At 44.7% G+C, this 64,732-nt stretch overlaps 2 protein-coding genes, 1 long non-coding RNA gene and 2 pseudogenes across 5 annotated transcripts; all 5 read left to right on the top strand.

Annotated features, from left to right (window-relative positions):
* The first annotated feature begins 18,479 nt into the window (after nucleotides 1-18,479).
* LOC147961346 (uncharacterized) lies at nucleotides 18,480-20,469 on the top strand. Its single transcript, XM_087533773.1, has 2 exons — nucleotides 18,480-18,651; nucleotides 18,713-20,469. Exons 1-2 carry the CDS (start codon nucleotides 18,480-18,482, stop codon nucleotides 20,467-20,469), a joined length of 1,929 nt encoding a protein of 642 aa, XP_087389899.1.
* A 252-nt stretch (nucleotides 20,470-20,721) lies between these two features.
* Nucleotides 20,722-23,826, top strand: LOC147961345 (uncharacterized; annotated as a pseudogene).
* Nucleotides 23,827-24,051: 225 nt separating this feature from the next.
* LOC147961344 (citrate-binding protein pseudogene) lies at nucleotides 24,052-24,459 on the top strand (annotated as a pseudogene).
* Nucleotides 24,460-29,026: 4,567 nt separating this feature from the next.
* On the top strand, nucleotides 29,027-30,708 carry LOC125530115 (magnesium-chelatase subunit ChlI, chloroplastic). Its single transcript, XM_048694514.2, has 3 exons — nucleotides 29,027-29,223; nucleotides 29,328-29,413; nucleotides 29,486-30,708. The coding sequence occupies exons 1-3, from the start codon at nucleotides 29,103-29,105 to the stop codon at nucleotides 30,542-30,544; spliced, it is 1,266 nt and encodes a 421-aa protein (XP_048550471.1). The 5' UTR covers nucleotides 29,027-29,102; the 3' UTR covers nucleotides 30,545-30,708.
* A 22,351-nt stretch (nucleotides 30,709-53,059) lies between these two features.
* On the top strand, nucleotides 53,060-56,148 carry LOC125523392 (uncharacterized). Of its 3 annotated transcripts, none has more exons than XR_015610849.1 (4): nucleotides 53,060-53,527; nucleotides 53,642-53,795; nucleotides 55,541-55,635; nucleotides 55,707-55,725. It is a non-coding gene; the product is annotated as an uncharacterized LOC125523392 (long non-coding RNA). The 3 variants fall into 3 exon arrangements; XR_007290209.2 differs by lacking the exon at nucleotides 55,707-55,725 and adding an exon at nucleotides 55,786-56,148 and having other exon boundaries at nucleotides 53,061-53,527; XR_015610848.1 differs by having other exon boundaries at nucleotides 53,065-53,527; nucleotides 55,541-56,148.
* The last annotated feature ends 8,584 nt before the right edge of the window (nucleotides 56,149-64,732 follow it).

Genomic DNA, 64,732 nt, shown 5'->3' with positions numbered 1-64,732 from the left:
CGAGGATTTTATTTGTTTGTGTAGGTGCGAGGGACTCGTGCGTAACCTCCTACTGGATTGATACCTTGGTTCTCAAAAACTGGGGGAAATACTTATGCTACTTTGCTGCACCAACATTTCCTCTTCAAGGGAAAACCAACGAAGTGCTCAAGAGGTAGCACATAGCCACAGTCACCCCTCTCCGCACCACTCCCCGCCAAGATCCCTCCACCGCCAAAGCTCTCTAGGACGGGCTAATGTCGGAGCAGAAGAAGGAGATGGCCACCATTGTTGTCGACTGGCAGGCCGACAGGCAGTAGGAGGACGCCTCTGACGACAGCGTGCAAATTTTGGACGCCTCCACCGACGAGCCAGCTCCACCCTCCTCTTCCTCCGCTGCACCCTCCTCCTTTGCTCCACCCTCACCGGTGCATTGCACCATGACCATCGGCGAGGCCCGTGCCCATTATATGTACATGGTGTTGAAGGAAATATGCCCTATAGGCAATAATAAAGTTATTATTTATTTCTTTATTTCATGATAAATGTTTATTATTCATGCTAGAATTGTATTAACTGGAAACATAATACATGTGTGAATACATAGACAAATAGAGTGTCACTAGTATGCCTCTACTTGACTAGCTCGTTGATCAAAGATGGTTATGTTTCCTAACCATAGACATGAGTTGTCATTTGATAAATGGGATCACATCATTAGGAGAATGATGTGATTTACTTGACCCATTCCGTTAGCTTAGCACTTGATCATTTTAGTTTACTGCTATTGACTTGACCCTTTCCGTTAGCTTAGCACTTGATCATTTTAGTTTACTGCTATTGCTTTCTTCATGACTTATACATGTTCCTATGACTATGAGATTATGCAACTCCCGATTACCAGAGGAACACTTTGTGTGCTACCAAACATCACAACGTAATTGGGTGATTATGAAGGTGCTCTACAGGTGTCTCCGATGGTACTTGTTGAGCTGGCATATATCGAGATTAGGATTTGTCACTTCGATTGTCGGAGAGGTATCTCTGGGCCCTCTCGGTAATGCACATCACTATAAGCCTTGCAAGTAATGTGACTAATGAGTTAGTTGTAGGATGATGCATTACAGAATGAGTAAAGAGACTTGCCGGTAACGAGATTGAACTAGGTATTGAGATACCGACGATCGAATCTCGGGCAAGTAACATACCGATGACAAAGGGAACAACGTATATTGTTATGTGGTTCGACCTATAAAGATCTTCGTCGAATATGTAGGAGCCAATATGGGCATCCAGGTTCCGCTATTGGTTATTGACCAGAGAAGTGTCTCGGTCATGTCTACATAGTTCTCGAACCCGTAGGGTCCACACACTTAACGTTCGTTGACGATATAGTATTTATGAGTTATGTATGTTGGTAACCGAATGTTGTTCGGAGTTCCGGATAAGATCACGGACATGACGAGGAACTCCGGAATGGTCCGGAGATAAAGTTTGATATATGGGATAATAGTGTTTGGTCACCGGAAGGGTTCCGGATGTTTCCCGAAATGTTTGGGTACGAGAACACTTTATTTGGGCCAAAGGGGAAAGCCCACAAGGTTTTTGGAAAGCACAAAAGGAAGTTTTGTGGAGTCTAGGGGCCAGACGCCAGGGTCCCTGGCGTCTGGGTCCAGACGCCGGGAACCCTGGCGTCTGGCCCTGGAGTCCGAGAAGGACTCTTGCCTTTCGGGTGAAACCGACTTTGTGGAGGCTTTTACTCCAAGTTTCGACCCCAAGGCTCAACATATAAATAGAGGGTAGGGCTAGCACCCAAGATACATCAAGAAACACCAAGCCGTGTGCCGGCAACCCCGTCCCCTCTAGTTTATCCTCCGTAATAGTTTTCGTAGTGCTTAGGTGAAGCCCTGTGGAGATTGTTCTTCACCAACACCGTCACCACGCCGTCGTGCTGCCGGAACTCATCTACTACTTTTCCCCCCTTGCTGGATCAAGAAGGCGAGGACGTCGTCAAGCTGAACGTGTGCTGAACGCGGAGGTGCCGTACGTTCGGTACTTGATCGGGACGGATTGTGAAGGTGTGCGACTACACCAACCGCGTTGATAAACGCTTCCGCTTTCGGTCTACGAGGGTACGTAGACATACTCTCCCCTCTCATTGCTATGCATCACCATGATCTTGCATGTGCATAGGAATTTTTTGAAATTACTATGTTCCCCAATAGTGGTATCAGAGCCAGGTTTATGCGTAGATGTTATATGCATGAGTAGAACACAAAGGAGTTGTGGGCGTGGGTATATACATATTGCTTGCCGTCGCTAGTTGATTCTTGATTCAGCGGCATTGTTGGATGAAGCGGCCCAAACCGACATTATGCGTACGCTTACGCGAGACTGGTTCTACTGCCGTGCCTCGCACACAGGTGGCTAGTGGGTGTCTGTTTCTCCAACTTTAGTTGAATCGGATTCAATGAACAGGGTTCTTTCTGAAGATCAAAAAGTAATCACTATACCGCGTTGTGGTTTTTGATGCGTAGGTAAGAACGGTTCTTGCTCAGCCCATAGCAACCACGTAAAACTTGTAACAACAAAGTAGAGGACGTCTAACTTGTTTTTGCAGGGCTTGTTGTGATGTGATATGGTCAAGACGTGATGATATATAAGTTGTTGTATGAGATTATCATGTTTTTGTTAAAGTTATCGACAACTGGCAAAAGCCTTATGGTTGTCTCTTTATTGTATAAGATGCAAGTGCCATGTAATTGCTTTACTTTATCGCTATGCGATAGCAATAGTTGCAAAAGCAATAGTTGGCGAGACGACCATGTGACGACACATTGATAGAGATCAAGATGATGGAGATCATGGTGTCATGCCGGTGACGATAGAGATCATGACGGTACTTTGGAGATGGAGATCAAAGGCACAAGATGATCATGGCCATATCATGTCACATATTTTGATTGCATGTGATGTTTATCCTTTATGCATCTTATTTTTCTTAGTTCGGCGGTAGCATTATAAGATGATCTCTCACCAAATTTCAAGGTACAAGTGTTCTCCCTGAGTATGCACCATGCCAAAGTTCGTCGTGTCGAGACACCACGTGATGATTGGGTGTGATAAGCTCTACGTTCACATACAAAGGGTGCAAGCCAGTTTTGCACACGCGGAAATACTCGGGTTAAACTTGATGAGCCTAGCATATGCAGATATGGCCTTGGAACACTGGAGACCGAAAGGTCGAGCGTGAATCATATAGTAGATATGATCAACATAGTGATGTTCACCATTGAAAACTACTCCATCTCACGTGATGATCGGACATGGTTTAGTTGATTTGGATCACGTGATCATTTAGATGACTAGAGGGATGTCTATCTAAGTGGGAGTTCTTAAGTAATATGATTAATTGAACTTTAATTTATCATGAACTTAGTCCTGATAGTATTTGCATAACTATGTTGCAGATCAATAGCTCGCGATGTAGCTCCCCGTTTATTTTTTGATATGTTCCTAGAGAAAAACTATGTTGAAAGATGATAGTAGCAATGATGCGGACTAGGTCCATGATCTGAGGAGTATCCTCATTGCTGCACAGAAAAATTATGTCATTGATGCACTGCTAGGTGACAGACCTATTGCAGGAGCAGATGCAGACGTTATGAACGTTTGGCAAAGCTCGATATGATGACTACTTGATAGTATAGTGCACCATGCTTTACGGCTTAGAACCGGGACTTCAAAAATGTTTTGAAATGTCACGAAACATATAAGATGTTCTAAGAGTTGAAATTGGTATTTCATACTCATGCCCGTGTCGAGAGGTAGGAGACCTCTGACAGTATTGCCTACAAAGATGGAGGGGAATAGCTCAACCAATGAGCATGTGCTCAGATTGTCTGGGTATTGCAATTGCTTGAATCAAGTGGGAGTTAATCTTCCAGATAAGATAGTAATTGACAAAGTTCTCTAGTCACTATCACCAAGTTACTAGAACTTAGTGATGAACTATAATATGCAAGGGATAACGGAAACGATTCCCAAGCTCTTCGTGATGCTGAAATTGACGAAGGTAGAAATCAAGAAAAGCATCAAGTGTTGATGGTTGACAAGACCACTAGTTTCAAGAAAAGGGCAAAGGGAAGAAGAGGAACTTCAAGAAGAACGACAAGCAAGTTGTTGCTCAAGTGAAGAAGCCCAAGTCTAGACCTAAGCCTGAGACTAAGTGATTCTACTGCAAAGGAACTGGTCACTGGAAGCAGAACTGCCCCAAGTTTTTGGCGGATAAGAAGGATGGCAAAGTGAACAAAGGTATATTTGATATACATGTTATTGATGTGTACTTTTCTAGTATTTATAGCAACCCCTCAGTATTTGATACTAGTTCAGTTGCTAAGATTAGTAACTCGAAACGAGAGTTGCAGAATGAACAGAGACTAGTTAAGGGTGAAGTGACGATGTGTGTTGGAAGTGGTTCCAAGAATGATATGATCATCATCGCACACTCCCTATACTTTTGGGATTAGTGTTGAACCTAAATAAATGTTATTTGGTGTTTGCGTTAAGCATGAATATGATTTGCTCATGTTTATTACAATACAATTATTCAATTAAAGTTAGAGAATAATTGTTGTTCTGTTTACATGAATAAAACCTAAAATGGTCATACACCCAAGTTGAATGATTTATTGAATCTCGATCGTAGTGATACACATATTCATAATATTGAAGCCAAAAGTTGCAAAGTTAATAATGATAGTGCAACTTATTTGTGGCACTGCCGTTTATGTCATATTAGTGTAAAGCGCATGAAGAAAATCCATGCTGATGGACTTTTGGAATCACTTGATTATGAATCAGTTGATGCTTGCGAACCATGCCTCATGGGCAAGATGACTAAGACTCTGTTCTCCGGAACAATGGAGCGAGCAACAGACTTGTTCGAAATAATACATACTGATGTATGCAGTCCGATGAGTGTTGAGGCTCGCGGCAGGTATCGTTATTTTCTGGCCTTCACAGATGATTTGAGTAAGATATGGGTATATCTTCTTGATGAAACATAAATCTGAAATATTTGAAAAGTTCTAATAATTTCAGAGTGAAGTGGAAAATCATCGTAACAAGAAAATAAAGTTTCTACGATCTGATCGTGAAGGAGAATATTTGAGTTACGAGTTTGGTCTTCATTTGAAACAATGCGGAATAGTTTCGCAACTCACGCCACCTGGAACACCACAGCGTAATGGTGTGTCCGAACATCGTAACCGTACTTTATTAGATATGGTGCAGTCTATGATGTCTCTTACCGATTTACCACTATCATTTTGGGGTTATGCATTAGAGACAGCTGCATTCACGTTAAATAGGGCACCATCTAAATCCGTTGAGACGACGCCATATGAATTGTGGTTTGGCAAGAAACCAAAGTTGTCATTTCTTAAAGTTTGGTGTTGCAATGCTTATGTGAAAAAGTTTCATCCTGATAAGCTCAAAACCAAATAGGAGAAATGTATCTTCATAGGATACCCAAAGGAGACAGTTGGGTACACCTTCTATCACAGATCCGAAGGCAAGACATCCGTTGCTAAGAATGGATCCTTTCTAGAGAAGGAGTTTCTCTCGAAAGAAGTGAGTGGGAGGAAAGTAGAACTTGATGAGGTAACTGTACCTGCTCCCTTATTGAAAGTAGTTCATCATAGAAATTTGTTCTTGTGACTCCTACACCAATTAGTGAGGAAGCTAATGATGATGATCATGTAACTTCAGATCAAGTTACTACCGAACCTGTAGGTCAACCAAAGTGAGATCCGCACCAGAGTGGTACGGTAATCCTGTTCTGGATGTCATGTTACTTGACCATGACGAACCTACGAACTATGAGGAAGCGATGATGAGCCCAGATTCCGTAGAATGGCTTGAGGCCATGAAATCTGAGATGGGATCCATGTATGAGAACAAAGTGTGGACTTTGGTTGACTTGCCCGATGATCGGCACGCCATCGAGAATAAATGGATCTTCAAGAAGAAGACTGATGCCGACAATAACGTTACTGTCTACAAAGCTCGACTTGTTGCGAAAGGTTTTCGACAAGTTCAAGGAGATGACTATGATGAGACCTTCTCACCCGTAGCGATGCTTAAGTCCGTCTGAATCGTGTTAGCAGTTGCCACATTTTATGAAATCTGGCAAATGGATGTCAAAACTGTATTCCTTCATGGATTTCTTAAAAGAAGAGTTGTATATGATGCAACCAGAAGGTTTTGTCGATCCTAAAGGTGCTAACAAAGTGAGCAAGCTCCAGCGATCCATCTATGGACTGGTGCAAGCATCTCAGAGTTGGAATATATGCTTTGATAAAGTGATCAAAGCATATGGTTTTATACAGACTTGCGGTGAAGCATGTATTTACAAGAAAGTGAGTGGGAGCACTACAACATTTCTGATAAGTATATGTGAATGACATATTGTTGATCAGAAATAATGTAGAATTTTCTGGAAAGCATAAAGGAGTGTTTGAAAAGAGTTTTTCAAAGAAAGGCCTCGATGAAGCTGCTTACACATTGAGCATCAAGATCTATAGAGATAGATCAAGACGCTTGATAAGTTATTTTCAATGAGTACATACCTTGATAAGATTTTGAAGTAGTTCAAAATGGAACAGTCAAAGAAGGAGTTATTGCCTGTGTTGCAAGGTGTGAAGTTGAGTAAAGACTCAAAAGCAGACCACAACAGAAAATAGAAAGAGAATGAAAAGTCATTCCCTATGCCTCAGTCATAGGTTCTATAAATTATGCTATGCTGTTTACCAGTCCTATTGTATACCTTAGCATCTTTCTGTGAAGGGAGTACAATAGTGATCTAGGAGTAGATCACTGGACAGCAGTTAAAATTATCCTTAGAGGACTAAGGAAATATTTCTCGGTTATGGAGGTGATAAAAGAGCTCGTCGTAAAGAGTTACGTCGATGCAAACTTTATACATCGATCTAGATGACTCTAAGTCTCGATCTGGATACATATTGAAAGTGATAACAATTAGCTAGAGTAGCTCTGTGCAGAGCATTGTAGACATAGAAATTTGCAAAATACATACGGATCTAAATGTTGCAGACCCGTAGGCTAAACTTCTCTCACAAGCAAAACATGATCACTCTTTGGGTATTAATCACATAGCGATGTGAACTAGATTATTGACTCTAGTAAACCTTTTGGGTATTAGTCACATGGAGATGTGAACTAATCACATAAAGATGTGAACTAGATTGTTGACTCTAGTGCAAGTGGGAGACTGAAGAAAATATGCCCTAGAGGCAATAATAAAGTTATTATTTATTTCCTTATTTCATGATAAATGTTTATTATTCATGCTAGAATTGTATTAACTGGAAACATAATACATGTGTGAATACATAGACAAACAGAGTGTCACTAGTATGCCTCTACTTGAGTAGCTCGTTGATCAAAGATGGTTATGTTTCCTAACCATAGACATGAGTTGTCATTTGATAAATGGGATCACATCATTAGGAGAATGATGTGATTGACTTGACCCATTCCGTTAGCTTAGCACTTGACTGTTTTAGTTTACTGCTATTGCTTTCTTCATGACTTATACATGTTCTATGACTATGAGATTATGCAACTCCCAATTACCGGAGGAACACTTTGTGTGCTACCAAACGTCAAAACTTAACTGGGTGATTATAAAGGTGCTCTACAGGTGTCTCCGATGGTACTTGTTGAGTTGGCATAGATCGAGATTAGGATTTGGCACTCCGATTGTCGGCGAGGTATCTCTGGGCCCTCTCGGTAATGCACATCACTATAAGCCTTGCAAGCAATGTGACTAATGAGTTAGTTGCGGGATGACGCATTATGGAACGAGTAAAGAGACTTACCGGTAACGAGATTGAACTAGGTATTGAGATACCGACGATGGAATCTTGGGCAAGTAACATACCGATGACAAAGGGAACAACGTATATTGTTATGCAGTTCGACCGATAAAGATCTTCGTAGAATATGTAGGAGCCAATATGGGCATCCAGGTTCCGCTATTGGTTATTGACCAGAGAAGTGTCTCGGTCATGTCTACATAGTTCTCGAATCCGTAGGGTCCGCACGCTTAACGTTCGTTGACAATATAGTATTTATGAGTTATGTATGTTGGTAACCGAATGTTGTTCGGAGTTCCGGATAAGATCACGGACATGACGAGGAACTCCGGAATGGTCCGGAGATAAAGTTTGATATATGGGATAATAGTGTCTGGTCACCGGAAGGGTTCCGGAATTCACCGAAAGGGGTTCCGGATGTTTTCCGAAATGTTTGGGTATGAGAACACTTTATTTGGGCCAAAGGGGAAAGCCCACAAGGTTTTTGGAATGCGCAAAAGGAAGTTGTGCGGAGTCCAGGGGCCAGACGCCGGGAACCCTAGCGTCTGGCCCTGGAGTCCGAGAAGGACTCTTTCCTTTCAGGTGAAACCGACTTTGTGTAGGCTTTTACTCCAAGTTTCGACCCCAAGGCTCAACATATAAATAGAGGGGTAGGGCTAGCACCCAAGATACATCAAGAAACACCAAGTCGTGTGCCGGCAACCCCGTCCCCTCTAGTTTATCCTCCGTAATAGTTTTCGTAGTGCTTAGGCGAAGCCCTGCGGAGATTGTTCTTCACCAACACCGTCACCACGCCGTCGTGCTGCCAGAACTCATCTACTACTTCGCCCCCCTTGCTGGATCAAGAAGGCGAGGACGTCATCGAGCTGAACGTGTGCTGAACACGGAGGTGCCGTACGTTCGGTACTTGATCGGGGCGGATCGTGAAGGTGTACAACTACATCAACCGCGTTGATAAACGCTTCCGCTTTCGGTCTACGAGGGTACGTAGACATACTCTCCCCTCTTGTTGCTATGCATCACCATGATCTTGCGTGTGCGTAGGAATTTTTTTGAAATTATTACATTCCCCAACAGGTGTGGGAGGAGCAGTTCCGGGAGGCGCATGCCGACGCTAACTAGAACCACAACCTCCTATAGGAGCATCTGCAGGTGGAGGAACAGGTCGCCGGCGGCAGGGCGGTCTCGCCAGACGCAGACCTGGCGGAGCAGGAGGCACTGCTCGAGTCCTACCACTCTGCCCCGAGATCCGCCTCGCCCATTGGCAGTACCGCCAGCGGGTAGCGGAGGTGGTGGCCGCCGGTAAGGAGTGTGACGAAGAGGTGGGTGAGGCGTTGTTCGGCGAGACCGACGAGGAGGACAACTCCGAGGCCGCACCCCGACGCCACGACCACGAAGAAGCCGGCATGTACGCGGGAGCCGCCGGCAGCGAGGAAGAGTAGTGCATAGTAGATCGCCGCTCGTATCCCAGGAAGGCCACCGTTCCTCCCCTTTCATCGACGCCAAGCGGGGACGTGGAGGTGGACAGCTTCAGTTCACGGGGCTCTGAAGGAGGAGGTTACGGAGGTGGGGCTGGAGAGCGCCGAGGCGGGGCTGGAGAGCACCGAGGCGGAACTGAAGACGGTGAAGCTTCAGTTCTCGGGGCTGATGGCCAGACATGGGACCGGACGCCGGCGATCATTTAGATTAGGTATTAATTATACTCCAGAGCCTGACTAGCACCTTTTTGATGTAATTGTAATGAAACCTATCATGTTCATATGAAATCTAGTATGTTTATATAAAATCCGGTCGTGTTTATATGAAATTCAGACTTGTTTGAACAAATTTCGTTCGATTAATTTGAGTTGTTGTATGCGGTTACGGTTTGGATGACTGTCTCCCGCATTTGTGCCGTGGACTGGCCCCTGTCTATGCACGAATACGGGAGGATTTTTACTGGTTGCGCTAAGATTGGTGGTCATTTTTGCATGGTCAAGCTGAGCTGGTGCGTGCGTATTTGGTTCCAGCGTAGAATGCTACTTCGTCCTTTAGTGGTTAAAGAATTTTCACACGGATGGACCATAGTGCTCATGGCTTGTGATTAGTCCAGGCTGTAGACTAGGCGCAAGAACTCGGACGTCTATCACAAGCTAACCACATTGCATGCACTAAATATTTTTATCTTTTACATTATTAACCGAATCAGGCTAATCACTCTTCTAGAGACAATCAGGCTAGGCACACATTTAGAGTCAGTTTGGTTTGCGTCCACGACACGTAACGCCTGGCTTGGGTGTCCCCCCGAGTGTTGTCTGGTCTTTGTGTTTGGTGCATGTTCTCGGTCTGATGGTATTGGCCTACTTAGAACATGTATAACCAGACCTATCATACCTGCTTCATACGTCGGAGGGCTGCCCGGTCAGAAAAATCTGACTCAGATGGATATCTTAAACGGACCTCAAATGTCGGGGCTGACCGGCATTCCTTATATCCAGTCCAAATATGATGCAGATATGGGGCGTCCGGGCAAGCCCGCCGATCCCCACTGCAGGTCGTCGCGGTCCCACCTGCAGCGACCGAAACTCTTCCATCTCTTATCGGTGCAACCAAATTTTAGTCCGAGATTGTCGGGCGAGGCAGACCCCGCCTAGTTTAAATAGCCGGGCTAGCGGATGGCGGCAAGCTTGGTTGTTCTTGTGTGATCGAGATATATTTGACACTAGATTGCATTTCATTGATTGATAATTGTTCATCGAGTGTCAAGTTTGTCTCGATCATATACGTTGATACCTCTACTACAATGACAGTAGATTTTATTTTGTTTTGATGCATGGATACATAGTGATTCAAAAGAAAGCCGACACCAATGTTCCATATCCTTAACAAAGGATGCAATGATGTCAGAAGCGTAACTTTTCTGGACGGTCCGGATATTTAAGCTGGTCGACTAGCTCATCAGTCGGCGAGATGGGACTAATACGGGTGTAAAAATGTTAAGTATGAGTAATTTTCGGTACCCAGCCGGCCTAAGACGGACATGATGATCAACGTGCATGGCCCTGTAACAAATGTTTTGAAAATAGGACACGTGGTTGTAAATTGTAAAATTTGAGGCCCGCCCGGTCACTGTTCACGGGCACGTCCGCGGACGTTTGAGGATCAAAATTTGCCACCATTGTACATGCCCTTATTTTCCCACGACACCAATCCGACACATGTGAGGTGTAGTCCAGGCCAGCCAGCGTGAACCTGTCATGAGAACATGGTTAATAGTATAGCTGGACGTTGGCTATATGATCTTGTCACATCATTTATAGCTTACTTTATAGCCCACAAGTACAATAGTCACATATAAATAAGTACTACTTTGTTAAAATATGACCTACCTTTCTCTCTCACATAGTTTGTACGAGCGCGTGTATTAGCCGGCTGTTAATCGGTAGCCCGCTTCTCTTCTCTCTTCTTCTTTCATGCAAGTCATTAAAAATATAATATTTAAAGCCTTACAGCCCGGCTACATCATCCTATTGTATTTTCCCTGATAGCAAGCAAACATGTCCTTATAATACATTTAATTTAAGAAAGTTCCCACAACAATGCACGATATATTGTCTAGTCTATTTTAATTTTATCCAATTATTCTCGGCCGTCCTGATCCTCCTTTTTATTAGCACAGATAGGCCGGTTTGGCTTGTCAAGAACGATCGTCTCATACAGAGTCCCGCTTGGTGTTGGTCCACTTTTACCACTCTGAAAGACAATAATGCAAGCCGACTTGATTTAGGTGGACTAATCTGTGGTTGGATGGTTAGAAGGATCGTGGTATCTCCAGTTCATCAGGGTTCAAGTCCTGGTGCTCGCATTTATTTCTGGATTTATTTCAGGATTTTCGGTGATGTGCATTCAGTAAAAGGAGACGTTTTCGTCGATGACGAGGTACTTACGGTGACTTTGTAAATTTTAAGATGATATGCCGGCTCAGTCTTTCGGAGATGTTCATAAAAATAGGATGTGCGTGTGTACATTCATAAGGATAAATGTATACGCGTGTATGTAAGCGCTTACGTTTGTACTGTGTTAAAGAAAAAGCTAACTTGACTTAGAAATATCTCAAGCGGTGTCGCGTCCAAGTAAAATAATGAACCCGCGCTGGGTGCTCTGCTGGCCGCATGCAATTTTTCTTCCGCCCACTAACGAATACAAACAACTCTTTTGCCGCAAAAAAAAAGAAAGAATACAAACAACTCTTTAAACAACTTTTGTAGTGTGTTTGCTTCCACTACCATTCCGTGTCGTGCTATAGAAAGCATACAATGCTCCCAAATGCTACAAACAAACTTTGATGACACGTGTGTTGTCAAAATATTATTTTGACCTAGTGGGGGCTTCCAAAAGAAGTGTTAGTTCCAAGCTATATATTTGTCGCATACTCACTTCAGTACTCCAATGCGAACTGAGCATAGCTTAAATTGTTAGGTTTTCTTGTGGTGAAACCAACTCAATAGAATTCAAGTTCTAGACTTTGTATTGGTGGTTGTATTTTTCTCAATTTATTTCATGTCTTCTAACGGTGTATATTCAGTGGGAGGAGACTTTTGCGTCGACTACGAAGACATTTGTGGCGACTTCGTCAATCTCAAGGTGTAGTGTCGGCTCGGTTTCACAAAGATGCTCATATGGGTAGGGTGTGTGCGTGCATTCATATCAATGAGTGTATATGCGTATGTTTAAGCATTGGTGTTTGTACTGTGTTAAAAAAACTTCAATACTCAAATATTACTTATTGCGTACTAAAAAAGGAATTTCAAAACAAAACAAAACATCAATAAAAGGTTGATAATTAAACATGACATCGTGAACTTGACAGTAGTTGAGAGTTGAAGATAAAAGAACTTATAATTGTAGTTTCAATTTGTTGAAGCAGAAACTGATTTTGGTTTGAATGTTCAATTTCTTTTTATAATTCTTGTAAGATTGATAATTAAAAAGCCAATTATTTGTTTCTTGTTGTTTTATGTAGTGTTGACCTGGTAGATATGGATGTTAAAAAAACCTCGTGGACATGGTCGAAACACATTTGGAATATCCTCCGAATTATGCTCTATCTAGCAAAATGTAGTGTATGTTAGATAATAACGAGAATAAACGAAACAGAGAGACACGGATTTTTACGTGGAAACCCTTGCGGGAGAAAACCACGGACGCACGAAGGCGTGATCACTATGAGGAGGAGTATTACAAGCACGAGATGACAGGCCGTCTGAGGTGCGACTACATGGGGTATATAAGAGGGCAATACATGAGAGTCCTTGAAGGACAAGTAAACGAGTTGTACTCGTACGCGTCGGTACCAACGCAAAAGCCCACACCGTATGTACTACGTCTAGTCCAATACAGTACTAGAATTTGGATCACAATTTAACAATCTCCACCTTGAGCCAAATTCCCTCCAGTAGTCGAAGAAAGTGAATAACTCCATCCAAATCAGCTTAAACACCTTGTGCGTCAAAGTTCATAGGACTAGTGAGAAATACCAACTAAGCCTGAGCAAAGCTCAAACTTATTGATCGGAACTGGCTTTGTCATCATATCAGCTGGATTATCATGAGTACTTATCTTGCATAACTTCAAATCGCCTTCAGCAACAACATCTCGAATATAATGAAATCTGACATCAATGTGCTTTGTCCTCTCATGATACATTGGATTCTTTGTAAGATATATAGAACTTTGACTGTCACTAAATACTGTAGGGCAAGATGAGTCTCCACAAAGCTCAGTGTACAAACCTCTCAGCCAGATAGCTTTTTTGCATGCCTCAGAAATAGCCATATACTCAGCATCAATAGTGGAACAAGCCATAATAGGCTGCAAAGTTGCTCTCCAACTCACAGCACAACCACCAATGGTAAAAACATAACCTGTGAGTGATCTTCTCTTATCCAAATCACCAGCAAAATCAGAATCAACAAAACCAACAAGTCCATCTCTAGTTTTCCCAAACTGTAAATAAGCATTAGAAGTACCTCGCGGGTATCTGAAAATCCACTAAACTGCTCTCCAATGCTCTGTTCCAGGATTAGCCATGTATCTACTGACAACACTCAATGCATATGATAAGTCAGGACGAGAACAAACCATGGCATACATAAGTGAACCAACTGCACTCGAATAGGGAACTCTAGACATGTACTCAATATCTGCATCTGACTTAGGACATAAAGCTGATGATAATTTGAAGTGTGCAGCTAACGGAGTACTCACCGGCTTGGCATTATGCATATTAAAACGACGAAGAACTTTATCAATATATCCCTTCTGACTGAGATACACTTTTCCAGACGGTCTATCTCTGGATATTTCCATACCAAGTATTTTCTTTGCTGCACCCAAATCCTTCATCTCAAATTCATTACTCAATTGCTTCTTTAGTTCATCGATCTCTGACATACTCTTTGCAGCAATAAGCATATCATCAACATAAAGGAGCAAATAAATAGTTGAACCTTTGACAGTTTTCAAATAAACACAACTATCATAATTAGACCTTTTGAAACCTTGAGAGAGCATAAAGGTGTCAAATCTCTTGTACCACTGTCTTGGAGATTGCTTCAATCCATAAAAAGATTTCTTTAACTTACAAACAAGCTTTTCTTTTCCAGGAATAATAAAACCTTCAGGTTGTTCCATATAAATATCCTCTTCTAATTCTCCACGTAAAAATGCAGTTTTAACATCCAATTGTTCAAGCTCAAGATCATGCATGGAAACAATACTGAGTAAAGTGCGAATAGAGCTATGCTTCACAACAGGAGAAAAGACTTCGTTATAGTCAATACCTGGAATCTGACTGTAACCTTTAGCAACTAACCTTGCTTTATATCTTGTCTCATCATTAGGAGAAACACATTCTTTCCTCTTGAAAACCCACTTACAATGAATAGGTTTCTTCTCTCTAGGTAATTTTACTAAATCCCAAGTGACATTCTTTTCAAGTGATTCCATCTCATCATGCGTAGCAGTCATCCAATTATTACTATCACCAGAAATAATAGCCTCGGAATATGAAGAAGGCTCAGAATTACCTTCAATTTCTTCTGCAACAGATAAAGCAAAAGAAACAATATTGCACTCTTCAATTAACCTGTCTGGTTTATTAATACCCCGTCTAACTCTGTCACGTGCAAGATTCCAATTGGGCGGAACAATAGGCTGATTTGGAGTGGGAGTGACATGATCATCATTAACGACGGGTTCATCATGTGCATCAACAATTTCATTACTAGATGTATCACCTGAGTCAATAACATGCTCCACCTGAACAGTAGGCTGCTGGATAGGAGGCTGTTGTTCACTCTCAACAGGAACATTAGTAGATGAAACATCATGTAACATAGCAGATTCATTAAAGATAACATTTCTGCTAATAATAATCTTCTGGGTTTCAGGATTCCACAATTTAAAACCTTTAACACCAGACTTATAACCAAGAAAGATGCACTTAACAGCCCTAGGCTCCAACTTTTCATTATCAACATGAGCATAAGCAGTGCAACCAAAAACTCTCAACTGTGAATAATCAGCAAGTAAACCAGACCATACCTCAATTGGAGTTTTTTTATTAAGAGCAATAGGTGGTGAACGATTAATGAGATAACAAGCAGTGGAAGCGGCCTCAGCCCAAAAACGCCTATGCAACTGCATTGGACAACATGCAACGGGCTCTGAAAATAATGGTCCTGTTCATGCGCTCAACAACACCGTTTTGTTGAGGAGTATAAGGAACGGTGTAGTGTCTGACAATGCCTTCAGACTTGCAATAATTCTTAAATTGCTTAGAACAGAATTCCATACCATTATCAGTGCGAAGTATTTTTACCTTCTTTTCAGTTTGTCTTTCAATCATAATCTTCCACTCCTTAAATGCTGAGAATGCTTCATATTTATGCTTCAAGAAATAAGGCCAAACTTTTCTCGAATAATCATCAATTATAGTCAGCATGTAACTAGCACCACCTAGTGACTTCTTGCGAGATGGTCCCCATAAATCAGAATGCACATAATCAAGAATACCTTCGGTTGTATGAGTCAAAGTGTTGAACTTCACCCTCTTGTGCTTGCCGAAGATACAATGCTCACAAAATTTTAATTTACCAAGTTCATATCCATCAAGAAGACCTCTCTTATTTAACTTTGCTAAACCAAGTTCACTCATATGTCCAAGACGCATATGCCAAAGGTTAGCAGCATCACAATCAGAATTATTTAAAACAACCGGAGTAGCGTTACCTGAAATGGTAGAACCTCGAAGGTAATAAAGACCATTGGTCGAACTTAAGTCACCTTTCATCACAACAAGGGAGCCTTTGGTGACTTTCAAAACACTATCTCCACCTGAATACTTGTATCCCTTTGCATCAAGGGCACTCATAGAAATAAGATTTCTCTTCATCTTTGGAATATACCGAACATCTATCAAAGTTCTGATTATGCCATCAAACATCTTCATTCGAATAGAACCTATGCCTTCAATCTTGCATGATGAATTATCAAAATCCAAAACGGGACCAGCAGAAGTAGTGGAATCAAAAGTACTAAACCAATCTCTGTGCGGGCACATATGAAAAGTGCATGCAGTGTCAAGTACCCACTCATCATTGGTCTCAGCACATCCAGCAATAACGACAAGAGCATCATCGGAACTATCATCACGAGCAACATTAGCAGAATTGTCACCTTGTTTGTTACCTTTTCTCTTTTCCTTGTTCTGCAACTTGAAACACTCTGAGATGTCATGCCCGTCTCTCTTGCAATACCTGCAATATTTTTTGTCTCTGGATTGCGACCGGCCCCTGTGGCCGTTCTTACTTTTGCCTCTGTTTCCATTGTGTGAATTCTTCTCCTTTGTCCTGCCACGAACAGATAATCCCTCGGCTTGGGATGAACTTGAACCATCATGAGGCACCATTAGTTTCATCTTCTCCTTAGAGTTCAAAGCTTCATAAACTTCATTAAGTGTGAGAGTATCACGACTATATAATATGGTGTCTCTAAAATTGATATAAGAACTTGGCAGTGAACAAAGTAACATTAAAGCAGTATCTTCCTCTTCATACTTAACCTCCATTGCAGCTAGATCGGATATAATCTCCTTAAATTCTGAAATATGATTCAAAACATTACCTCCCTCAGGTAACCTGTGCAGGAATAATTTTTGTTTCAGATGCATCTTGCTGGTGAGATCTTTAGTCATGCAAATCCCTTCCAGCTTTAACCATAGAGCGGCGGCAGTTTTCTCGCTCAAAACTTCCTGCAAAATATTATTATGCAAATGGAGTTGGATTTTTGACAAAGCCTTACAATCAATTATTTTCTCCTCAGCAGTCCAATCCTGAATTCTATTCTTTCCAAAACTATTCAGTGCTTCATCATAGTCGGACTGTGCCAACAATGCTCTCATCTTGACTTGCCATAGGGTAAACCTTGTGTCACGGTCCAGCAGCGGAAAATCGTACTTCATGGAAGCCATGAGTAAATAAATCTGTGTACACAAAGTAGTACAAGCCGGTGGAAAAATTCTTGACAGAATTAATATGCGGACAAAGAACCAGAGAAAATAGCACCTGGTAGTTGCTGATGGCCGTAGCAATTAAAGATGGAAAAGGTAGATGAACTAGTAAGCAACTAGCAGTACTAGTTTGAGTACTAGTACTTGCTTACGTCTTCACGTGTAGCACGGCAACTCGGTGGATGAGGTGATGCCTCGAAACTTGAGTCTTGCACGTGCAGCAACGACGGCAACTCGGCGGATCAGACAACAGGTGCAGCCTTGGGGAATCTGCACGCGTACGAACGAAACACTTCGGAACCGACTTGGGATTGGACCGATCGTCGCGGCGGACGGCACGCAGGAAAAGAAACTCTTGACTCCTGTTGGTCTCGCCTTCCCGGGCGACTGCTCCAGAATCGATCTGGCTTCGGATCGCCAGGTCGCATCGGCGGCGGCGCAAAGGACGCCGCAACCCTAACCTCTGGTTTCAAATCTCGTATCTGAAACCTTAGCTCTGTATATCATTTATTAGATAATAACGAGAATAAACGAGACAGAGACATGGATTTTTACGTGGAAACCCTTGTGGGAAAAAACTACGGACGCACGAAGACGCGATCACTATGAGGAGAAGTATTACAAGTACGAGACGACAGGCCGTCGGTGCGACTACATGGGGTATATAAGAGGGCAATACATGAGAGTCCTTGAAGGACAAGTAAACGAGTTGTACTCGTACGCGTCGGTACCAACGCAAAAGGCCCACACTGTATGTATTACGTCTAGTCTAATATGGTATTAGAATTTGAATCACAATTTAACAGTGTATCTAGTTTTGTAAGCTTATCGTTTGCTTGAGTTTAGACTTCAGGCTTGTAACGTGCACAGGTGCACTTCAACATTAAGATTCTGAAAAATCATAATTTAGCCATCGCAACACAAGGCTGAGTTCTACGAACCTATACGCACGTTGTGTGCATATATATACACACACATCGATCGGCGTGCTTCATTAGGGGCTTGCTTAGCTAACTAGCAAAATGGCTCCCAACTTACACAGACGGTCTATGCCGCTCCTCCTCATCCTCCTCCTGGCACTGTCATGTGCCACGCACGGCGCCAACGCCGCGGGGTGCGACCCCACCACCGGCTTCATCACCGTGCCACTCACTGATGCGCAGCTCCCGGTGCAGAGTCCATACGACGTGCCGCTGGATCAGCGGTACGAGCTCGTGAATGGCATGCGGCGGATGTGGGTGTACTACACTGACAAGCCTCATAGCCCAGCCAGCCACACCAGGCCACAAACAGAAATCCGCCACGTCCCCCATGGCGATGGGAAGGGCAATCGAGGCGCAGCTCACCGTCCCCGAACACATGCTGCGAGTCACAGCCCACCACCCAGAGCACTACCTCGTCATCTTTAGCCAGCCGGCGCATCAAGTCAACGCCGTCCCGAGAGGCTCCGTTCGTGTCTACGGCGCCACCTTCAACATTGCGCCGTGGCACGAGCACGACCACGCCATCTTCGACACGATGAACCTGCACGTCCACGTCGTCATCGAGAAGGTCCCCATGCAGTACTGGTCGGTTGAGGGGGCGAAGGAGATCCTGGGCAAGCGTGTGCACGTCGACCGCCTCGACAGCCGGACCCACGAGCGCGGCCACACCAAAACCTTTGCGTGTTGGGTCTGGACCGGCGATGTCGCCAACATCCCCACCAAGCACACGCTGGGGGTGCTGTCGCGCGGTGCCGGTCGGGTGGAGGAGATGGAGGGATTCTCTCCCCCCAACAGGCGTGTGGCTCCCCCGCCGGCCACAGCCGACTACACCATGCTCATCCACGTCGATCGTGTAGAAGATTGGACGCCGCCCTCGCCGCGCTCTTCCCACTCTGGGCAGAGCGGGCTGCCATCCTCTGACTCCGACAACGACGACCGCCCCTTCCCCGAGGTCCTTTCCGGCACGTGGACGATGGAGGTCGAGGATGGCCAGCGCGGCGATCGCCAGCAATGCCTGGGTCGAGCACCGGTTGCTGACCTAGGCTGCCGCGGCATGCCCAGTGGTGGCCACGGGCGCGACCGTGACGAAGACGACGGCGCCGGGCGCGGCGGCCGTCGCTCCTGGAAGGATGCCCTCCTGCGGCGTGGACGTACGCCTGCCCCCCAGCCACCGGCTCCCGCTCCGCGTCAGCGTAGCCGCTCTCCCCCTGCACGGCACCACTCCAAGGGCGCGCGCACCCGTCGCCACGAAGAAATCTGCGGCTGGTGCGGCACGCCCCCCCTCCCCCAGCGCCACCGCTCGATCCCCCTACCACCGCCCCAGGCTGGTGGGGATGACGCCGCCGTCAGCAACAGGGGCAAGGACCCGGTCGACGAGTTCTTCAAGGCGGCCAAGCGGCCAACAGTTGCCTCTGTGATCGTCCACAACATGGCAGCTGATGTGCAAGCCGCCGCCGACGCCATGGTGGTCGCCGCCCTCGACTTCGACAACACCCAGCAGCGTGACACCGCGCCGCTGGACCCGCAGCTTGACGCGTTCAGCCCCACGCTGGCTGCGACCCCCTCTGCCAGCGGCCAGTTCAACCGTTCAACCCCCGCGGCCGCCTGTACACTGGAAGTGCAGTTGGGAGCGGTGACCAGCCGCGTCTGCCAGCTTGAGATCGCCGAAGAAGGAGACCAAGCTCAGCCGCGACGCCTCTTTCGCAGCAACACCCCTCCTCTGGTGGCTGCCTCACCTGCCCGCCGGACGTCCCCCCCCCCAAAGAGCCCCCCCCCAGCACCAACTCGCCACAACGCCCGTCAGGCTGCCAACTCCTCCACCGTGTCGGTGGCCCAACGCGCGTCCCTCCGCATCATCAAAGAACTGGGGCTGCTGGGGCCAAAGGAGAAGATGACGACCGAGGTAGCCGAGGCCCTCCTGCGGCGGTTTGACGAGCCACTCTCCGAGGTTGACATTGCGGTCATTGCCAAGCTGACACGTCTGGACGCCGACGCCCTGAAGATCGCGGCTAGCATGGCCGGACCTGATGGAGCTGCCGAGGAGGCCGTAGTTTAGTTATGTTAGTTCCATTCATGTTCCTGCTCCGGTGGCGGCCGACGAGATGTTGGCTTGAGTTAGGTTTGCTTACAATCTGTAGTGCTAGTCCAATGTGGTTAGTTCGGCGCCGGTGTGTTCTGGGGCCTATTGGTGGTCGCCGACGTGCCCCTGCTAGAGAGGTGGTGTATTGTTTGGGCCTGAGGCCAATTAGTGATTTTCAGCTATCGGAGCAATATCAGTTTCCCCATGAATGACAAACTCCCTCCGATCATGTGCTGGAACGTGCGCGGGTTGAACCACCTCGCTAAGCGCGCCTTTGTCTGTGAAGTCGCAGTAGCGAATCGAATAGCGATCCTATGCTGCTGGCCTGAAGGAGATAAAGTGCAAGAATCGCCGCTACACTTGGAGCAACGAGCGTAAAGATCCCACCCTTGTCAGCATTGACAAGTTCTTCTGCAACCAAGCCTGGGAATCCCTTTTCCACAGTTTTGCAGTGATGGCGGCTTCTACGGTGCCCTTTGATCATAGCTGACACAAGTGCCCCGCCACGCCATGTGAATTTTAGATTTGAGAGCTTCTGGCCTCGCTTCCCCCGTTCCAGTGAAACGGTGGCAGCTGCCTGGAACAGACCGGTGCAGTCCTCCTGCGCTTTCCAGCGCCTACACACCAAGATGGAGCGCACGACGCGTGACCTGAAAATATGGAGCAAGACACACTTCAGCGATGCGAGGCTTCAATTTCATATAGCAGCAGAAATTGTGCTCCGATTAGATGTGGCTCAGGAGACCCGGCATTTGTCTGACGCCGAATTCAACCTCAGAAAACTCCTGAAGCTGCGGCTTCTGGGTCTGGCGGCGATCGACCGTGCCAGAAAGCGCCAAGCTTCCCGCCTGACCTGGCTCCGGGTGGGAGATGCGGGAACAAAGTTTTTCCATGCGAAGATGAGATCTCGCAGACGGAAAAACCACATCCATAGCCTGAAGGTGGGCGATTGTCACAACACATGAGGAAAAAGAAGCGGCCATCTACAGTCACTTCCACGACAACATCGGGACCAAGACGGCGAGAACGACTGGCATCAACTGGCACTTACTCAAGATGCCAACGATCCAAGCGGGCGGCCTCGACAACCCTTTCTCCGAAGAAGAAATCTGGGAGGCGATCAAAGCTTCACCCCTAGAGAAGGCGCCTGGGCCCGACGGATTCACGGGAATTTTCTTTAGAACCTGCTGGCCACTGATCAAGGCAGATATTCTACAAGCTTTCAACAAGTTCTACCACCTTGTGGGGGGGAGGTCTCAACAATTTGAACACTGCCATAGTAGCTCTCATCCCAAAAAAAGATGGTGCAGAGAGGATTCAAGACTTCAGACCAATCAGCCTGATACACTCAGTTGCAAAAATTATTGCTAAAGTGCTCTCAATAAGGCTATCAGCAATAATCCATCACATAATCACGCCGGCCCAATCGGCCTTCTTGAAGTCGAAAAGCACGCAAGACAGTTTTCTGTTTGTTCAGAATGCCATCAGATCGCTCCATAGGAAGAGAACTCCGGCGCTCCTGTTCAAGCTAGATATAGCGCGGGCTTTTCACAATGTGTCGTGGGAGTATTTGCTAGAACTACTGCAAGTGCTAGGCTTCTCTGCGCGCTGGCGTGATTGGATTGCGCTACTCCTCGCATCGGCATCATCATCCTTCCTGCTAAATGGCACTGTAGGGCATAACATTCGTCACCACAAGGGGCTTCGGCAGGGAGACCCGCTTTCACCCCTCCTTTTCATCATCGCCATCGACCCCCTCCACAGACTGCTACAACAAGCAACTGAGTTAGAGATAATCGCCCATCTGCCTGGCAGAGACATCTCTCTTCGGGTTAGCCTCTACGCTGATGACGCCGTAATCTTCGCCAACCCAGAGAAAGCAGAGGTCGACTCCCTGCTCGACATTCTTCGCGACTTCGGTCAAGCAACCGGGCTGCAAATAAACCCTGCAAAGTCGACCGTCACCCCCATCCGCTGTGAGGAGATCAATCTCCCACACACCCTGTGCAATTTTGGTGGGGCAACAGTGGGTTTCCCCTTAAGATACCTAGGCCTCCCGCTAACTGTTTCAAGACTGCGCCTAGTCCACATCCAGTTCATCCTTGATCGGATTAGGGCAAGACTCGCGGGATGGAAGGGCAAGCTCATGACCATCGCGGGCAGAAGGGTTTTGGTACGCAGCGTGCTTACAGCGCTGCCTACCTTTGCTCTGTCTGTACTCTGTGCGCCAAAGAAATTTCTTACTGAGGTTGACAAAGTACGTAGGAAATTCCTTTGGGCACAAGAAGAAGAACTCGGTGGAGGAAATGCAAGGTAGCATGGCCTGTAGTGTGCTCTCCTATTGACAATGGCGGGTTGGGAGTTTTGGACCTCAACCGCTTCAGTAGAGCGCTAAGGCTGCGATGGCTTTGGTTGTCCTGGATCAGCACCGACAGACCATGGATTGGCCTGCAGCTGCCTTGCGACGAGGGAGGCCGAGCTCTTTTCTCTGCCTCCACCTTGATCACGCTGGGCAACGGTGAGAAGGTCTCCTTCTGGCACTGCCCATGGACAGGCTCGGGCAACCTGAAGACGGCCTTTCCTGCTCTCTTCAGCCACTCTAGAAGAAAGAACCGTTCGGTCAAGCAAGCTTTGACAAATGACACATGGATTCAAGACCTCGCCCATGGAGATACTCAGCACCTTTGGTCGGAAACAATCAGGTTGCACAGATGGTTACAAGCTGCTGATATTCGCCTCCAAGATCACGTCAGCGACACCATCAAATGGAAGCATGAAGCATCAGGAATCTATACTGCTAGTTCTGCCTATAAGGCGCAATTTCAAGGCCACATCAAATCCGATTTCAAGAACCTGATTTGGACCACCTGGGAACCGGCTAAGATGAAGATCTTCACATGGCTGCTACTTAAAAACAAATTATGGTGCAACGACCGTCTCCAACGGAGAGGATGGCCAAATGAGTACTTCTGCCAGCTATGCGTCCGGAACTTGGAATCCTCCATGCACTTGTTCTGGCAATGCCCGTTATCACTTGAAGTATGGACGATGGCAGCAGCCAGAGGTGGATGCAGCTCACTCCACCCTTTGCAATGGCAAAACAAGACTAAGCCGACGGCCATCATTGCTGCAATGCTCGGTGCAGCGCGGCCCGAGCACAAAAAAGCCCTCAAGACAACCATCATCCTCATCCTCTCTGAGATTTGGAAGGCTAGAAACGAGAGCACCTTCAGAGGCAAGATGGCGACGCAAGCTAGCATCACAACAGCCATCCAACGAATGTTAGAATTTTGGCGATAAGCAGGAGCAGCATTTTTCGAGCACCCCTTCTAGGAGCCGCCCTGAGAGAATAGCCATAGCACCTTACATGTTCTCTTTCGTTTTTTCTTCTTTTACCTCCTTTGATCCTCGGATCACTACTCGCACTTGATGTTTTGTCGCCTGCTCCCTGCTTTCAATCAATACAAGCCAGCAATCAGCTGGATCTTACAAAAAAATTTATAATCAACCTCAGTCTACTAGTCCATTATCCATGCGCGGTATTAATTTGTCAATTAACCCGTGGCGCAGCAAAACTACAGCTCCGGCGTGTGGCAGTTCGAGGGGTACACCTACGTGCCCTCGGGCACGACGGGGGTGTCCATCATGCAGGTGTTCGGCGCGGCGAAGCACGCGACGACGCTCATGCTGCACGTCTACGGTGGCGCGCTGGTGTACTACGACGACTGGACACGGGTGGTAGACCGCGGCATCTACGACCGGTGGTTCAGGCTCAACGTGATTCACGACGTCGGCGGCGCAGGGATGCTCACCGTGTTCATCGACGGCCAGGAGCGGCTGCGTGTAGCGGGGCGCGGCGGCGACATACACTACTTCAAGTTCGGGGTGTACACTCAGACGGCCCCCTCGCACCTCATGGAGTCGCGGTGGAGAGACGTCAGGCTCTTCACCAAGGAAGCTTATTGATGAAAACAAGCAAGAGGCGTGAACAAGGATTGGCTAGAACTCATCTAGCTGAGACATGGGCTAGCCTAATGCGTTTTCTTGTCTTTTCTTAGCCTAGTAACTTTTCGTGTTGTGCGGCAAGAGGCTTGAGCAGACCACTAGCGTTATTGCGATGTTGAATAGGAGCAGAACTACTAGTTGTTGTAGCAATGATGAAGCTAGGTGAAAACTTGTAAGAAAAAATGTTTTATATAATTAGCGCCACAAACTAATTAACCATGACTTTGTGTCAATTTCCTTTTGTTCCATTTTGCTATAATGTGTTGGCAAAATGGCGCTGCAAGTATAATAATAGAGCTATGTCAATTTCCTGTTGCTCCATTTCCACAAAAACCATGTGATTTTTTATTTTAAAATTGTTTGCTGATTTTGAAATGTTCGCTTACTTGAAAAATATTTGTCAAATATGAAAAATATTCATGAATGTTAAAAAATGATCACCAATTAAAAAAAAGTTGGTGAACTTTAAAAATCATAAATGTTACAAAAATATCACAATTTTAAGAAAACCATGAATTAAAGCCTGCTGCGGTCCCCCCCTAAAAATGCATGCAATTGCGACATGCCTTAAAAACATACAGTTGATATCCCATTTAAAAACTTACTCTTGGACCCATCTTGAAAAACATGCAGTTGCGACCCCTCTTTAAACATGCAGTTGTGACCTCATCTTAACAACATTTAGTTGTGATCTCTCTTGAAAATATGCATTTGCGACCCACCTTAAAAACATTCAGTTTTGACCAGCCTTGAAAAAGATGCCGTTGCAACCCCCTCCGGAAAACCTGCAATTGTGACCCTTTTGAAAAACAAGCAGTTGCGACCTACCTTGAAAACATGTAGTTGCGGCCCCTCTTGGAAAACATGAAGTTGCGACCTCATCTTGAAAATATGCCGTTGCGACCCCTCTTGAAAACATGCAGTTGCGGCCTCATTTTGAAAACATGCATTTGTGACCCACCTTAAAAAACATGCAGTTTTGACCAGCCTTGAAAAAGATGCAGTTGCGACCCCTCTTGAAAAACAATCAGTTGCAACCCCACCTTAAAAACATGCAGTTGCAACCTACCTTGAAAACATGTAGTTGCCGCCCCTCTTGGAAAACATGTAGTTACGACCCTATCTTGAAAATATGCAGTTGCGACACCTCTTGAAAACATGCAATTGCGGCCTCATTGTAAAAACATGCAGTTACGACCCACCTTAAAAAACATGCAGTTTCAACCAGCCTTGGAAAAGACGCAGTTGTGACCCCCTCTTGAGAAACAAACAGTTACGACCCCATCTTAAAAATATGCAGTTGCGACCTATATTGAAAACATGTAGTTGTGAAAACATGCAGTTGCAACCCCTCTTGTAAAAATGCAGCTGCGGCCTCATTTTAAAAACATGCAGTTACGACCCATCTTAAAAACATGTTGTTGTGGTCCCTCTTTAAAACATGCAGTTGCGGCCTCTCTTGAAAAACATGTAGTTACGATCCCTCTTAAAAACATGCAGTTGTGATCGACTTTTCAAAACATGCAGTTGCGGCCTCTCTTGAAAAACATGCATTTGCGACCCTGCCTTACAAACATGCAGTTGCAACCTCTCTTGAAAACATGCAGTTGCGGCCATGTTATAACGTTTGCAGTTGCATGTCTAGTGGTGGACATGCAAGTGGCCCCGACAACTCCCCCTCCAGACCACAGTTGCGACCCCTTTTTTTTCAATCTCAACTTCATTATTGTGTTGACACGGTGAATTTCAAAATTAATAATTATAAGAGACAAATTTTGTAAAACTAAACCCTAAGCAATCATTTTGAAATTTGTAAAATGAACATTAAGCTAAGATAAAATAAATATACTAATGTTAAGAAAAGAGAAAATAGTGAAACAGTATTCTACTATGTACAGTGAAATAAGAAAAAAAAATTGGAAGCAAAAAAAAACACAACATTCAATCATGAGAAAAAAGGTAAAGAAAAATTAAGTAATTACAAAGATATTATCGCTAGAAGCTATAGTGAACAAATAACAACACATGCAAAAGGCTAAGGTAAAAGAAGAAGGAGGCCCACATTGCTCAGGTTGTGCAAACAAGCAAAAGTAACCCGTCGCTCGTCCGTGGAATCGTAAAAAAGTGATGGGTAGAACACACGCACAAGGGTTGCACTTCGTACAGACGAGCCGCGCATGCGTCGCTCCCGCGATAACGAACAAAAGCCATCCCGAATCTTAGTGTGATGATCGGAGGGCTACAAAATTGACTCAGCAAAACCGATAAATAAAGTTAATAAAATAAGATGAAAAAAGGAAAAAGGTTTAATGAAAAAGAATACTTTCAGGTTTGAGGGAGTGAGGCTAAAAATTCAATTCAAATTTGAGAGTGAGTGGGAAATGGGAGAAAAAAGCTTACAGATTTGCCTTGAATCTCTCGTTATGCACAGTGTAGCAACGAAACAAGACCCATCCAGTCAGTCAGGACAGCTATCATCCTAAAAAGAAGTAAATACACCCGTGGTGCTTGAACTTACTGTGGATGTTCACTTTAGTGTCTGAACTTGAAAAATACGCTAAACTGGTTCTAAAACTTGGCACGAACATGCAAATATGATGCTAATCCTCTCCGTAGACATAAAGTACGTCGACATGGATTCGTATGTGGCTGACATGGCACTGACATTGCAAGGGGCCCACTTGTAGCTATGAAACAGGATAACTTAGTAATCTATGACTCTATGATTAGTGGGCCCGCCTGTCTGTAATTAGAAAAATAACATAAAAATGCTCTAGACAGAAATTGAACATGCAACATGACGCTTGGTCCATGCTTGCGCTAGCCAACAAAACCAGAATTGTATTGACAATAATGGTGGCCCTTCTGGCTTAATGTGGTTGAACCAAAAACTATCATGTACATCAACGGGCTGCAGGTAGTGGCCCATTTTGCACAGGCTATTTTTTAATGTATAAATTATATAAATAATGATCATAATAATTAAAGTTAGATTCAAATATTCACGTGTAATAAATAATTACCTCATGCTACACAAATATCCGTGTGCAGACCAAATAAATATAAAGCAGTTTGCAATAAATAATAATAATAATCAATGGGTATTAAAAAATGTTGTAAATACAAACATTTAAAATACACAGTCATGGATTATATTTAACAATTATATGAATAATTAAAATATATAATAATGAAATAATATATGAATAATAACAATGTTTGTATAATATAAATAATATATTTCTTTTATATTACAGTTTTGTACATATTCTTTCAATTATTCAAACATTTTAATATTTATATGCATATTTTTAAATGTTTGTATTTGCAAACATTTTTAAATACTCATGGGTTATATTTACAATATTAACTAGCAATGTGTCCGTGCATTGCAACGGATCCAAAGTAAAATAATACTTGTTCACAAACTTGAAAAAAATACTCTAGTTTTGAACTTTTGATACACATATATCACTAAAAATATATTATGTTGCACTCAAAAAAATTTCTCGGGCTGCTTTGATGAGGTGAGGGAGAGATGTGGTTGCTTTCAAGATACTAAGGTGTTTTCTAGACATTGGAGCAGAGAAGTGAGCTATTTTTACAAAAAGGTTACAACTTACCTCACAGTTTTTAGATGTAGATCTAATGGTCAAAAATGACAAATGGCAGACACACCATCATCACCAACTGAATATTTTATAGATGTAGAGATTTCTAAACTATAAGTTAATATTTCTAAAAATTACAGTTTTAATAAGCTATTTTATTGTATACCTCTAGATATTTATATTTTGTGCACACTGATATTTGTGTGGCATGAGATAATTATTAATAACACATGAATATTTGAATCTAACTTTTCTTATTATGATTATTATGTACTTTTTAGAAAATAACGTGTGTAAAATGAGCCACTGGCTGCAGCCCATTTATGGACAGAAGAGTTTTAGTTAAAATACATTAAGAATGAGAGGCCATCTTAGTTATCAAATCATATTCTATGTTGTGGCTAGTGTGACCAGCTCGCAAGCAGCAGGTTGCTGGTTCAAGTCCCTTCCAGCGCATTTTTCATATTATTTTTGCTAACGTACTGACAGGCAAGCCCAGTAATCATAGAGACAGATAGTATTCAAGTAATTATGTTTTGTAGATATAAATGGGCCTCATGCCATGTCAGTGGCACATAAGCCATATATTGTGCCATGTCGATGCACTTTACATCTATAGACCGGATTAGCACCGTATTTACACGTTCATGTCAAGTTTTACAACCAATTTGGCGTCTTTTTCAAGTTCAGACACTAAAGTGAACGTCCATGGCAAGTTAAAGCATCACTGGTGTATTTACCTCTTTTTAGAAGAAAGCGTACCCTTAATTAGCATCTCGCTCTCTGTCATGTTTCATGCCAGGTCCATGCCGGGCCGAAAATCCATATCCATGGGCCGGCCCGCGAGGCATGGCCCATATGGCGAGCTTTACTCCGGCCCATCCCTCAGAAAAGAAAACATCGTCCGGCCTATCCAAGTCCCAACCCGTGCCTCCCAATCCCTCTCTTATCCCCTCGCCCCCTCCATCCATCCACTCCCCTCGTCCTCGTCCCATGGCCATGGCCTCCCCGTTCTCCCCGGCGTCGGCCGCCGCCGCCTCGCCGGCCCTCCCCTTCTCCGTCTCCACCTCTCGCCCTCTCTCCCTCACCACCGCCGCAACCGCCGCCGTCTCAGGTATCGCCTCTTCCCCCCTCCCTCTAATTTGAAATCCAGGAATGCGGAATCTCCAAAGGCCCCCTCCCAGTTCACTCACCCGATCTCTCTCCCACCACGCGCAGCCCGGGCTCCGTGCAGGGGCAGCAGAGGATTCCGCCGCGGCCGCTTCGCCGTCTGCAATGTCGCTGCCCCCTCCGCCGCCGAGCTGGTACTGATGCGCCCCCAAACCCTCAAATCTGTCCTGCCTACAATGCGGTACTGTTTACTCTCATGTTCGTAGGAGACCAAACCGGCGGCGGCCGCGAAGGAGAGCCAGCGGCCGGTGTACCCGTTCCCCGCGATCGTGGGGCAGGACGAGATGAAGCTCTGCCTGCTGCTCAACGTCATCGACCCCAAGATCGGCGGCGTCATGATCATGGGCGACCGGGGCACCGGCAAGTCCACCACCGTCCGCTCCCTCGTCGACCTGCTCCCGGACATCAGCGTCGTGGTCGGCGACCCGTTCAACTCCGACCCCTTCGACCCCGAGGTCATGGGCCCCGAGGTCCGCGACCGCCTCCTCAAGGGCGAGGACCTTCCCGTCACCACCACCAAGATCACCATGGTCGACCTGCCCCTCGGCGCCACCGAGGACAGGGTGTGCGGCACCATCGACATTGAGAAGGCGCTCACCGAAGGTGTCAAGGCGTTCGAGCCAGGCCTGCTCGCCAAGGCCAACAGGGGGATACTGTATGTGGACGAGGTCAATCTGCTGGACGACCATCTGGTGGATGTTCTGCTGGATTCCGCGGCTTCCGGGTGGAACACGGTGGAGAGGGAGGGCATCTCCATCTCCCACCCTGCGCGGTTCATCCTCATTGGGTCCGGTAACCCGGAGGAAGGCGAGCTCCGGCCGCAGCTGCTGGACCGGTTCGGGATGCACGCGCAGGTCGGCACGGTCAGGGACGCGGAGCTGAGGGTGAAGATTGTGGAGGAGAGGGCTCGGTTCGACAAGGACCCGAAAACGTTCCGGCAGTCCTACTTGGAGGAGCAAGGGAAGCTCCAGGACCAGATCACATCCGCTCGGAGCAACCTCGGTTCTGTGCAGCTCGACCATGATCTCCGGGTTAAGATATCCCAGGTGTGTTCTGAGCTGAATGTGGATGGGCTGAGAGGAGACATTGTCACTAACAGGGCTGCCAAGGCGTTGGCTGCCCTAAAGGGAAGGGACATCGTGACAGTGGAGGACATTGCCACCGTGATTCCCAACTGTTTGAGGCATCGGCTCCGTAAAGACCCACTCGAATCGATCGACTCGGGCTTGCTTGTAGTTGAGAAGTTTTATGAAGTCTTTGGCTAGATTGCTCTCGAGGTAAATGTTTCTCTGTCACAATGTAAGGCAGGAGGCTTTTTGTTCGGCTGTAAACTTTTATAGCACCTTTCGTAAATCATCTTTTATCGAACTATATTCTGCATTGTATAGAAAACAGTGGTACCGAGCGTTAATTATGGTGAACTTTGTTATGTTGTTCTGAGCTTGGGCTCATATTAGCACTTTCCCCGACCTGTCTTCGTGCCCCTGCTCAGACCAAATATGCACTTGTGCAGCCGTCGGAATAGTACCCTGTTTTCTCAAGGAGCTGAATCGAAAGAAAGCCCCAGGCCCAAGCATCAGCCATGTGATCATGTAAGATGCAGTTCTAGAGAAGAACAGATTCAGTTTTGCCTTGGAGGCTTGTACTATTTACAGCAAGTCTGAATCTGAATGTATCCATTACATCATTTGCTTGACAGCCACTACTTATTTTCGTGCATCAGAAATAGAAATTTATTAGTAGTAACGCTGTCAAGTTGCATTGAACTAGTGGTGTGCGTGTGCAGTTTGCTGCCATGGAAAGTGCCGAACATTTGGTTAATTCAATCTCTGTTAAGCTAACTATTTGAACAAATAAAGAGGATGTCTTCCCAGTCTTTTGAGCAGTTTTGTGTTAAAACTTGTCGAACAAAAGAATGAACACTCCATCCACAAGCACAGCTCGGTGAAGTTCTGTTATTGGCATTATTACCTACTTTAAAACATGACATACTCCCTCCATTCGGTGAAGAGTGTACATCTAGCTTCCAAATTTGTCCACAAAAGAGTGTACTTCTATCTTCCCAATGCATTTTGAAATAGAAAAAAAAACTTCTGTCTCATCACACGGTAATCAAGATCAATAGCAATCTACACATGTTCCTCTTAATTTCTACATGCGCTTAGCTCATTGGAGGTTGGGTAATTAAAGAGGAGACAGATGGTGGCTTGCGCATTTTCAATGCATTTTTTACTTAACTCCATAATTTGTTCTAAAATTTCTAGATGTACACTCTTCACCGGATGGAGGAAGTAAGTAATTAGCACCAAAGGAAGCGATGATACATTAAACGCAAGTCTGCTGTGAAGTAAAATGATTACACAAATAATACAAAGCAGAATTTCACTTATTATATTCTAAACAGAGAAGAGATAGTAATTCAATATGCCTAGGTCATGATTGAAGCTCGTTAATAGTTCGTGTTCATGACCTCGTGACCTCATGCATTTGATGGATTGGGAAGTTGATCATGGTTTATGCTATGAATGATTTTTTTTCTTGAACTCTTGGTAACCTTGCATTTAATGCAATACTCTTGTAGTCTCAACTGTAAAACTATCATCTCATCTCATCTGAACCACATCAGTGTTCACACCAGATGGGGAAAAGTGTATTAGTTTATTATCTTTTGTGTGCTTTAGGGCCATCCATAATAAAATTTGTTTCATGGGATCTGTTAGCCATTTGAGAATTATTTGATGTCTTCTACAGGAGCTCCTTTAAATGCTAAATCCTATCAGCACTTGTGAATCATCTATATATGTGAAACCGGCTGTTCACTTTCCCATATCTATATGCTGATGTAGATATCTTTACGAATATATAAAATCCATGTCCTGACTAATGTATTTACAAGAATTGTCTTGTTTTTGTTTTTGTTGGTTTCTCGTATCTATATGCTGATGTAGATATCTTTAGGAATATATAAAATCCATGTCCTGACCGATGTATTTACAAGAATTGTCTTGTTTCGCCCATGCATGTAATCACTCTTTAAGACTGTATGATTAATTGTTTTATTCTAATCAAATTACAATAGTAGACAGGGCCACGGGGGCATATACGCCTATATTTATCCTTAGAAGCATGAGGAGGTCATTGCTGATTATAAATTTGATTTGTACATACCTGGCCCGTTGCTTTTGCTATCAGCGGTGATACAGCAGCAAAGATCATGATAAGAAGGATCGACGAAAGACTCGAGATATACTCCCTCCGTCCGAAAAAATTGTCCCAAGTTTGTTTCTTAAATGGATGTATCTAGCAGCACTAACTTAGTGCTAGATACATCCATTTGAGGGACAAACTTTTTTGGACGGAGGGAGTATTGGATTAAGGGGATTGTATATATATATATATATATATATTTATAGCAGCAATTGTATCTATCAAATAGGACCTCGAGTCTGTAACCAGTAGGAGTCGGACTTGCACTTTTGAAATTGGATGGAGTTGGTTTCTTTCCCAGTTTTATTTGAACCTAAGTGCAACGTTTGGTTTCCCTTTTTTCACGATCGAATGGAACGTTTTTTTCTTTAGAATCCATCGAGCAGAACGTGGGAGGGTGGGAGCAAGGAAAGGGAATCTCCTATTTAACGCGTTCTACATCAATTTGTTGGAGCGCCGCACAGGTATCGACCGAGGCGGGCCAGCCCAATTAACAGACAGGCGTGCGTTTCATTGATCCTGGTTTTGGGAACGTTCTGGAAAGTTCTAGCCGGTTTTCCTGGTTTTGGGATGAACCGGATTTTTTTCTGTTTCTTTTTTTCCTGTTTCTTTTTCTTTTCCATCCATTTTAGTTTTACATTTTGATTTTCCTTTCCTTTTGTCATTTTTATTCTTTTTTGTTTCACTTTTATTTTATTTTAGCTCCTTTTTATTTTATTTTAGTTTTTCAAGTTTATTTTTCTTTTTCAACCTATTTTCAGATATTTAAAAATGTATTCATTTTTAGATTTTGTACATATTTTAAAAATGTTCCTATTTTGAAATTTTGTTAAGAAATTCCAGAAGAATTAGGATTTCAAATATTTGTTCTTTTCTTATAGAAAATGTTCCAGAAATTTCTACATAAAATTTATAATTTTTAAATGTTCACGTTTTGTAATAATAGAAAATGTTCCCACTTTCAATATTTGTTCACGAACTTTAAAAATGTTCATGTTTTGAAAATATATTTGCAAATTCATAAAATGTTCGGGAATTTCAATAAATGTTCCCACTTTCAAAAAAATCAAAATGTTTGGAAATGTTCATGTTTTGATAATATATTTTCAAATTCAAAAAATGTTCGGGAATTTCAATAAATGTTCCCACTTTCAAATTTTGCTCAACAATTTTAAAATTGTTCATGTTTTGAAAATATTTTGAACCCACTTTCAGAATTTGTTCACAAAGTTAAAAAAATATACATATTCCCGCACAATTTTTGAAAGTGTGCTCGCATTCAAATTTTGTGCACAAAGAAACATGAACATTTGTCGCTTTTTCAAAAAATGTTCCAGCTTCTCGAAATTTGTAAAAAATGTTCATTTTTTCAATTTTTGTTGGCAAATTAAAAAAAATCATATTTTGGAAAATTTGTTCATAATTTCGAAAAACGTTCATGATTTGTAGAAAATGTTTCCATCTTTTTTAAAAATTGTTCGTAATTTTAAAGAATGTACTATTTTTAAATTTTGTTTCTTTTTCATTTCTTTTGAGAATCCCAAAATATGTCGCTTGTTCATAAAATGTTTGTGTTTTTAAATTTTGTTCGGAATTTTGAAAATTCACATTTCAAAATATATTTAACTTTAAAAAAAAAGGAGATTCATGTTCAAAATTTCAATTAAATTTAAATATGCTGCTGCTTATTGAACATACTGATGGGGCTACGATTTGAGACGTATATACGCTAGAGTTACAGTGGCTAGTGACCATGATCAGTAGCAGCAGGAGAGCGAATGTTCAAATTTTGGCCGCTGTTGTCCGTTTCTTCATGTGTTGGGCTGTATGTCCAGCGGCTGCCACAACGCGTAGAATACTAGGAAGTCGGGGGTTCGAATCGCAGCGGTAGCGCTCTCAGTTTGTGGCGTTTTTCCATTTTCCAGCTCGCGAACGTCAAATGGGCTCGCTGAAGGAAAATTATTAAGCGCAGGCAACTGGGCCGGCCCATTCACTAACGCTAAAATTATAATAAGCCAAGAAAAACGGAGCTAACAGGGAATTCGATCCCTGGTCTCACCAGTGGTAGGCGAGAGATTGCCCGATTGGTGTGCCGTGTGCGGCAACTTGGGGCATTTGTTTAAGGAATGTGGTGATCGGGATTCATCCTGCGAAGGCGTTGGTGTTCAAGGATCTCAGGGCGAGCTGGTTCAGGGGACCGGGCAGCGGTCCGGGAGAAGGCAGTGGATCAAGGGGAGGCCGTGGCAGGGCTGCTCTAATGAATGATCAACATCCCCCAAGTCAAGTGGTACTGCCTAAAACAATGCTCTCGCTCCCTGCACCAACTGTTCCAGCAAGTCCCTCGTCCAAGCAGGAACCGAAGAGAAACAAACCTAGTTCATCTACCAGTGAAGTTGCTGTGAGTAAGGCTCCAGCTCTCAACAAAATCACCGATGCACGATTGGCGGGCCTCCCAGGGGGGTCGCGCCCAGCGCAATGAGTCTGCTAAGTTGGAACTGCCGCGGAATTGGCAAAGCCGCGACAGTCCATGAGCTTCGCGACTTAGCGAGGAAATTTGCCCCCTCTATCCTTTGAATTGTAGAAACACAAATAGAGGGATCGAGAGTTGAAAGTTTAGCAGATACTTTAGGTTACAATAAAAGCTTTGCTGTTAGTAGTTCTGGACGAAGTGGTGGTCTTGGAATTTTTTGGAATGATGAAATAAAAGTTGAAATTATTGGTTACTCGAAGTACCATATTGATACTCTTGTTGATGGTGTGCCGTGTGCGGCAACTTGGGGCATTTGTTTAAGGAATGTGGTGATCGGGATTCATCCTGCGAAGGCGTTGGTGTTCAAGGATCTCAGGGCGAGCTGGTTCAGGGGACCGGGCAGCGGTCCGGGAGAAGGCAGTGGATCAAGGGGAGGCCGTGGCAGGGCTGCTCTAATGAATGATCAACATCCCCCAAGTCAAGTGGTACTGCCTAAAACAATGCTCTCGCTCCCTGCACCAACTGTTCCAGCAAGTCCCTCGTCCAAGCAGGAACCGAAGAGAAACAAACCTAGTTCATCTACCAGTGAAGTTGCTGTGAGTAAGGCTCCAGCTCTCAACAAAATCACCGATGCACGATTGGCGGGCCTCCCAGGGGGGTCGCGCCCAGCGCAATGAGTCTGCTAAGTTGGAACTGCCGCGGAATTGGCAAAGCCGCGACAGTCCATGAGCTTCGCGACTTAGCGAGGAAATTTGCCCCCTCTATCCTTTGAATTGTAGAAACACAAATAGAGGGATCGAGAGTTGAAAGTTTAGCAGATACTTTAGGTTACAATAAAAGCTTTGCTGTTAGTAGTTCTGGACGAAGTGGTGGTCTTGGAATTTTTTGGAATGATGAAATAAAAGTTGAAATTATTGGTTACTCGAAGTACCATATTGATACTCTTGTTGATGGTGTGGCGGATTTGCAGGTCAGGGCGACCTTTGTGTACGGGGAAGGGATAGCTGAAACACAGAACAGGTCATGGGCGGTAATAGGTGACTTTAATGAAGTTTTACATACCTGTGAACACGACGGAGTTGGCACCCGGAGTCAAGCTCAAGTGGAAGCATTCAAAGAAGTGGTGGATTTATGCGTCCCGACGGACATTGGGTATACTGGAACGGATTGGACGTTCGAAAAGAAGGTCGCGGGAGGCACGTATACAAGGGTGAGGCTTGATAGGTGTTTGGTAAACACTGAGTGGCTCTTGGCATTACCATCTACCACCACTAGGAAAAGGCCTACTAATGGCGCACCTAATTTGGCCATTAATGGCGCATTAGTGGTGCGCCATTAGTGCCACGCCATTAGTATATTTTACTAATGGCGCACCACTGGTGCGTCATTAGTATCTGGTATACTAATGGCGGATGCGTAATTAGTATATACAATAGTGCGCCATTAGTATGCCTCCCAGGGGGCCATGTATACCCAGGTGCTTTGGCATATTAATGGCGCACAACAACAAGATGCGCCATTAGTAACTTCGGCATACTAATGGCGTACTGTGATGTGATGCGCCATTAGTATGAATATTAGGTTTTTTTTATTTTTTAATTTTCTGTTTTTTGCACAGGTTACAAAATGTATAATTGGACAAAATATAGACAACACACATCAACAACAGATTCATCGAATACAATAGAAGATTAGTCTCTGAATACAATTCATCATATTAGTCTCCGAATACAATTCATCATATTAGTCTCCGAATTGAAAAGACCGAACAAAGATAGAACATTATATTACAAGTCTCGAGACCGCGAGTAGCGAGTTTGTCTTCACATTACAAGTGAAGAGGTGAAACAATATATGCATCTCCAAGCAGTATCATTCAACATTTTGGACAAACCACTACAAGCAATACTGGATCAGATACAAGAAGAATGTGAGAAAATGCAGACAAATACTAACAGATTGAGGTGTTTAACTTGTGGTGCTCTCTGTGCTATTAACATTTCAAGTCAAAACCTTTTCTGGTTAGTAAGTGTTTCTTTAGCATATGTATGTAGTAAGTGTTTCTGCTCTCAGTGTTTCAGAACACATATTTTAGCTACCTAGTACCAGTGCTATTACCCAACAGTTAATTAGCTTTTGCTTTTGCTTTTCAGTGCCAAATTCTAGCTAGTACCAGCAAATTAACATCTAGCAGCAATCATTTTCAAATATATATACACTGGACATTTTAATATTAACCTAAGGAAAAATGAATAGTTAGGTTAATTACCCACTGTTAGTTATTCAGTCTGATGCTTTGTTCTACACTTTGATGCAAATTAGTATATAGAAGAAGCTACATTGATACATCATCATGCTGGGTAATATTAAACCCAAGCAACTTTATAATCAACCCAAGATACATCAACTACTGCACTGTCCTGCCTAATAAAAACAGTCATGCCAGCATATAGTATATAAATCTGAATTTGTGTTTACAAGAAGAGTGCCCATTGCAATGTAAACCTGAGAACACAACTCACCTCAAGTGCAGGATATAGCAGACACCTACTTCTTCAGTCAAGTGCAGTAAAAGACCATTTGCAGAACCTGTTTAGTCAGAGTTGAACATTAGAATCCATACTATGCTCTACTATGCTTGTAAAGGAACACTATGCTTGTAATGGATGCAGTTGAAGCAGGTTGGGTTGCTGGACTTTGCTGTGCTTGGAGAAGGTGCATTGCGTACCGAGAGCTAAACATACGAGCACATCTCGGATTTGTTCTCAGAACATGGAAATGGAAAATGCAGGTTGACATTTCATCTAGTAGTGAGCAAGCAGAAGAATAAAGGCATTGGGAAAACTAGGTGCACTGTATTTTGGGTAACATGGCCACATGTTCTCGGTTTGGCCACAATTCAAGCATTGTATTCTTGGGTCAATCTGGGTCACATGGTTTGCAATTCAACCAATTTTGGGTCAATGTGGGTAACATGGTTTGCAACTGAACCAATTTTGGGTTTGTTTGACTTTGCTGCCACTGGAGAAGGCGCATTGCATACCGAGAGGTGGTCGAGGAAGGCGAGCACGGCCACGTCGTCGCCGGTGACGATCTTCTCGGCCTCGTCGACGGCGGTGAGGTTCTGCACCGCAGGGCCCAGCTTCTTGCCGATCCAAGCGACAATGGCGTCCCTGCAGCAAAGCAAAAACAAAATTCTCAGCAGCTGCGGAGCGGGAACAGGGAGGGAATTGGGGATCTGCAGAAATTGCTCACTTGGTCCTCTCGCCGGAGTAGTCCCTGGGCACGCCGTCGATGAAGAAGAGGAGGGTGGGGTAGCCCTGCACGCCGTGCGCCTGCGCCAGGTCGTGCTCCTCGGTGGCGTCGGGGCGGCGTCGAGGCGGCGGGGCAGCGGCGTCGAGGCGTTGAGGCGGCGTCGGGGCGGCGTCGAGGCGTCGAGGCGGCGTCGGGGCGTCGAGGCGTTGAGGCGGCGTCGGGGCGGCGTCGAGGCGGCGTCGGGAGAGGAGAGGGGAAGGGGATCGAGGGTGAGGGCGAGGAAGAGAGAGGGGACAGGTTTGGGCTGGGGAGGAAATATGGATGGGGGCGGCACAATACTAATGGCGCACCACCCCTCGGTGCGCCATAAGTACATCCATACTAATGGCGCACCTCACCCTGGTGCGCCATTAGTATTTTTTTTTGATTTCTGCTCGAGCCAATAGGTTATCTTCCACCTGACCTGATCCACATCAAGTTCCCTCTACTAGCTCGACTAGTCAGCAGCCAGTTCTCACACCAGGAGGTCCTGGGTTTGATTCCCAGGCTCCACAATTTTTTTATGCATTTAAAATGCTGTTTGATACTTATTTGTGTTTAAATATGTTCAAACTTGTTTAAATCATAACAGTAATATTTTTTTATAAGACAGTAATAATTTTTTTAAAAATATCATCAAACAGTAATCCGGTGGAGCGGGGGAGGGTGCGGGGGGTGCGGGGGGTCGGCGGCGGCGGTTGAGTAGGGGAGGGGTGCGGGGGGTCGACGGCGGCGGTTGAGTAGGGGAATCGAGGGTGCGGGGGGTCGGCGGCGGCCGGTGGACCGGGGGGTGCTCGGCGGTGAGGGGGATCGGATCTGGCGAGGTGGGATAGACATCGAGATGGAGGGGGATCGAGATCGAGTGTCCATGAAATTTAAAAATATTCATGATAGTTCAAAAAGTGCCCATGAAATACAATCGAGAAATGAAGGCTACGATTTAAAATACAATCGATCTTAGCTAGCTATCTGTTCACAATCTTCTTGCCCTTCTTTTTCGCAAATGGAGTTCTTCTGTGGAACGGACGTCCTTTAGGTAGGGTGGTCCTGCTTCTTCTTGTGGTGTATGCTGCTACTTCATCATCGTCGTCATGTTCGATCCTCGGGTCGCCGTACTTGTCGAAGTCTTGCTCATTGGCTACTCCATCCATTCCGATGATCTTCCTTTTGCCTCTCCTCACGACAACACGACTGGGCTTTGACGGGTCGGTAATGAAGAAGCATTGGTCCACTTGGGAAGCCAGTACCCATGGCTCATTTTTCGCGGTGACGTTTGCGCCCGCGGTCTTGGATTTGGCTTCGGGTATAACCATGGTGGTGAAATACCGGTCTTCTTTTAGGACGCTCTTGGCCCATCTGACACGGAACATCGGGACCTTCTCTCCAGCGTAGCTCAGCTCCCAGATCTCCTTGATCCTTCCGTAGTATCTATCCTTGTCGTTACCGGTGTAGGATTCCATCGTTACCCCGGAGTTCTGATAACCATCGCTCTTCATGTCCTTGGCCTCGGTGTAGAATGTGTAGCCATTGATATCGTACGCCTCATAGGTTATCAGGTTGTGCTCGGCGCCCTGTGACAAGGCGAATATGAGTTGTTCTTCCGCGGAAGAATCCTCATGTAAAGGGTACGACAGAAGCTTCTGCTTGAACCAACGCGTGAAACATGAGTTGTGCTCTTTGAGTATATCTCCGTCCGTCCTCTGTTGGCCTCGGTCATTGTACGTCTTCTTAATAAAGGTTTTGTGCTCTACCACCCAAGGATCGACCACGTCTATGTGTTGTAGCGTGACTAGGTTTTCTCTTTCAAAGTCGGCGAGTCGACCCTCGAAGTCGACATGCATTTCGCGGCGACCCTCACGGCGACCCCATCCAGCGAGCCTGCCGAGGTGCCTGTTGACGGGCAGACCAACGGGGTTCTCAACGCTTGCCACTGGCTCGCATCCTTAGGGTGACTCATCATCTTGTCTTTTTTATCTATCTCCGGATCATTTGCGTCATCTTCTCGCTTCTTCTCCTCCCTATCCGCGTGCCAACGCAGGAGCTTTGCTACCTTAGGGTCCGCGAAATACCGCTGTAGACGAGGAGTGATCGGAAAGTACCACACCACTTTTCGAGGAGCTTTCTTCCTCTTCTTATATCGAGTGACGCCGCACACCGGACATATGGTAGACTCCGCGTGCTCGTCCCGATAAATGATGCAATTGTTCATGCACACATGGTATTTCACGTGCGGTAAATCCAGAGGACACATGATTTTCTTCACCTCCTCCAAACTGGTCGGGCACTTGTTCCCCTTGGGAAGACGTTCGTACCAGAATGACATGTTCTTGTCGAAGCATGCGTCGGTCATTTTGTGTTTTACCTTCATCTCCAGAGCCATGAGTGTTACTTTCAGGCGGGTATCCTCGGGCCTGCATCCTTCATACAATGGAGTAACCGCGTCTAACTCAAGTTGATCCATCTTGGCTTTCTCTCGGGCGGCAGCTCTTGCGTTATCCGTCTGCTTGAGAAGCAGCTCTTGAATATGAGGGTCCTGCACCCAGCCCATCGATGGTCCAGCGTCGTCTGCTCCGCCATCATCATCATCTTCATGATCATGCCCGTCGTCTGCTCCGGCATCTTCCTCATCATCATGTCCTGCATCTTCTACATGATGACTGTGTACAGCATCACCGTCATGATCATCTCCTGGGGATTCTTCGTCTTCTCGCCCGCCCGAGCCGCGGTGGTTGTCTTGCTGCCCTTCCTCATTCCTTGCCCGGCCCCCATGGACGACTTCGTAGTCATCTTCATCACCTTGCTACCAATAGCCATCCATGAAACCACGCAAGAGCAGGTGGTCTCGCACCTGCCCGGAATCCGGGTCCGCAATAAGGCTCTTCAGTTTGCATCTTCGACACGGACAGCTTATCTCCGTCTCGTTCTTTTGAAGCATCTCGGCCTTCGCGGACCTCAAAAATCTATTCACGATGCCTTCGATCATCGTGCGGACCATGGTCGCCTGCGGGGTAGAGCAAAACGATATTTTAGAACCAAGAAAAAATTTGGCATGACTTTCCCTAAAAATAGGACAAAAAAGAATGCTTAATGCCAAAATTCTCGCCGAAACGGAAATGAATCAACATTCCAGCAAAATATTGGCAACTATCGCATTTCAAATACCGGTACACCTCCAAACACAAACACATATGCAACACCACAAACATATGCAACACCACGAACATACATAGATCTAGCTAGGCCATAAAAAGTGCATGTGCACATTGTTGTAGGGAGAACAACATAAATATAGCTTCCCCTCTTACTTACCTATCAAAACAAGGTAATTTAACCACTTAAATTGAATGAATCTATGATGGAAATGAGGTGAAAAAGAGGAGGCACCCGAGACAAGGAGGAGGTGGAGAGAATGAAGTGAGGAGAAAGTGAGTGTGGGTAGGAGAGGCTGTCCAAAATATCTTGTTGCTGCCCTAATGGCACACCAACTCTAAATGCGCCATTAGTAATCCAGGTTACTAATGGCGCACCTTCTGATGGTGCGCCATTAGTAGTTTTGCAAGAAAAAACATACTAATGGCGCACTGTTCCACAGTGCGCCATTACTAGTTTAAACTAGTAATGGCGCACTGTGAAACAGTGCGCCATTAGTAGTTTTGCAAAAAAAGGAATAAAAAATATAATAAAAAACAACATTAGTGGCGCACTTTCCGGCAGGTGCGCCATTACTAGTTACAACTAGTAATGGCGCACTGTGTCTGGATGCGCCATTGGTATGTTTGGACAGGCGCACTAGTTCAATTTTTTTTGATACTAATGGCGCACCCTGGGCCAGGTGCGCCATTAGTAGTTTCAACTCTAATGGCGTATCATAAGGTGGTGCGCCATTAGTATATACTAATGGCGCACCGCTTGTCTGGTGCGCCATTAGTGTCAATCCCATCTATAGCCCTTTTTCTAGTAGTGTATTGCCCTAACACATAAAAATGCAGCTGGATCAGACCATATTCCAATCCTTCTCACGCTACGTGAGTTGCATGCATGCACCGCGGGCCCCAGACCTTTTATGTATGAAACGATGTGGGAAAGGGAGGATTCTTTATTCACCACTGTCAGCCACCGATGGAACATGCAACCAATGGAAACCGCGGCCTCGCTGCATGAGAAGCTCAGGAATCTGGCAGGGGACTTGTCGGCTTGGGATCACACCCACTTTGGCTCTGTCAAAAAAGAAATCAACCAACTAAAGGCCCACCTGGAGTACCTGCGCTCTGCCCCAGGAAGATCTGGCCCGTCACACGATGAGACAAAGGTTGCAGACACGCTGATTGAATTGTTCCACCGCGAGGAAATGTTGTGGCGCCAGAGGGCACGTCTTGATTGGTTAAATCATGGGGACAAAAATACTTATTTTTTCCATTTGAGAGCGAGCAGACAGCGCCGGAAAAACCAGATAAAATCGCTTCAACATGCCGATGGTACCTTGACGGAGGACAGTGCAGAGATGGAAGCGCTGACCACGGAGTTTTACAAAAACTTGTACACTTCGGAAGGGGTACAAAACATGGACAGAGTCCTTGACACAGTCCCAACAAAGGTTACTCCAGCGATGAATGAGATCCTTAATGCACCATACACTCAGCAGGAGGTCAAACAAGCACTGTTCCAAATGTTCCCCATCAAGGCGTCGGGCCCGGACGGATTCCCTGCACATTTCTTCCAACGGCACTGGGAGGTCTGTGGGGAAGATGTGACGAAGGTAGTGCTCAAGATTGTCGAGGGAACTGAATTGGCAGCATGCATTAATGATACTGTGTTGGTCCTCATACCAAAGGTAAAAAACCCCACTTTACTCTCACAATTTCGTCCAATTAGCCTTTGTAACGTGCTGTACAAGATCGCTTCCAAGGTTATATCCAACAGACTCAAGCAAATCCTCCCAGATATAATTTCAGATGAGCAATCAACATTTGTTCCAGGCAGGTTAATCACGGATAATATAATAACCGCATATGAATGCTTGCATTTCATGAAGAGAAACAAGGAAAATAAAAACCAGTCTTGTGCTCTGAAGTTGGATATGATGAAGGCGCATGACAGGGTAGAATGGGACTATCTACGTGCCATAATGCTCAAGTTGGGATTCACAAGTAACTGGGTTGAGATTGTTACGAGTCTTGTTACTTCAGTAAACTTCTCAGTCGTGTTTAATGGGAAGAAGCTCGAGGAGTTCAAACCATCAAGAGGGATCCGACAAAGTGACCCGATATCTCCATATTTGTTCTTGATAGCAGCAGAGGGCCTGTTGTGCCTTTTAAAATCAAGAGGGGAGTCATCCAATTTGAGAGGGGTGCAGGTGGCAGCTACAGCGCCACCAGTTAACCACCTTCTTTTTGCTGATGACAGCCTGCTGTTCTTCAAGGCAAATGTTGTGGGTTCTACCGAGGTGAACCAAGTGTTGGAAACCTACCGTCAAGCAACAGGCCAGAGAGTAAATTATACTAAATCATCCATATTCTTTAGCAAGGGTGTTCCGGAGAGTGTCCGTAATGAGATAAAAAGACTTTTGAACGTCCCAAATGAAACGTTGAATGAGAAATATTTGGGTATGCCGTCCGATGTCGGGACCTCGAAGAATGGTGCTTTCAAATATCTCAAAGATAGGCCGTGGAGCAAAATTCAAGGCTGGATCGAGCGGACAATGTCTATGGCAGGGAAGGAAGTGTTAGTCAAAGCAGTTGCGCAAGCACTACTTGTCTTCTCAATGCCGTGTTTTAAGCTTCCAAGAGGACTTTGCGAGCATTTGAACATGTTGATTAGGAAGTTTTGGTGGGGAAGCACTAATGGGCAGCGAAAACCTCATTGGGTATCGTGGAAGGCAATGACGCAACCTAAGAGTATTGGAGGACTGGGTTTCAAAGACTTTGAGTTGTTTAACCTAGCGATGCTGGCAAGACAAGCGTGGCGCTTGTTACAGGACCCAGAGTCTCTTAGTGCTCGGGTGCTTAAGAGCATCTACTACCCCCACACGTCGATCCTGCATGCAATGTTGGGAAGCCAGCCTAGTCAGATATGGAGGGCCATTGTTGAGGGCCGGGACATCTTGAAACAAGGCCTGATCAAGCGTATAGGCAATGGAGAGAGTACATACATTGGGGAGGACAACTGGTTACCCCGCGAGGAAATGATGAGACCCTACGGGTGTATCTTAGCCAACCCTCCTTTGCGGGTCTCCGATCTTATTGACGCCACTAATGCCACATGGAACAAACAGCTGCTAGATGCCACCTTCATGCCTTTTGATGTCAGCGTGATAACAAACATACAAATATGCACTATGAATATGCCGGATTTCTGGAGCTGGGCTCATGACAGGAGTGGTCAATTTTCAGTTCGGTCGGCCTATAACATGCTCGTCACGACGAGGAACCGACGGGAAGCATGGTTGGAGGGTTCGGCTGGATCTTCATCAGCTCGAACTGAGGAGGGGTCCTGGAAATCGTTATGGAAGACAGAGGTCCCGGCAAAAGTACGCATGTTCTTGTGGAGATTGTCGAAATAGTCTCTACCGATGGAGGATGTCAGAGCGCATCGCCATATGACAAACTCGAGCACTTGCAGTTTCTGTGGTGCAGTGGATTCATGGCGGCATTCACTTTTGGAGTGTACCGTTTCGAGATGCATATGGGCCCTGGTGGATGAGGAACTAGGGAGTACACTCGTTGCCACAACAGAAATGAGGGCGAAGAGCTGGCTGTTTAGTCTTCTTGCTACGCTTCCTCATGAAAAGTTTGTTCTCCTCTCGGTAACACTTTGGGCAATCTGGTCATCGAGAAGAAAGGCTATCCATGAGGCAATTTTTCAAACCCCCCATGCAACACACGCTTTTATTACCTGCTTCATATCAGATTTGGAAGCAGTGAGAGTTCAAAAGCCTGTCCGCCAAAGTACAGCAAGCACTAGCATGGTCAGGCAGAGACCGAAGGCGCCTCCAGCAAATTATGCCAAGATCCATGTCGATGCAGCTGTACGGACACATAGAGGGGGAACGGCTGTAGCTATTTGCAAGGACAACAATGGTGTTTTCTTGGGGAGCTCAGCTTTGGTCATTGCGGGGATTTGGGACCCAGCGACACTAGAGGCTATTGCATGCCGGGAGGCTATTGCCCTAGCAGAAGATCTTCATATTCAGCAAATGGTGGTTGCTTCAGATTGCAAGCAGGTTATTGGAGACATAACAAGAGGACACAAGGGCTCGTATGGTTCGATCATCTCTGAAATTAAGTCCAGATCATTACCGTTCCAATGTAATTTCTCTTTTGAGGGTCGTCATGTTAATTTAGAAGCTCATAAGTTAGCTAGATTTGCTTTAAGGTTAGCTTTTGGTCGTCATGTTTGGCTTGGCCAGCCTCATGACGTCACTTGTATCCCACTGAATGTGGTATTTGAATGAATAAAGGCTATTTCCCTAAAAAAAACCAGTGGTAGGCTGCTCTGCTAGCTAGCATCCAATTGTGAAAAAGTACTAGGGTGCGAACTACTTGAGGTAAAACAAGCGAGATTTTCACTAGTTTTTCTCGGCTTCCAGTTTTTCTGATTTTTTTCTCTTTTCTTTTTTTGCTTCATTTTTATTCGGTTTTCTCTAGGTTATTTCTCCATTTTTTTGTTTGGTTTTTTCATCTCCATTTTTTGTTTTTCTTTTTTTCTTACGTTTGTTTTCGTTTTTAGTCCATATTTTCGAATATGCCAAAAATATTTTTTTAATAAATGATCAACATTTTTTTGTATACACGTTGAACATTGTCCGAAAGCTTATTCAACAATTTTCAAATATCTTTTTAACATTTTAATACTTATTCAACATTTTTCAAATACTCAACATTTTTACTACTTACTCAACATTTTCTCAAATACTTGTTCAACATTTTTAATACTTATTCAATATTTTCAAATACTTTATTCAACATTTTGTAATACTTATTCAACATTTTTAGTACTTGTTCAACATTTTTTAAATCCTTGTTCAACATTTTTCTAATAATTATTCAACCTTTGAAAACTTATTCAACATTTTTCAAACACCTGTTCACATTTTTTTAAAATTCCTGTTCAACATTTTTTAATACTCACTCAAAAAAATTCAAATACTTGCTTAACATTTTTCAAATGTGTTTTTGAAGAGTGTTTCTTGTAATATATATATAGAAATAAAGAAAAAAATGAGAACAGAAAAAAACAGCCCATGGCCTCCTTCGCGGCTGGGCTGGCCCATTTTGGCCTCCCTTGACACGAGAGCTCCCACCCATCTCACTTAAGGCGAGAAATAGGGGTGCTCGATGATTTTCCAGTTAGGAACGCTAGTTGGGTTTGGGCCGGTTGGTCGAACCGAGTTAGCGAGGGCAACCAAAGATCCATCATCAGGTATTCCTAAAGAAATCAATCGCTAGACCCGCTAGGGGCAGGTTGAGCTAGCCAGATGAGATCGGCCGAGAACTCTTTTTTGATAGGAAGAAACATAGATATACTTTTAAATCTTATCTGCTAAATTTTATGATTAATATAAAATCAACGGATATAAAAGGGTGACGTATGAAGAACTATGAAAGCCTCTTCTCTTTAATATTGAGTAAAGATATACTCCAAAAGATGTTACCCGAGGAATAACAACAAAAAGAGATGTGCAAGCGCGGTGAAGTTCCGCAAAGCCTACTATGTAGGCACAAAATAACGACCAAAATTATGACATAATTGTGACTCTCAAAGCACACTACCCATGGATAGTACGAACAAGCTACACATGAATAGTATGAACAAGCACTACACATTTTTTTCGAAACAGACGCAAAAGATTTGCCTCATCGATTAATTAAGCAGAAGAGAATTGTTCGGTTAATTAAAGGAAAATTGGGCGAAAATCGATACAAACTCACCACATGTGGACTACTCACAGAGCATGCAACCCCCTAACCACACGATCAATCCGACAACCAAACCGCACACACAAGGTCCATCAACCCTCACACTGTTACATCGCAAAGAAGACCCCAGCAAGAGTACCTCGCTAAAGACCATGCTCATCACCAAAATCCACTGAATCATCAAGCTGTTGCGGACGCCTTTCCTGTGGCGTCACTCTTCTTTGCTCTGCTCCTGAGAGCCTCCTCCATAATCATCTTGCCAGATCCGGGGCTAGTCGTCTCCAAACGTTTGAGCGAACTGTGAATCTATATCTCAAAGTGAATCTCATCAACCTTTTCGCGCACAGACTCCTCGTGCCTCACGGTCACATGCGAGTCGGTGACCTTAACGTTGGAACCTCCACGGTCCACAACGGCGAGCAGCTGGCTGGGCGCTGAAGGATCAGGCGCCAACATACTGACGTCTCAACATCATCAGCCACAGGTACCACTGACACAATGAATTCAGACGCCACCGACACAATGGACTCGGGCGCCTCCAGTTGCTCACATGACAAAGGAGAATCATGTCCCTCACATGAGGTCGCTGGCGCATCGACATCCATATGCTCCACAGACGGAGGCGAAGCTGGTCTCACACATAGCTGTTGGAGCTCGGGCATGGCCTGCAACACAGGGGTGACGACCCAGCGATGGCCTCACCCTCAACAATAGCTAACACAAGGGGCAAGACAGACACTGGCGAAGAACTGACCCCAGTACGAGGGGAGAAACAACCGAAGAGCTCCGTCCCCTTGTCTCCCACGGAACCAACACCAGAAACAACAGGAGGTCATGACGTCGGAGCAGTCGGCAGCGTAGCCGGCACGAGGGAGAGCTTAGTCAGAGTAGCCTCCGCCCGCTCCAGGAAGCTCTCAACACGTGTCATTAAGCCTTGCAGCATCTTGGACTGATCTGCCAGAGTGGACTGTAGCTCCACATCAGACGGGGTAGCCGAGCCAGTAGTCCCAGAGATGACAGACGCACATGACCCACGACGAAGCGCCTCAGAGGGAAGCACGAGCTTCATCGAACCTTCACAGGAAGCAGGAGCTTGACGATGCTCGATGCCGAGGCACGGCATGACAAGGCATGCTAGCGAGCTGAGAGGACGCCAGGTGTTGTGGCACTCGCGCGCAAGGTGACCATTCTGCAAACATCGGGAGCACCGAAGTGGATCTCTGCAAACAACTGCACGGTGCCCAGGAGCAAGGCATTTGCAGCATCTGCCATACAGCCAAGCAGGAATGGGGCAAGCAGCCAAAGTCAGGGCCGGTGATGACGGGTGCCACGGACCTCGCCGCAGCAGCACCTCTTGCCAACCCCCTCTTGTGTTCGGCCCGTGCCCCATGCACACATTGGCGGAGTCGGAGTCGATGGCCTTGGCAGCAGCCGGTGGAGTCCTGGGGGCCAAATCCTCACTGTCATCCTCGTCGTCGTCTTCATCAGCAACGGAAGCCCACAACACAGAATGCGGCCGGCGGGTCAGCTGGTCTGCACTGGCCGAGGCCAGCGACGTCTGCAACGCCATCTCCACAACTACATCCTCATCGGAGCTCACATTGTTGCAGTCAAGACCATGCGATGCCGTGACAGAAGCGGTCGGCAGAGCCGGAGCAGCAGACTTGCCTGGCGGCACCTCCATGGAAACACCGCCAATTAGGACGAGCCGGCCCAGCGTAGCTTGCTCCTGATCCAAATCGGGCCGAGCATCAGATGAGGATTTCTACAGGACGGGGAGGTGGCCAGCTTGGGAGAAACGGCCACCGGCGGTTGGGGCGGCCTTGCGGGAGGCAAGGGCAGCCGCAGCGAGCGCATCGGTGGCGAGAGGCGGCGGCAGTGCTGGGGGCATGGAGCCGGTACCTGGCACGGAGGTGGTGATAGCCGCTGCCGGTGTCGCCGCAGACACAGGACGGGTGCACTGTAGGATCCCCATGGCGCCAAAGCTTTTGCGGGGAGGGGAGAGAGGAGGCTGAGGGGGTCTCGGATCTGTAATCAGTGGGCGCAAGGGAGGACGGAGCTGGCAGATCGAGACGGCGCCGCCGCGGGCGCTCACCCGCCGCGAGAGCTACACATACCGACCTAGGATACAAGCACTACACATGAACAATGTGCAAGAGCACCGTATTATGAACGAGCATAACATATGGACAATATGAACGAGCACTACAAATGGACAGTAAGCATAGTATGCACGAATCATCTAGTTCAAATACAACACCATATGACCGTTCTTCAAACTCAAAGCATACCATGGAGTTCAACACACCACCACACTAGCATACTACACATCAACTAGCATGTTACCAACACTAAACCACTAGCTACCACAACATCACATTCTCATAGATCAACAGTGTACAATGCTAGGCATGGTCACATATCTAATCCTATCACATGCTCACATATCTAGCTAGAACGAGTACAAAAGGAGGGAGTGATCGAACTCACAGTCATCAGAGCCGCGGAAAGGTAGCACATAACAGGTCGAAGAAGAGGAGGACACGAATTGCCGCCATCGTGTGCCGCCGGCCGGAGAAGAAGCGTCGTTTACCTGCTCGTCGATGTCTATCTACGTGGGAGGGAAGTCTCGAAGGGGGTGAATGGTCGCGGGAGTTTGGGAGGGGGGAGGGTGAGGTGGGGGTGCCTATATAGGGCGACCGAGTCGGCGGGAGGTGACACCAATTCCTCCCACCATTTTTTCGGGAACACGCGCGAGCTCGCACCATCTTCGCGGTCGCATGAGCTCGGTGTCGTGTCCCCATCCCCTGCATCCCCCAACCTAAATATTCTGTGTTTTTAGTAATTCTTCTTTCTCACAATACTAGATGATTAGTAGACTGAATAATCTATCTATTATATAATTAAAACAAGAGTCAAATAGGCCATCACGTTTTGTCCACGTATGCTACTACCTCCGTTCCAGTTTACAAGTCTTGCGCGTATACCTAGGTTACCAATTTTAACACCCTAATATAAACTATATAATACAAAAAATATATTTTTTGAAAGTAGAAACTCCAAAGTTTATGTTGGTATATTTTTTTTAATATATGACTTATATTAGGTTGGTCAAATTAACGACCTAGGGGTACGCACACGCCCTGTAAACTGAGAGAGAGGTAGTAATATTATTTACACCGTTTGATCGGAATAATAATGGTTGAGATTTAAAAGAATTGGCGAACCAACATGTGGTTAGATGGTTAGAGGGACTGTGGTATTCTCAGCCCATCAGGGTTCAAATCCTGATTCTCGCATTTATTCCTGCATTTATTTCAGGATTTCCTACGATGCGCATTCAGTGGGAGGAAATGTTCCCCTTGATGATGAGGCGTGCTCATAGGGATAGGGTTTGCGCGTATGCGTTCATGGTGATGAGTGTATGCACGTGTATATGAGCACTTGTGTCTATATTGATATTAAAAAAAGAGATTTAAAAGAATTTACGTTACACATGTTTGACACGTATGTGCCAACATTAAACTGTCACGTGGACATGTACCAATATAAGGCAGATCTATCTATCTATTATATTCAATAGAAAACTAACAATGCAGATTTATCACTTTAGAATTATGATATTTGAACGGCTTAGATTTAACCTTAATTCTAAAAAGTGCAGCTGCACTTTTTAGAGCTCCCGAGCACACACCCTTCTGAACCGTTGGATCTTAATCGCGTGCGTCGGGTGTCGGCTGGTCCGACCACGCGAGCGAGAAGCGCTGTCCCTCGCATCGACGACCTCGCCTCTCCCCTTCCCCTCCCACTGGCGATCTCGACCCGCTGCACCACCTTCCCTCCTACACCTTCTCTCTCCCTATCCTTCCCCATATCGAGCAGGTGCTTCTAGAGCGCCGGAAAAGGAGCCTTGCGTTCAGCCGCCCCTTGGTTCCACGGCGATGATTCCAGATCCACGATGGAGGTGTTCGAGGTCGCGCGCTGCGGCGGCCTGCACGGGTGGGGCGGGAACAAGGCCAAGCGAGGCAGCACGTCCACCAGCGGCGGGGTGGTGCGTCGGTCGATTCGGCTCGTCAGCCCCGGCATGGAGGAGGCCCCAGATTGAGCACGGCTGAAGCGGGTCCGCGTTACCTCTGCCTGGACGTGCGGTTTCGCTTGGGGAGATGTTCATTCCTCCACCTTTAAAGGGCAAAGCTAGCTAGCTGCTCGTTCTTGTCCTTTTTGGCTCTGGTCATTGCTTTGCACTGTATACAGAGCACCACAAAGTCGTCTTCTCACGTAAGCTAGATCATGTGTTTTCCATTTTGGATTTCGCCCATTACTACTGCTTCTGACTCAATCCTTTGCCTGAATGTGCAATTCTGCATAGCTCGAAGTCCACAAGATGCTCACCACCGGCGGAGCTGCGTTCTGCTTTTGGAACACCAAATTTTCCCTTTCAGGTGTGATTTAACTGCTTAATAGTTGTGTGATTAATTATGCAACAAGAACCTAGTTAATCAGTAGCATCATGGTCCAACATATAGCTTGTGATCTTAGTATATTCACTATATGTGTTGCATACGAAATTTATCTTATCCAAACAGATTTTTTTCTTATTTCCAAGAAATTTTTAACAATTTCTTCAAGATTGTTGACTTGGAATCAACAGTTTCTCAATCGGCTCAGAAATACATAGTCTTTTGCTGTAAAACTTTGAGAGGTTAAGACAGTACGGTTGTGCTCGTAGCTATTGAACTAAAACCACGACGAGTAATTTGGAACGGAGGGAGTATTTCTGTAAGGCCTCTCAACTTATGTGAAATATAAACCATAGTCATATGTGTTGTTTGCTCTGATAGGTCAACTCGCAAGGAACAAGTGATGAGTCAAGGATACCGGGATATCATTTGTTGCATATTGTGTTATTATTGACCAAAACTTGCCCAACATTTACTAGGTAGGCGATAGTTGCCCGAAAATCTACGTGATGGCCCATTGAATTATGAATTCTTTACCTGAGCAATGAAGTTAGGCAATCTGTAAATAAATTTGTGCACTTTATGTTAGTAGCATTATTTAAGCAGCAAATTGTTGTGATTTGCACACAAGTTGCAATTGCCAATGGAATAAGTTGCCTCAATATAAATAGTACATGCCTAAATCCAGAGTCATTGTTGAACATCAGGAGGTAATTCATGGATCTAGCTCGGTCCATTGTCTGTTTTGTAACTGGACGCAGGAAGGGAGAGATCACTTGTGTGAATCTGGTTCGTACTTATGCATCCATCTACCTATCCACGGGATGAGTACAACATTTTAATTAATTGGGCAGTATAAAATCTAATAGCATCAGATGTACTTCCTCCGTTTCACAATGAGATTCCATAGGGAGGTTAAATAGGAGTTTGTGGAGAGAAGTGCCCAAAACATGCCCAACACTCGATAGTTAGTTGCGGAAGATAGTGACATGAGTTGCCTAGATATCCACTCCCATGAGTGATGTGGTTTCATCAAAAACTTGCCCAACGTGTGATAAGTAGTTGCTAGAGATGCTAGCGCAAGTTGCCCAGAGATCCATCTCCGGGAGTGTTGTGTCTTTTTTCACACAAAAACTAGCGCAACACATGATAGGTAGTTGCTAGAGATGCTTGCACAAGTTTCCTAGAGATCCACTCCCAAAACCCAACCACTACTAGAGAAAAGCTTATATATAACCGCTTACTAGTAGCGCGCTATATTGCCCCATGCTACAGCTATTTACTACTAGCGTATGGCTAAAAATAGCACGCTATTAGTAAAATATTCTCGACTGTGTGCCATGGACAGACCGTAGTAATAGCGTGGATTGTAAACCGACGCTACTGGTAAGTGGATAGTTGTAGCGCGGGTGAGACACCCTGCGCTAGCCTTTCAGTCCAATCCACACCAGACCACCCCCGATCCAGATTCCCTCCACCTCCTCTCCTCTCCTCTCCTGGCCTCCCTTCCACCTCCTCCCCTCTCCTCTGTCGTCGGGATCCCCTCCCCTTTCTTCTCCGATCCATGTCGTCCCCGTCTCTCCCTCTCTCTGATCCATGGCGGGATCCTCCGCCGTGTACACGTCCTGCAGGTTGCACGCGCGCGCAGCCTTCCTCCACCACCTGGCCGACAAGGCCCACTGCGGCGGCCAGCCCAGGCTGCTCCCTGCCGCGGCGTGGAGGCGCGGCGGCCCCGAGGGCGAGCCTAGTGGTGGAGCGGACGACGACGGAGGAGGCGGTGTACGAGGTGGTGTTGCGGCAGGCCACGCTGATGGAGGACCTACAGGGGCGCCGGGGCGGAGGCGGAAGGAAAGCGAGCGAGGAACCCTAGCCGCCTGAGGAAGGAACGCTACGACCCGCAAGGTACGCTCATCGAAACCAGATCCATGGTGTGTGTGTGTCTCTGGCTATGGGTGGGGGAGCCGCGGCCGGCTGGTGGTGGTGATTCGTGCCTAATCCGTAACCAAATGTTGGCAGGCCGGCGACGATGGTGGCGGTTCGGTGTGCGGCGAGGAGGCTCGGTGGCTCCCTGCTCCAGCGAGCGCAGGGGGTGGTCTCGGAGGAGGGACGCGGGCTCATGCCAAGCAAGCTCATGCGCTCCCGCCACTTCTCCACCCAGGCCCCCAGCGAGGTATCTTAACCAACATCCACATCTTTTCTCTCATGATTTATGTACCTCAGACAGAGCATCAAGGATCCATTCCATGTAGCCTGCGATAATCCAACTCTGTGCAATTGAAACTGCAGGAGGCATTGTAGTTGTATTAACCAAAAAATGTCACCTTTTTTCAAATGATTTGTCGAATCTTGTGCAATCCAAAAGGCAGCTTGCACGTTCTTCTTGTATGAGTTCGAAATAGCAGCAAAATTACTTACTTGGCACCCTCTTGTTTAACCTGATCTGACCTGCACATCCTGCTTCTTGTAGCAGCAGGACTGCTTGATAATAGATTTTTACCCTCGTCGTACATACATCACCATTTGTTTCTGAAACAAAAAGTCCTAACCATTTGGGTATAATTTTCAGAGCTTGCAGATAGTTAATTCAAGTACAATAATTGGTTGTAATTTTGGTTCATGACCTGCACCATCTGCAAATACACATCTAGTATCCAAGAAAGTTTTTGTTCTGGCACTCAGGGTCATATTCACTGCAGCTAGTAGCTGCCCCAAACATGTTTGTAATTTTACTACTTAATAATGATTCTGGATATGCTGCTAACATTTCCTACTGGAGATAAACAAATTATGTGTGGGATTCAGTGATGTGATTGATCTCTGTTTAGAATGCAATATTTTTACCTATAATATATGTTTGGATTTGAAATAGATATACCTCCTGTTGGAGTTGAAGTTAATATCTCACGTACCTTTTGGGAACCCTATCGGTTTTGAATTGCTTGTGTGTCATCACTGATTTTCCCAAAAAAAACTGGGCAAATAATGTCATTAATTTTGAAGTAGAAACTATACCACCATAGTCATCCCCAGGAGTGCCACTTTTCCTTCCATATAGCTAATTGTGCAACACAGCAGTATGTAGTACCATAGCAGTATTATACTCTTTTATGGTTACATATATACTCTTCTTTGTAAGCTTAGGGATGGGTACATATATGTTTATCCACACAGTAGCATAAGCAAGCTTGATCAGCAATATGATGCTTGTTCTTCTCATATGATAATTCTGTCATTTAAGGCAAATTCTGAGGATTCTTTTCTTACTAGACAAATTATGGAGATAAAGTATAACCATCCAGTCTTTTCGGATGTCATATTTCAGTTTTTTTAATCTGAATCATATGATGCATTAGTTGCTACCAGGATATAAGGCAGGTCACACCCATTCATTAGACATTACTGAAGGAAGAATCCTATTTATCAAGTTCCTACTTTTGACTGGTTCCGTTGCATTTGCTTCCCATCCCCAACCTTGCTCAATTTGGCATGTGAAGATAACTTATTCACCTGACACGATAACGCTAACCTACAGGCCAAAACTAACAGAATATAAACTAATTGAAAATACATCACATGGACATTAGTACTGTGCTATGCATGCACCATAAGGATGCTAATTTTAGTTTTAAAGTAGTAGACTAATTTTCCCTTGCTTGGAACTCCTATGCTGAATTAGAGGGTATGCTGATGCTACTACTAATCATTGTTGGTGAAGCAAATGTCATTTGTGAAACCATTGTTCTTGTTAATGAAGACCATTACCAACATTATCCTTTCCTGTGTCTCAAAACTGTCAACCTGGCTCTTAAAATGATCTTTTTTTAGGATTCGTGGTTTTTTTCTTGTTATTATACATTACAATGAGTTCATTGTATTCAGATTCCTTACAACTTCATGCACCTGAGCTATTTGTAGAAGGAGGGGAGCTGGCTTTCTTCACGTCTCGGGGAAGTTTCTTCCTTGGATTCAATAAGGAGGGGACCCGGCCTTCTTCACGTCTTGTGCAACAAGTATGGACCAGCCTCTGGTTGTTACTTTTGATTCATGTGCATGTGCTCAAAAGAAAGAAAATACCCTACAGGATTTGAATGAGGACGCAAACTAATAAGTTTTTACTTTCGCGACGTGGGCACATGGGTGATTGACGCGAACTACCATAGCCCGGTGGGTGTCGTGCTCATCGAACACTCGGAGGCAGACTTCGCCGTGAAGCCTAGAGACTGCGTTGTGCAGATGATCGTCCAGGTGATTGTGACGTCAGAAGTCGTCGAGGTGGAGGACCTCGACGCCACCGTCCGGCGGGAGGGAGGGTTCGGGTCCACCGGCGTTTGAACTCCGAGCCTTGGTAGATATATCTAGAGAAGTGGTCTGGTTGTTTGTGTCTAATGTTAAATGGGATCTCGTGATCTCTTCGAGTTGAGATGTTCAATGTTGCAGCCATGAATGCTGGAAGTGCTAAACTGGTTTTGTGACCTTAGTTTATTTTGCATCGAACGTGTCTTGATTTCCATCCATGAATAATGCATCTGATTTTTTTTAATTTCTAATTACTTAGTTGTAGCGTGGGGGGAAATGGAGCGCTATTAGTAAGTAGGATAGTGGTAGCGTAGGTGAAAAATGGAGCGCTACTAGTCCTTAGGATAGTAGTAGCGCAGGTGGAAAATGGAGCGCTACTAGTACTTAGGATAGCTGTAGTGCGGGGTAAAAAAACGCGCTACTGCTAAAATTTAGCTGTAGCGTCGTAGCAGTAGTGCGGGAACCCACGCTACTGGTATGTAAAAAACCTACGCTACTGGTAGTGTTTTTTCTAGTAGTGAACAAGAGAGGGGGGAGGGGTTAGGTCGAGTCGTCTATGGATTGGAGGAGGCGAATCGACGATTTGGTTGACTGTGGGATTTCGTGGTCGGGGATAGTGGTGACGTCGGGGGCAGGGGCACGCGCGAGAGAAGCACAAAAAACCATGAAAATATGGTCAAGGGCCACTTGCCAGAGACGCGGGCATGAGTTGCCAGAGACATGGACAAGTGGTAAGTTGCTTGGGCGGTTGACAACTTCACACCACTTTTATTGTCCAAGGAAAGAGGCCAAGTTATGTGGGGTGGTAAACTTTACACCACTTTCAAAGCAACTTTTCTGTTTATGGAAGATAACTTTAGTGGCGCACAGAAGCAACTTCGTTGTATAATGTGTACTAGTTAATTCATCAAAAGTGATGGTAGGAAGATTGGTAGGCAACTTATAGCTGATGGTAGGTAACTTGGTAGTGATCGTAGTCAACTCAAAAGAACATTGGGATGATAGGTGACCATGATATACGACCTAACCGAAAGTTTCTTACTGTAATACAAAAGTTGCCTCTCCATGGCACGAAAGTTGCTTGAGATTTTTTTCATCAAATGCAATTTCATAGATGATGCTAAGCAAATTGACGGTCATGATAGCCAACTTTATAAGAGCATTGAGTTGATAGGTAGTCATGATAGGTAACTTGGCAACAAGGTGCATCATGTAGCACCAAAGTTGATAGGTAGTCACGGTAGGCAACTTTCAAGTGTTGCTAGGCAATTTGGTAGTCACTGTAGGCAATTCAAAAGAATATTAGGATGATAGATGAGTATGATACACAACCTAACCGAAAGTTGCCTATTGTGGTACAAAAGTTATCTCTCTCTGGCACCAAAGTTGCTTGAGAGAAAAAGTTCATCGAAAACAACTTCATAGTTGATGCTAGGCAACTTAGAGTGGTGCTAGGCAATTTGGTAGTTATCATAGCGAACTTAAAAGAATATTGGGATGATAGATGACCATGGTACACAATCTAATAGAAAGTTGCCTACTATAGTGCGAAAGTTGCCTTATCCGCGACACCAAAGTTGCTTGAGAGAAAAAAGTTCGCCGAAAGCAAATTCATAGTTGACGCTAGGTAACTTATAGGTGATGTTAGGCAATGTGATAGTCATCGTAGCCAACTCAAAAACCATTAGGATGATAGGTGATCATGATATACAACCTAGCCGAAAGTTGCCTATTGTAGTTCAAAAGTTGACTCTCTATGGCAGCAAAGTTGCTTGAGAAAAAAAGTCCTTCAAAAGCAACTTCCTAGGTGACACTAGGCAATTTGATGGTCATGATAGCCAACTTTATAAGAGCATTGAGTGGACATGTAGTCATGATAGGCAACCGGGCAACAAGGTGCTTCATATAACACCAAAGTTGATAGGTAGTCGTGGTAGGCAACTTACAGATGATGATAGGCAATTTGGTAGTCGTCGTAGACAACTCAAAAGAACATCAAAATGATGTGATAAACAACCTAACCGAAAGTTTCTTGTTGTAGTACAAAAGTTGCCTCTCCGTGGCACCAAAGTTGCCCGAGGAAACAAAAGTTCGTCGAAACATATCAATATGAGATCTAGTTTTGAAGAGCTCGTCACCAAGAATCTAGCAGTGAAAACGGATCTTAATTTTGATACTCTGTTCAAAAGTTATGACTTTTTGAAAATTTTGAACACACATAATAATTGCACATGGGATAAGATCTTTCCTATTTTTGAGTGAATTTTGCAACATAGCATTAGAACAAAACTTACCTTTTTGGGGTGTGTGCTCGGGAACGCTAGGGAGCACACGTGTGCTCCCTAGTCGCATCCTAGATTTAATATTATATATACATGCCACAATCCACGTAGTACAATCCTTTTTAACACCCACGTGCTGGATTCAAACTTGCCTAAAAAAATTAGTATATACAAGTCAGTCACATACGGCAGTCAATGTGTGTACGAAAGGGAAATACAACTTGGTCTACCGGCTATCAATGTGAGTCCGTGAAGGACACACAAACGGGGCACCAAACCCATACAAGCAAGTAGGCTTCGAAAAAAAATCAACCTAAAAAGTGTGTAGAAAAAAAAACAAATAAGTGCAAGCATGTAGAAAAGGTTTTGCGCGTGCATGCTTTAAAACATCCATTGAGGGCTACCAGGGCGCAGGGCATGCATTACAAAATGCGAATGAACAAGTTTGTTTACATAGACTAAAACATTTTCTGTCAAGAAAAAAAATGGACTAAAACATTTGTACCGTTGATCTCAAATTTTAAAGGCTTATATTTAAAAGTAATATGTATGGAGTAGGCTCCGAAAAAACAAATATATATCCACCTAAAAACTTCCGCCACTGTACGTGAAGGACTCAATCAAATATGTAATACGGCAGCACATGTATGTAGAGAAAAATAAATAAGTGCATGCATGTAGAATACGAATTAACTTCAGTGGATTTTAAGATTAGTATTACTGAATTTTAAATTGTACAAGCCTATTTTATAAATAATATTCATAACAGAAAATACGAAAAAATACAACTAATCATATGAAGTCCATAAACTGCTAAAGATTGAAATAAATTGTACATATATACTATGGAATGATGGACGTGATAATATGAAGTCCATGATGTCAACAACGTCAAGTTTAGTGGCATCGGCACGTGCCATATATCTAACATGTGGTTGGATGGTTAGAGGGACTGTGGTATCCCCAGCCCATCAGGGTTCAAATCCTGGTGCTTGCATTTATTTCTTGATTTATTTCAGGATTTCCGGCGATGTGCATTCAGTGGGAGGAGACGTTCACGTCGACGACGAGTTGCCTACGGTGACTCCATAAATTGTCTGTACTGTGTTAAAAAAACAAGAAAGCACGAGCCGCACCTGATTTTTTTTTCTTTACACGTTGTCACGAAATAGATATGGCGATGACAGTATGTAAATTGGCATTTGATAAATTAACTTCAGTAGATTTTGAGATTACTATTACTGAATTTTAAAAGTATAAGCCTATTTTATAAATGATATTCTTAATAGAAAATGCCAAAAACAATTACAAGTACTCATATGAAGTGTACAAACTGCTAACGATTGAAAGTTTTTTCCATAGATATTCTGGAATGATGGAAACCTAATATAATGATAACACGCGAAAAAATACTCAACTTTATCAAACATAGATTTACCTATAAAGGTTTCAAAAATAAATATATATAAAATTGAGATGAGTTGGGGCATGCATGAACCGCGATCATATGCAATGTTCACGGCAAATGGAGTTAGCGGAGAAGTTTTACACAGGAAAGGATCAAATATTTTATGAAAACTGCTTTACAGGCCATGCATGACATCCAGATGAGGGACGACATATCAATACAAATGTGTCATGTGGGAAAGTGCTTATGAACATAGCAAAATGTTGTTGTCGTGGCAAAATAAAGGTCAGAAGCAACAAATCCTACCAATGTGCTAAGGGATAGAAATTTGTGCAAAGCAACATGGATTTAATCGATGTCGAGAGCAATCAAGGGATACATTTTTTGTTGGTCGACATACATGCCTTACAATGATAAGCGACATGTATAATTCAAAGTAAAATATAGATGCATGAAAGCATCCAGAGGCATGGCAGTGCACACACAAAAAAGAATGCATTATGGCCACCAGAGAAAGGAGTCAGGCGAATACAATTTTTTTATTAGTCATCAATATTTCAATTTAATTATATAGGGGTGAAAAGGTTGACACTAAAGGACGAAGTGTGCAAGGGAGAGCCTACAAATTAGTTAGGAAGTCCCTGATTTTGCACCACGGACAATATACAATTGAACTTTCGTGTTGTACAGTAAATTCCTTACCAACAATCTAATATACACCCTTGGTACATAACTAATCATTGAGAAAGTAGTCCAACTATTCTAATATAAAAGTACAGTTTACGGATTTTTTTGGCCAAATAACCAATATTTGCATCTCCCACAAATACAATATTTGCATAATAAAATTAAATGGTAGTGCATGTGTGGTGAAATAACTTTTTTCTTAGGATACCAAATAAATACGCGTAATTAACTGTTGGGTTTTCTATAATGAGATATGTGGATCAAACAACATAATAACATCTTGAAGTTATATCATGAATAATAATATATATAAATCTAGCCGCGCAAATGCGCGGGTCTCCCAACTAGTTAATACTAGACTAAAACACCAGGGTTCAAATTCCGGTGCTCGCATTTAATCCTGGATTTATTTCAAGATTTCCGGCGATGTGCATTCAGTGGGAGGAGACGTTCGCGTCGACGACGAGGCGCCTACGATGACCTCATAAATCTCAAGATGATATACCGGCTCAGTCTTTCAAAGATGCTCATAAGGGTAGGATGTGCATGTGTGTATTTATGGGGTGAGTGTATGCGTGTATATATGAGCGCTTGTGTGTTAAAAAAACGGAAACGATAACTGCCCAACGACCAGTATTATGATGTTTCGGCCTGAACGTTGCATGCACCGTTTGTTGATATTCGTGAATTTTGGCGCAGGTTACACAGACACGTCACTGCTCAAAGTCGTTCGGCAGTCGGTCAATCCGTCGCGAACGCCACCTCCCCTCTCACTTCTCCCCTCCAACACTACGAAGCACCATTTCACTCCTCACTTCTCTTCTCCCCCAAATCTCTCTTATCCCATGCGGCGGAGCCGCCAGCCACGGCGTGGAGGAGATGATGTTGGTAGCTGCCCATGGAGGGGCCGCGCTGACGCGATGAGGGCCCGGCGGCCAGCCACGGATCCAGACCAGATCCATGGAGCGGCGGGCGGTGGCGCGATGGCAGAGCTGTGCAGAGGGTGGAGGCGCAACTATGGCGTCGTATGCGAGGTCGGAGTGTGGGGTCGCGAATCTCGGCGAGCTCCAAGGCCATCTGCCACCACCGCCGTCCCCGCCAACCCTAACGGCAGGATCCCGTTCCCCGATCCTCTTCTGCGTCTGTCGTCAAGGTCAGACGCATTCAGCCACCCCTCCTCTCCCCTTCTATGCTATAAGTCTAAGATAACACGCGGGCCTCTTTCTGGTGGATGAATTCGTGGTGTTCCAGGAGGAGCAGCGCCGGACGCTGGGAGGTCCAGTAGCCGAGGCCGCGGAGGAGTCGCGCCGGCCGCCGGGAGGTCCAGTAGTCGGGACTGCGGAGGAGCCGCGCAGAGCGCCGGGAGGTCCAGACCAGAAGCCATGGCCGCTGGTGCGTGTGTGTTGTTCCTGTCGTGCATGCGTGTTGTTCCTGCCGCTGGTGAATGCGGGTTGTTCCTGCTATGGTATGCCAAAGACTACGTTATGTGTTGCGTGCGCCATGCTATGCCAATCATGGCAAATTTATGATGTGTTCCCATGGCGACTTAAGTTTCGATGCGTGCAATTTGTGATATGTTTCACATGGCAAAAATATTTTGAAGTACAATTTGTCATGTTGCTTTTCATATAATTGCCACCATATAGCTATCAACAGTTCTAAATTTTCCTTCTAAACCATTGCATCTTGCCATGTCAATTCTCTAAATTGTCAAAAACAACACAAAATGGCAAATATTGCCATGACATGTTTTACTATTTTATTTGACCTTTATTTAACATGGCAAATTTACCTAAATCCCCATGGCAAGTTTTCAATTTTATTGACATGGCAAATTTTACTATTTATTTGCCATGGCAAATTTACCTATAATATCATGGCAAATTCACCTAAATCCCTATGGCAATATTTAACTTTTATTGCCATGGCAAGTTTTTTTATTTGCCATGGCTAATATACCTTTATTAACATGGCGAATTTACCTAAATACGCATGGCAATATTTAACTTTTTCCATGTCAATTTTTACTTGTATTAGCCATGACTTATATACCTTCATTAACATGGCAAATTTATCTAAATCCCCTTGGCAATATTTAACTTTTAAATTTTATTGCCACGGCAAGTTTTAATTTTTATTTGCCGATAGCAAATTGACCCTTAGTAAAATGGCAAATTGAACTAAATCCCTATGGCAATATTTAACTTTTATTGCCATGGCAAGTTTTACTTTTTATTTGTCATGGCTAATTTATCTTTATTAACTTGGAAAATGTACCTAAATCCCCATGGCAATTTTTAACTTCTATTGTAATGGCAAGTTTTACTATTTATTTGACCTTTATTAACATGGCGGATTTTAATTTTTCTGCCATGTCAAAGTTATGCAAATTTTAATATGATTTTGGTTATGTGTTTAATATGATTTAAGCCCAACGAACTTTTACTTGACATGGCAAAATTACCTATGTTGTTACGGCAATTTCTAACATTTACATACATGTCAATACAATTGCTAGTGGCAATTTTAATCAAGAATTTATTTTGCCACCATGTATGGACATATGGAATTGCCATGACTTTTTTCCTTTTGTGTCATTGCAAAAAATATATATATATTTTACCAGTGGCAATTTTTTGCTTTTGAATTTAATAATGTCACTTTTACATAGCACAACAAAAACTGGGTTTTTTCTTGTCACAGAAAAAAATGTGGGCTTTTTCCTTTTGTTTTGGTACTGGGCTATTTTTCCTTTTTCGCTTTTTTTGGGAAAAGGCCCGTTGGTGCAATGGTGAGGGCGTTCGTGCTGTTGGGAGCGATGCTTGGTGTTCGGGCTGGGGCTCCTCTCGTCCCAGACCGAACGTTCGGCCGTTATTGGCGTCTTAAAAAAATTCTAGACTAAAATATTACATGCAATATCTGACACGTACATCAAATCACGTGCACAAATTGGAAACCAAGTCCTATAAAAAAAATTAGGTCCAAACATAGAGCCAGACTCCATTACGGGTCTTTATTCAAAAGGAGATACTACAACTCCGTGTGCATGCACCTAACGAGGAGGGGACATGCACCTAACGACAAAAGAGGATATACAGTACTTCAGTCGGACTCTTTTTTTGGTGTATCAAAACAAAGCACCGATCGCCTAAAAAACAAGGGTCCAACCATGTATGAAAACCGACCACGGGCCACCCTAAGAAAAGCTGACCACGGACCACCTAAAAAAAGTAAAACCCAGCCACACAAGGAGCCAAGACGTCTCTCCTTTTTTTAAGAAAAACACATGGCAATGCAAACATACCAAGTAACTAACAATGTTCTTCTTATTGCTTTTCCTAGATTGAATTTACAAAGGAAGGAATCGTTAATCATTAAGGAAAACATTAGATTTGCTAAACGTGCCATATGACTAGGTCTATGCAATTAGGCAGTAGTTAGTCAACTCTACATGCTACTGAGATGAGATTAAAAAACAATCTTCCTTCCTCATACTTATAATGAGCTTTTATATGTTATCTTAGCGTAAACTATTTTTAGGTGCGGCTTTATTAATGGGAAACACTTCCATTCAGAAGTCTGATGCGTCGCCATCATCAGACCGGTCGTCAGGGGTCGATTCATCCGTGATCCAGCGATCGAGAGAAGCAATCAAAATCATGCGACAGTTTCTTTTCAACTACCCGATTTTATGCCCATGCTCCTCCTGTAATCACTCCTTATCCGAAATTAATTGGCCCGATCCAAACTTACCCAGTCTGCATCTCTCCTGCCCCGCGATTTCTCAGTGCGTCCTCGCCATTCCCCTTGCCGCCGCGGCTCTCTTCCCAACCGGCATCCTGCCCCGCCTCTCTACGACCTTTGCCGGTGTGTCCCGTTCGGCGACCGCGCAGGGATCAGCGCACAACATGCTAGCAGACGACCTCGTGAACACTCCCTATCGTTCTTATTTGGACTATGGCCAGGCCCTGGTCGGGGCTGCGGTCGACCTCGCCGGAGCAGAACAGAGGTGGCAGTGCAGAGGGTCAGATCGGCAGTCGTCCTTGCTGGAGCACTTGGATGATGATGACCCGCTCCACTTGGATGATTTAGGTTTTCAGTCATCTCTCTTGACATACTCCATATATTTCCATTGCAAGTTAATTTTGGCATAACTGTGTTATCAGACTTGTGTCATCTACTCCCTCCGTTCCTAAATATTTGCCTTTCTAGAGATTTCAACAAATGACTACATAGGAAGCAAAATGAGTGAATCTACACTCTAAAATATGTCTATGTATGAATACTTAGTTTTTATGCCAAATCGGAAGGTATGAAATTCTGAGTTACATTCTGTATTTGAAGTTTTGAACACTAAACCATCTACAATATTTTGTGGAATAGGTATGCACTTCATACAAATATGCCTCCCCAATTGGCGTCAATAGTAGTTTT

This window comes from Triticum urartu, chromosome 7A (assembly GCF_056163025.1).
Source record: "Triticum urartu cultivar PI428250 chromosome 7A, HENAU_Tu73, whole genome shotgun sequence".
In the NCBI taxonomy this organism is placed as follows: domain Eukaryota; kingdom Viridiplantae; phylum Streptophyta; class Magnoliopsida; order Poales; family Poaceae; genus Triticum; species Triticum urartu.
Note: the sequence above shows the minus strand (reverse complement) of the source record. Positions and strands in the feature narration are given on the sequence as shown.

Coding starts and splice junctions, on each gene's coding strand:
- LOC147961346 (XM_087533773.1), top strand. CDS start 18,480: ATGCCGCTCCTCCTCATCCTCCTCCTGGCACTGTCATGTGCCACGCAC. Junction 18,652..18,712: donor GCGGTACGAGCTCGTGAATG/GCATGCGGCGGA, acceptor CAGCCACACCAG/GCCACAAACAGAAATCCGCC.
- LOC125530115 (XM_048694514.2), top strand. CDS start 29,103: ATGGCCATGGCCTCCCCGTTCTCCCCGGCGTCGGCCGCCGCCGCCTCG. Junction 29,224..29,327: donor CGCAACCGCCGCCGTCTCAG/GTATCGCCTCTT, acceptor CACCACGCGCAG/CCCGGGCTCCGTGCAGGGGC. Junction 29,414..29,485: donor CCCCCTCCGCCGCCGAGCTG/GTACTGATGCGC, acceptor TCATGTTCGTAG/GAGACCAAACCGGCGGCGGC.